This window comes from Pistacia vera, unplaced genomic scaffold (assembly GCF_008641045.1).
Source record: "Pistacia vera cultivar Batoury unplaced genomic scaffold, PisVer_v2 Contig225, whole genome shotgun sequence".
Lineage (NCBI taxonomy): Eukaryota > Viridiplantae > Streptophyta > Magnoliopsida > Sapindales > Anacardiaceae > Pistacia > Pistacia vera.
This window is the reverse complement of record NW_022196030.1, coordinates 176,293-243,671: the sequence shown is the minus strand read 5'-3', so window position 1 is coordinate 243,671 and position 67,379 is coordinate 176,293. Positions and strand designations below refer to the sequence as shown.

At 33.2% G+C, this 67,379-nt stretch overlaps 4 protein-coding genes across 7 annotated transcripts; 3 read left to right on the top strand and 1 right to left on the bottom strand.

Annotated features, from left to right (window-relative positions):
- Positions 1-7,762: 7,762 nt before the first annotated feature.
- Positions 7,763-13,932, top strand: LOC116130797 (glutamine synthetase nodule isozyme). The gene is made up of 13 exons (XM_031416482.1): positions 7,763-7,914; positions 8,012-8,051; positions 8,156-8,259; positions 8,387-8,435; positions 8,560-8,666; positions 12,370-12,457; positions 12,562-12,690; positions 12,811-12,885; positions 12,966-13,019; positions 13,224-13,261; positions 13,368-13,527; positions 13,654-13,714; positions 13,826-13,932. The coding sequence occupies exons 1-13, from the start codon at positions 7,841-7,843 to the stop codon at positions 13,915-13,917; spliced, it is 1,071 nt and encodes a 356-aa protein (XP_031272342.1). The 5' UTR covers positions 7,763-7,840; the 3' UTR covers positions 13,918-13,932.
- Positions 13,933-30,038: 16,106 nt separating this feature from the next.
- On the top strand, positions 30,039-43,138 carry LOC116130829. Of its 4 annotated transcripts, none has more exons than XM_031416509.1 (26): positions 30,039-30,260; positions 30,332-30,398; positions 30,733-31,355; positions 31,453-31,577; positions 31,709-31,803; positions 31,928-32,146; positions 32,533-32,623; positions 33,277-33,328; positions 34,797-34,862; positions 35,415-35,572; positions 36,252-36,322; positions 36,471-36,665; positions 36,854-36,892; positions 38,246-38,353; positions 38,440-38,529; positions 38,666-38,741; positions 39,089-39,185; positions 39,272-39,341; positions 39,439-39,615; positions 39,703-39,825; positions 40,566-40,649; positions 41,563-41,747; positions 41,900-42,038; positions 42,116-42,175; positions 42,610-42,687; positions 42,792-43,138. In XM_031416509.1, exons 3-26 carry the CDS (start codon positions 30,763-30,765, stop codon positions 42,897-42,899), a joined length of 3,099 nt encoding a protein of 1,032 aa, XP_031272369.1. In that variant the 5' UTR covers positions 30,039-30,260; positions 30,332-30,398; positions 30,733-30,762; the 3' UTR covers positions 42,900-43,138. The 4 variants fall into 4 exon arrangements, with proteins under 4 accessions (XP_031272369.1, XP_031272368.1, XP_031272367.1 ...); XM_031416508.1 differs by having other exon boundaries at positions 30,332-30,445; XM_031416507.1 differs by lacking the exon at positions 30,332-30,398.
- A 2,101-nt stretch (positions 43,139-45,239) lies between these two features.
- LOC116130864 (4-hydroxybenzoate polyprenyltransferase, mitochondrial) lies at positions 45,240-49,502 on the top strand. The gene is made up of 9 exons (XM_031416559.1): positions 45,240-45,395; positions 45,481-46,175; positions 46,369-46,490; positions 46,916-46,985; positions 47,132-47,281; positions 47,813-47,948; positions 48,023-48,119; positions 48,559-48,630; positions 49,158-49,502. The coding sequence occupies exons 2-8, from the start codon at positions 45,669-45,671 to the stop codon at positions 48,626-48,628; spliced, it is 1,152 nt and encodes a 383-aa protein (XP_031272419.1). The 5' UTR covers positions 45,240-45,395; positions 45,481-45,668; the 3' UTR covers positions 48,629-48,630; positions 49,158-49,502.
- Positions 49,503-49,951: 449 nt separating this feature from the next.
- LOC116130745 (mitogen-activated protein kinase kinase kinase 17-like) lies at positions 49,952-60,061 on the bottom strand. The gene is made up of 2 exons (XM_031416454.1): positions 59,916-60,061; positions 49,952-51,134 (listed from the first exon to the last, which is right to left on the bottom strand). The coding sequence occupies exons 1-2, from the start codon at positions 60,059-60,061 to the stop codon at positions 49,952-49,954; spliced, it is 1,329 nt and encodes a 442-aa protein (XP_031272314.1).
- Between the last annotated feature and the right edge of the window lie 7,318 nt (positions 60,062-67,379).

Below are 67,379 nucleotides of genomic sequence, written 5' to 3'. Positions count from 1 at the left end.
GTCCCAATATATATATAAAAATTGGGAATATATAATATTGTTATTGGAGGAAAGTTACAAGAAGAAAGGAATGACTAATGTAATTATCAAAGCCACTGCATTTTAGAGAGGCCAATGGACAAATACTAGAAAACAAAAACTGATTGCATGTGGAGGAAATTGTCAGCGGCATTAATGAAAGACAAATCACGAGCAGAGTGTAGAGAACCCTCAAGAATGCATGCTTTACTGATATATAATGAATAAAAACAGTCCAGTTGATTATAATCTTTTGCTAATACTTCCCCTTAAGCAAAAAACTGGTTTACTTTTCAACTATCTCAATATGCCTCCTCAAATCAACTTCTCAAACCTGCATTAATCTTGCAGCTTAAACCGTTTTCTCAAGTCAACTCATTAAACTTCAAAATTTCACATTTAAAATTGCAACAATTAAACTTGCAGCAATATCAGCTCCAACAAATTTGCAGCTCTGCAACAATCAACTCATCAAACCAACCTACAATCAACTCCTTAAACCAACCTGCATTAATCTGCAGTGCAAATCAACTGCAATTCAACCATTAAACCTGCAGTTCTACACTAATACTTGCAGCAAATCTGCAGTTCTGCAACAATCAACTCCTCAAACCAAGCTGCATTAATCTGCAGTGCAAATTAACTGCAACTCAGCCATTAAACCTGCAGTTCTACACTAATACTTGCAGCAAATCTACAGCTCTGCAACAATCAATTCCTCAAATCAACCTGCATCAGTTAAAACTAATCAAGCAGAAACTTAGAACATGCTATGAAGAAAATTGCAGCTATTGGGATGAACTCATATAATGAACAATGATTGGATCCTGTCATCACCTAGGGTGGTGAAATTTTAGAAAAGGGGAGAGGCTACCACGACAAGAGCTCCATATATTTTATCAACACTAACCTCATGCACATACATTACTCATTTCCCAAATCTATTATGAAAGTAATAATACTGAAACAATATTAGGTGATTTGTTCTGTAACTTGACAGCAAAAACAATTTTATTTTAGGCAGCAGCTGAACAAACATGTGATATTAGCAATAACTCTTCTCTTAGAGGCATTTCATCAAACAAATAACAACTTCTCTACAGACTTCCAAAAATTAATGCAACTCATATCACCCATCTTCCAATTTCCAAATACGCAGCAAAGTCAACATAAACCCAGAAGAATTCGTAACTAAAGAGAGAGGAAAACAAAGAAATTTGTAATCAACTTAAACAAGTAGAATGAGACTCACGGCAAGAGACAACTTTGGGTGTCAAAAAGTAGGAAAATGTACCTTGTAGCAGCAGGGAAGTGAAGAAGGGAAGACGATGGTGGACGGTAGTAGCTGAAGCTGGTCGCTGGTCGGTAGTAGTTGAATGAAGGCTGGACAATGGTGGTTTCAAATCTTGCGCTGTGTTTTGGAGGTGAATAGCTGAATCTCTGTTTTAGGCCGAAAGAATGACTTGATTTCAGATTTAGGGGAAATATTAACACAGCTCGATCTCCTGCTCGAATGACGTCTCCAATTCGCCGAACAGCTCGCGAATAGTTCGAGTCGAGCCTGAAAAGCTCGACAGTTTTCACGAGCTTGACGTTGAGCTCAAACTCGAGAACTACTCGTTCTCTGCCGAGTCGAGCCCGAGCTCGACACTAGTCGAATCAGCTCACGAGCTACTCGGTTCGACTGCAGTCCTACCCTTACCCGGCCCAAAATCCAAATCCGTATTTACGAGTTAGTCGAATGATCACAAACTGGTTGTTTTGTTAATCAAACGAACACGAACAGTTATCCTGTGTTTGTTCGAGTTTGAATACAAAATCGAACACTCCTTCTTGCTTATCGAATGAGGTTGTTCGTTCGTGTTCAGTTCGATTACAGGCCTAGTCATTACCAGATGTTAAGATAAATCATTTTTTTTATCAACCAAATTAAATCCCACACTGAACGATAACATCCATTTGGAGCACGGTTGCTGAACCATTATTCACGATCCAACCGATATATCATAATATCATCATGATGTTTCTGACTTGAATACTTAACAAAATATTATTGCATTTGCTACCGTTTCATATCCTCTTATCCAAAAAGTTATTAATATCTTTTCAATCATTATGTTTACTTATTACTAGACATTTATTCGTTTTTCCAAAGCACCTTTTGTATTCTCAAAAAACAAATAAATACTTTTAAATTTTAAATAAATAATTTACATAATATTAAAGTGATACAAATACAAATTCAGAGAAGTCATTGGCCAGATGTTAAGATAAAATTAATAATTATACCTCTACAATTATTAATATCAATTGTACACAGATGTTATCAAATCACTCATGCAAGTTGAGAAGACTACCTAAATATTATATGGTCTAATTGTACAATTGATATTATTTTTGCAGACATGTCTTTGATATTCAATGTCATATTTTCATGCATATACATTTTTACCGCCTTTTCCAATTTATTCTTCTTATCCTTTCTATTAAACTCATGTCGGTTAGATCTTATTCTTCTTAAATAACCATGTTTATTTATTATAACATCTTTATTCATATTTCATTTGTTTCTTTTGTATTTCTAATTAAACAAAACAAATCAAAATATATTTTGATGTAAATCAACAAAATTTTAATTAACAAACTAACATACTCAATAAAACATAAACAATTAAACAAGACCAATGCCGAACCATATAAATATTTTATATTAATTGATATATTATCACATTATCACAACATTTGACTTAAATATTTAACAAAATATTTATTACCGTTTCCTTTCAAACTGTGCCAATAAGATATCATTACTATTAGATCAACATGTTTTTTTATTATTGATTGATGCATTGTACTATTATGTGATATTTTTTATGTGATGTTACTATTAAAAATCAGGATATTAGAATTTAGTTTTAATTATGGGTTAATGTACTTACTTTTTGATTGATGTGATTGATATTTTGATGATATCTCGTATTGTGATACTTAATGTCGTTCTTAATGTACAGTTTTTGTTAAAGTGTTGATCAAATAAATGGTACTATTTATGTAGATATTTACACGATATTAATGGAATTCATAAAAGAAGACATTTATTTTGATGAAACACGATCCGTTTCCCACTGGTTTAAAAAATTCGTACTAATCAAATGTCTCAAATTCTTAATATACCTATATAGATATTAACATGAATGCAGACCGTTTGCATTTAAATATAAGTAATACTTAACATTAAATGATTAATACAACCATCATTATTTTACAAAACTATTGAAAACCAGATCCAGATAACGCTGACTCTTATTAATAATTAACAGGACATTATCTAAGCAGTTGAAATAACAAAAAAAAAAACAAAAAAAAATGTTCGCTACCCACACGCGAACTATATAAACCACAGATACCATATCGACAACATAATTTCCATTTACTTGCACCCAAAAAAACAGCACCAAGACATTATGATTCTTGACAAAAGAACAAAAGAACAATCCACAGGTCTATTACAATTATCATCATAAATTCTACAACAAATCTTTGTAAAAGCAACTAACAAAGATGACACCGCTTTACAAGTAATATGGTTAACGTAAGTTTTACTAAAACCCTCATATTTCATTAATCTATTGATTTCATTATTTTCTTAGTCATACAGAAAATGATATTATACAAAATGGTTAAACATACAACTAATAACAATAAGATAGTGGTTTATTCTGCAGCAGTCTAATAACAATAATGGTTAACCATACAAATGACTCTGCCGAACCATGTGCATCCTTAATTGTTAATAGTTTTCTAATACACAAAAAACAAAATGTGTTTTAGGATCAATATTTAACTGAGCCATATTTGACACACTTATTTATTCTTAATTGCTTAATCATAAGGTAATGGTATTGTGATTCTCAACTATGGATTTTTTTTTTTAACTAATACAAATCTTGTGCTTCGAAACCATTACTTACCATACAATTTACATGTGCAAATCTCTGAACAAACAAGCAAACATAAAACAAATATTACAAAGAATGGACATTTCGAAACAATGACACAAATTGCCAATAATAACAATAGCGGGACTTTCAATTCTGAAGACACTTGTAGAAGTAGAAAATAAGCAAGCTTTCCTACTGCTGAGAACACATTTGTTCTTCATCGAACATGATACATATATGGGATTAAAACTACTGATTGCAGTTTGCCAAAAATATAACATGCAAGCAATATATCACATTGTCGTTGCTTTACTTATTGTACATGACAACAGAGGTATACAAATTCTAATGAAATTAGTAAAACTACCTAATCATTTCTACAAATTGAAATATTGCAAGGAAGAATTCAAGTCTCTGACTCCAACTGCAACAATTCTCATTAAAAGACAAATATTTGGGACTTGCAACAAGGAGAATCAAAATCGTATACACTGGGACAGATCAACGTCACCAGAAAATATCACATGTAATAGATGTAATGTGGATTACCAAATACTCTGTATGAAATTTAATTTTTAGTAAGTTTCTTATGTAATTTCTTGCACATGTACAAATTTAAATGCTTTTTGGTTTAATCTGAAAATAGAAGTTCAAACTCACTCAATTATCTACGATTGATCCAAATATTTAATAACTTATAAAGAAAAAATGAAAACAAAATTACAATGATCAGTAAAACATAAACAATATTTAATAAAAATATTAAACACCAATGATTATGACAATTTCAAATAATTAAACATGTTCGACAAACAACAATCTAAATACTGTTCCTATAACATATAAAAATAAATTTCCATTCCATTATTCATTAGATTAAATTCTACGCCGAACCACAAAATATTTTGGAAACCCGCCTGCCGAACCATTGTTAACTATTTATTACGCTTTCCTTTAATGCACCACAAACAGTTTTGCTACCGTTTTGTATCTCATCGCGCAATAAGTTGTCAACATTCAATTAACATGTCTATCTGTTAATAAATGTCTGTTAGTTTTCCCGGAGCAACTTTTATATTGTGTGATACAGTACCCTAGAAATTGTTCAAACATTCTCGCATAAAAGATGAGTTCAAATTTATTCTCTCTGTTTGTTTCCTATTTCTATTTACATAAAACAAGTCAAGATATATTCTACTGTGAAGTAGCAAAATTTTAATTACAAGACTAAAATACTGGATAAAACATAAACAATATTTAATATTTTAATAGATATTTAATAACAATATTAGACAAAACTGTTTATAAAAATGTTAAAAAATTGAACATATTCAACAAACATCAATCTAAATATATTATAATTTTAATTAAAAAAAAACTAGAAATAACCCTCTCTATTACAGATTTAAAAAAACTTTTGTAGCATTATTGATCAAACAAGATCGAAGCCGAACTATATGCATGTTTCATAACCATATTGCCGAACCACAATTGAAAAATTAATAAATATATTATGATATCATCATATCATCTCTGACTTTGATACTTGACAAAATATTTATTGTTCTTCTTTTAAAAATGTATCAATAAGATTTTATTATTAGTAAATCACAATGTTTATTTATCATAATAGCTCAACATTTTGCCAAACCATCATTAACTACCTAACTAATATGTTGCAGACTTAACAAAATATTTATTACAGTTTTCTTTAATATTGTACAGATAGTCTACTAACGTTTCATATTACCTTATCCAAATAATTATTAACACTTTTTCGATCGACACGTTTATTTATTACCAGTTGTATGTTCATATTCCACCTCTTCATATCCTATTCTCATATAAATATTGCTTTGACATCAATCACCCATTTAACTTTCTTTAGATATAATACACTTTAATTGTTCATTTCTTCTCCACAACTTAATTCGAAAATGGTTGACAAAACATCACAACCAAAAGAATCTGCAACGAATACCAGCAACGACCTCAAGAACAATAATTCTCCACCGGCAACTGGAAGGTATGACTGTTCCACATCTTTTGTATCATAAATTGCAAAATGTCAAACAAAACGATGATATATATTTGCGGGAATATAAAAACCATTAAAATTTTTTTTTTTAGATATGTTGAGAGTTCAACTTATAATTATATTTACACATTCATGTTACTATTTCCATAATTTATAAAATTTGATTGTATATTGTTTTAGACATTTTTCAGGGAATGCCGAAATTGAGGGAGATTTTCAAAAAAGTTGAAACCAATATGGATGATCTACATACTGCTAGAGGCAAATTAAGAGAAGTCATTGACCAGATGTTAGAAATCATGGAATCTGCCATGTATATTATTTATAACATAAACAAAACAGAGTATGCATATTCAACAATAAGAAAAATAGAAAATAAACTCTACATCGTCCAAACCCACTTCACAGTATGCAAAAGTGATGTACTTATTTCTTTTATGATAAAAGAATTATTCTCCATATTCAATTTTATCTTGATTTTGGTGTTACTCATTAATTGATTGAAAATTATTCTCCATCATAACACGTTAGTTTTGATTTATTTCTTCCATCTTCACACATTGGATGTGTGTTAATAATAATTATATAAGTACTTTACATAGGCATTCCAAAAATCTAACCATTTTAAATAAAAACGTATAAAGATGGAAGTTAGTTTGTTTTCAAACCTTGGCTGAAGAAAATCCTATACTGTGAGAAAAAAGTTTACCAGTAAATGTCAAACCTGTAAATGAACTCAATATAAATTTTAAGTTTAAATAATTTATCTTCATAATATTAATTGATATTAATAACTATAAATGTACAATTATTAATTTTACGTTAACACAACTCCGTACATATATAGAAGTTATATTTACTCTAAAACTTGTATAATTTAACAATGATCATCTCTTAATCTAATTACTTTATTCTGTTAGAATAAATTTGTTTATAACCTATTTCAAAAATATTAAATAAATATACTTGTGTAACGCGCATGCCCCATGTCTAGTTATTTATATTTATGGGAATCATCTTTGATTTTGTTTCATATTATCTCAATTCTTTGTCAATCCAAATTCACTACTTTCAAGTTTTGAAGATTATTAAAGATTAAGCAGTAAAGATTTGAATTATTATTTTTTATTTTTGATAACCAGGATGTCTAAACCAGTTTGTGTGCATCTCAACTAATGTTCGAGATCCATTGAATACACTACAAGTCCAAAAGATCAAGTAAGTCATAATGTCATTATGGTAGGTGGTCCCAATATTTGAACCCAAAAAATTAAGAAAGAGAGCCAACCTCTATACTCGCCAGGCCAATCCCTCTTGCTCACAAGGCCAACTCCTTAGGTTAAAGATTTGAATTATTATCCTATTTCTACCATCTTATTCAAAAAATGTTTTCGAAAATATATTAATCTAGAAATTGTATTTAACTTCAACGTGATTTCTCCAACTAATTTTGAAAGATATATAGCAATAAATTACTTAAAAAATTTAGGAAGAGGTCAATCTTTATCTAAAAAAAAAAGAGAAAGACTGTGGGTGAACGGCGTGTAGGAGCATAGTTAGAATTTAGTAAATATGACAACTGGCAATCCCGAAACCTTGAAGATTCCGTAGTATCTTTATTTCTCCTCGTATATACAATTACTCTCCATAGAAAGTTTCAAATTATATTAATTTCACCTCATTTTTATATTTAATTATTTCCATTTTTATCGGCGATTAGTTGGTAAGTTTTCCTTGATCTCTATTTAAAAAAGGTACCTATCCCACCTCATCTTTCTCCCACCACTCTCTTCTCTTTTCGTCTTTCTCCGTTAGTTGAGTTCTTCATCATAAACTCGCTATCATGTCTCTCCTCGATGGTCTCATCAACCTTGATCTCACCGACACCACAGAGAAGATCATAGCTGAATACATTTGGTATATATATTTCTTCAACCATTTTACGGACTGTTGTGTGAAACTGTGAATCATTCATTCTTAACATTTTCTACTCTTTTTGCCGTTGATTTTATAGGATCGATGGATCCGGATTGGGCCTGAGAAGCAAAGCGAGAGTAAGAAACTGAGAAATTTCACTTTTATGAAGAAATTAATGCCATGATTTTGTGTTTTTTGTTTGTTTGTTAATAATTATAATTATGGTGCTCCATGTAAACAGACTTTACCTGGACCGGTAACCGACCCGGCCAAGCTTCCGAAGTGGAACTACGACGGCTCCAGCACGGACCAAGCTCCCGGTGACGACAGTGAAGTCATCGTCTAGTACGTATCATTTTCTGTAATCTCTATTCTGTATTTTCAAAATTTTACCGGATGGAATCTTTGGTTAAGAGAATATTCAAGATTCAGTTCCACATTCTATTGATGAACTGTATTTGTTGTTTTTCAGTCCTCAAGCCATATTCAAGGATCCATTCCGACGAGGAAACAACATCCTGGTAAATTAATTATGACAGTTATTTATTCCTTTCTAGTCCCGTGATTTTCGGTAGGATAAGCATGAATCGGTCCAGGGGTATTAATTGTCTTTTCATCGTAATTAATTTAAAAAAAAAAAAACAGGTGATGTGCGATGCGTACACACCGGCTGGCGAACCCATTCCCACAAACAAGAGATTTAATGCTGCCAAAATATTCAGCCACCCAGATGTCCTCGCTGAGGAGCCATGGTAATTATTAATTAGTATTTACTTTTTATTTTTTCATTACAATTTTTGCGTGAATGAATTAATAAAATGTCATATTGGTAAAAAATTAAAAATACCTTAAACTAATGGAATACTTATACTAACAAATTCTCTGTTGATAATTACTGAATTTCTATCATTTAGGTGATAATTTGATAAATTATCTTGATATATTAAAAAATAATAATTATTTGGATGCTTTGATAACATTTTCTAGTTTGACTTAGTCCAAAATTAAAATGTCAGTTTCTCTCGGGCCCATTAAAAGAAAAAAGTTATAGTCTTATAGACACCAATGCTTGGCAAGTTAATTGATTTTTTTTATAAAATTATATTTGAAGTTTTATACTTATTTTTTTATAAAATTCTATTTGGAAGTTTTACACTTATTTGTACGTTCAATGTTTATAGTTTGACATTTTATATTCCAAATGTTACAATGAAAATAGGATAGCAAAATAGTTTATTTCTTAAAGGGAAGGAATAATTTATTGTTATTTTGACACATAATAAAAGGATGTCCTTGTGGGTATCACAATATTTCCCGTCAATTAATAGACATGGCCAACATAACAATTAACAGCTAAAGGATGATAATGATATTGTAGATGTAAAACTATATAACAAATTACAAATAGATAAAAATAAATTATTATTATTATAATGATAATGATATTACTATTTTGAATTTTTTTTTAATGAATAGTATGTCTTAACCATCAATCTTATTGGGATGGTTCATCATCGAATTCAACAAAATATAAACTAAAATATTACAATTAAAATTGGTTATTTTAATTAAGTATTACAATTAAAATTGATGGCCAGACTTATTTTAGTGTTAACGTTGGTAAAATATTACAATTAAAAATTGATTATTTGAATTAAGTATTGGTCGGTAGGAAAGTGGGTGGCTCAGGAGGTTGGTCGTGCTTATTTGTCTTCACTGTGCTTATTTTTCTTTTGGTACAAAGTCCATGTCATCTAAGACGAATATGTGTTTAGAATGACGAATTACCCTTTGTAATATAAAATTAATATGCCTTTTTTCTACTTGCTAATTAGTTATGGGTTTTATCATAAGTTTTTCTCATTTTTCTAAGTTTGACTTTACAGCTAACAAAGCTGTTAGATGTAGCTTTGACGAATCATGGGAGTAAACTCCAACACCTACNTACCCTTTGTAATATAAAATTCGTATGGCTTTTTTCTACATGCTAATTAGTTATGGGTTTTATCATAAGTTTTTCTCATTTTTCTAAGTTTGACTTTACAGCTAACAAAGCTGTTAGATGTAGCTTTGACGAATCATGGGAGTAAACTCCAACACCTACCCAAAAAAACAACTAAACAATGAAAGCGGATAGTATATAAAAGCTTCGTTTGGTTTATTATTCTGATAGTTTTTAGAATAATCTTTTAAAAAAAGTTAAATTGGGCGGGTATTACGATATAAAATTTAGAAATTAACAAAAATATCTCCTATATTTGTTTATTTACTAAACACCCCTATAATAAAATATTAAAAGTTAACAAAAATACCCCTAACCCACCCATTAAATACAGACAGCTGGTCACCACTGTCGGAGGGTGGTCGGAGTGTTTTTGCAATTTCTAAAAAAAATATTTGGGGTTGTTTAGTTAAATTAATAAATTTAGGAGGTTTAAAAGAAATTGAACAATATAGAATAATATTTTGGGAATAATGACATTTTACTGTTTAACTTTTTTGGGAATCCTAATAGCTTCGTTTGGTTGCATTTTGGGAATACTACTTTTAGTATTCCCAAAAAAGTTAAACAGTAAAATACCCAAAAACTCACAATATTATTCAACTTTTTTTAAACTCCCTAAATTTGTTAATTTAATTAAATATCCCTAAATATTTTTAAAAAAATTATAAAAACACCCCAATAATTCACATTTACTAGATTCCGGCCACCACTGTCGGAAAATGGCCGGAATCTGGTAAGATGGCTCACTACCGGCTGAATCTGGTCGGTAGTGTGCCGATCTAGCCTTTTCTGGTCAGATCCACTGTGGATCTGGCCGGAAAAGGCCAGATCTTTGGCCGTAACCAGTCAGTAACGACGACCAACAAACGGTCGACGTTGACGAGCAAATACGGCCAGATCTGGCAGGAAAAGGCCCTATCAGCGCACGATCGGCAAGATCCAGCCGGTCATGCGTCGATACGGCGACTCTGGCCACCCTTCGACGGTGGTAGCCGGCTGTTCGTATTTGAGGGTGGGTTAGGGGTGTTTTTGTTAACTTTTAATGTTTTACTATAGGGGGTATTTTGTAAAAGAATAAGCATATGGGGTATTTTATTAATTTGTAAATCCTACATCGTAATACCCGCCCAATTCAACTTTTTTCAAAAAACTTTTTCCAAAATCACAAAATTGTGAACCAAACGGAGCCAATAATATATAATGGCTCCGTTTAGTTCACAATTTTGTGATTTTGGGAAAAGTTTTTTGAAAAAAATTAAAAAAAAGTTGGCTTCGTTTGATTGGTTTTTGGAAATACTATTTTTAGTATTCCCAAAAAAGTTAAACAGTAAAATACCCAAAAGCTCACAATATTATTCAATTTTTTTTTAACTTTTTTCAAAAAACTTTTCCCAAAAACACAAAATTGTGAACCAAACGGAGTCGTTGAATTGGACGGGTATTACGATGTAGAATTTATATATTATAAAATACCCCTCTATGTTTTTTTTTTTACAAAATACTCCCTATAATAAAACATTAAAAGTTAATAAAAACACCCCCAACCCACCCTCAAATACGGACAGCCGACCACCATCGCCGGAGGGTGGCCGAAGTCGCCGTATCGACGCATGACCGGTTGGATCTTGCCGGTTGTATGTCGATATAGCCTTTTCCAGCCAAAGGCTAGATCTGGCCATTGACGGCCGTATTTGCTCGTCAACGACGGCCAACAAATGGTTTTCGTTGATGGTCAACGACGATCATTTGTTGGCCGTTGTTACCGACTGGTTACGGCCAAAGATCTGGCATTTTCTAGCCAGATCTACTGTGGATTTGGCCGGAAAAGGCTAGATCGGTGCACTATTGGCCAGATTCAGCCGGTAGTGCGCCATCCTACTAGATTTCAGCCATTTTTCGACAGTGGTGGCCGGAATCTGGTAAATGTGGATTGTTGGGGTATTTTTGTAATTTTTAAAAAAATATTTAAGGGTATTTAATTAAATTAAAAATTTTAGGGGGTTTAAAAAAAATTGAATAATATTAAATAATATTGTGAGTTTTTGGTATTTTACTGTTTAAATTTTGTGGGAATACTAAATGCAACCAAACGAAGCTACACAAACGAAGCAAAAATGTTTGGGGCAGTGTTACAGAATTACAGTCTGTAAATGGGTTGACCTCAAGCTTTCGTATTGCATTCCGGGAGACAAAATGATCACTTGTTTCATTGCTTAGATCTTCTAATTTTTAATCCTAATTGATAACAAGTTTGGCTTTTCAAGAACGTTTATATCAGATTATTTTGAATATGCTAACAGTCAACAATGGTCATAAATTCTTTTGAATTACAAAATTAACTGAATTATGAACAGAATTTGTCAAATTAAGTTCCGAAAGAAGAAAATTTTATCTGTGTGGTTCTTTTCCTTTTTAGTTTGGAACTGAGACTTATTGGATATTGGTTTTAGGTATGGCATTGAGCAGGAGTACACTCTCCTTCAGAAGGATGTCAAATGGCCCATAGGATGGCCGGTTGGTGGCTTTCCCGGTCCCCAGGTATCAGACTCCGACGATACATGACGCTCCTATAATTGACCTTGATTAGAAAAATCCCTATTCTTTTACAGTGAAGTAAAAAGTATCTGTTGATTTCCATGCAGGGACCGTACTACTGCGGAGTAGGAGCTGACAAAGCCTTTGGCCGGGATATTGTGGATGCCCACTACAAAGCTTGTCTCTATGCGGGGATCAACATTAGCGGAATTAACGGTGAAGTTATGCCCGGCCAAGTATGTTTTATACTTCATTTCATTGCCCTAACTCTAATCGCTTCACTACTTTTAAGGTTATTTTTCTTACTATTGCTTATTAGATATTCGTGATTGTTTGGTGTGTGTCTATGGAAACAGTGGGAATTCCAGGTCGGTCCTGTAGTTGGAATCTCCGCCGGCGATCAATTATGGATGGCTCGGTACATACTCGAGGTACGGTTATGAAAAATAATTAGCCGTATACTTTAACTTTTTATATTGAATCCAAGTTTTAAATCTGTTTGATCAAACAGAGGATCACCGAGATTGCAGGAGCTGTGCTTTCATTTGATCCAAAACCAGTTCAGGTTTGTTTTAATACCGCTTTTACTTTTGTCTGTTTTCTTCTTCCTAGCTTTAAGCCAAAAGACATCACTAGGCATAGATGTGGCTTCAAATCTCTGTTACCTCTTATAATTGGTGTCTACTTATTGTATGCTATTTGATTATATTAATCATGATTACGAATCTTCTTCCATTTTTTTATTTATTTTTTATTTTGAAATAATCAGGGCGACTGGAATGGAGCTGGTGCACACACCAACTACAGGTATATGCCAACTAGTTACTATAGTTTGTGAATTCTCACTAATGACATGGCAAGACTTGGGGGAATTACATTTTGGTTATTAATGGGTTGTAACTTTTCTTCTCAGCACCAAATCCATGAGGAATGATGGTGGACTTGATGTGATCAAGAAAGCCATTGAGAAGCTGGGATCACGCCACAAGGAGCACATTTCTGCTTATGGAAAAGGCAATGAGAGAAGGTTGACTGGTCGCCATGAGACTGCAGATATCAACACCTTCTCTTGGGTAATTAAAATTATTTTCTCGTCATTACAACAACGTACTCTTGCAATATGTTTTTCTTTAGAACAATTCCCTTATTTATATTGAATATAAAGTAATTCTCATGTGTTGCACTTGCTCAAATTACAGGGTGTTGCCAACAGGGGAGCTTCCATCCGTGTTGGTCGCGATACCGAGAAAGCTGGAAAGGGTAATAATTTGTTTCGGATTTGTTGATTACTCATCTCTGCAATATTTTCTGAGTTGCTTTCATTTCTCTTCTGTTTTGCAATTGATTTAACTAGTTGATTATTGTTGGCAGGATACTTTGAAGACAGAAGGCCAGCTTCCAACATGGACCCATATATCGTCACGTCTATGATAGCAGAAACTACCATTCTCTTAAAGCCTTGAGGGAATGTGAAGCTCTGGGAAAGATGAATGAGGGGGAGGGAAAGAAAGCTATCGAAAATCTCTCTAGTGTGTGGCATGCATGTATTTGGATGATTAGATTTGGAATTCAAATTGTTAATGGTTTCTTGGTCACTGATTTTAGTTTTCGTTTCATGGGATACAACTTGTGCACAGATTGTATAAAACTTGGATGATTTTATGTTCTCATAAATAAGTGTATCTAGTTCGATAATATTTTGACTGTTTACTTTAAACTATTACTTGATATGGATTCTACATCTTGATTCTCTCCCATTTTCAGCCGAATCAGAAATGGATTCTACATCTTGATTCTCTCCCATTTTCAACCGAATCAGAAAGACAATACTGTTAGCTTATTCAATTGAAGTTAAGAATGAAAGGAGATGAGAGAAAAAATCTAAGAACTAAAAAAGAAAGAAATAAAAAATCCCTTATTTTAATACAAGAATCAAGGATGAAGATCCCTGATTTTCATACTAGAATCAAGACTGAAGATTAGCAACACTAGCTGTAGTTACATAAGGATCTCAAATCTTCAAAACTCATTCTAGGAAGGGCCTTGGTGAGGATGTCGGCTGTCTGGAAAGTAGTTGAATGTAAACCATTGAGATGATTCCTTCTTCTATCTTCTTCTTAATAAAATGTTGATCGATTTCCACATGTTTTGTTCAATCGTGATGGACTAGGTTCTTTGCAATGCTTATGGCAGCTTGATTGTCACAAAACATCTTCATAGGATCTTCTAATTGAATTTGCAGTTCCTGTAAAAGTCTTCTTAACCAAATTCCTTTACAAATTCCTTGTGCCATAACTCTAAATTTTGCTTCTTGCTACTGCTGGTTGTTTCTTGCTACGCTAGGTAACCAAGTTTCCCCATACAAACGTGAAATACCCTGAAGTAGATCTTCAGTCAGTTATGGACCCGGCCTAATAAGCATCGGTAAATATCTCCACATCTCTTTTTTGTCTTTTCTTGAAATATAATCCCCTTCCCGAAGTCATTTTTATATATCTTAGAATCCGATAAACATCTTCCATGTGTTCCTCGATTGGATTATTCATGAATTGACTAACCTTGCTGATAGAAAAACTGATATCAGGCCTAGTGTGAGAAAGATAGATAAGTTTTCCAACAAGTTTTTGATATCTTCCTTTGTCAACTGGAGCACTTCCTTCTGCAACTCCCACCTTTGTAGTATAGTACATAGGTGTATCAGCAGGTTTATAGCCAAGCCTGCCAATTTCCTTCAATAAATCAAGGACATATTTTCGCTATGAGACAACAATTCCCTTCTTTGATTGAGCAATTTCCATTCTGAGGAAGTATTTAAGATTTCCCAAGTCTTTGATTTCAAACTCTTTAGCAAGGAATTTCTTGAGATTACTTATTTCCTCCTCATGATCTCTTGTCAAAATTATATCATCTACATATACAATGATGATGGCTAATGCTCCCCCAACAGATTGTTTTACGAATAAGGTATGATCAGATTGACATTATGAATACCCAACCTCTTTCATAGCCTTGGTAAAACGATCAAACCAAGCTCTAGGGCACTGTTTGAGCCCATATAGAGATTTTCTGAGTCTACATACTTTGTTAATATTAGCTTGAATCTTGAGAGAATTTGCATATACACTTCTTCTTCTAGGTCACCATTAAGAAAAACATTCTTGATATCTAGTTTATGAAGACACCAGTCATGATTTGCAGCCAGGGATAACAAGACTCTGATTGTGTTCAATTTTGTAACAGGTGCAAAAGTCTCTTAGTAGTCAATTCCATAGGATTGAGTGAAGCCCTTTGCTACAAGTTGTGCTTTGAACTTGTCAATACTTCCGTCTACTTTGCATTTTATTGTGAAAATTCGCTTGCATCCCACTGGATTCTTCCCTTCTGGGAGTTTCATAAGTTCCCATGTGTCATTCCTTTCTAAAGCTCTAACTTCATCTTCAATGGCAGCTCTCCACTCAGGTACTTGTAGCGCTTCTTGGACATTGTTCGAAATCTGAATATCAGTAAGATTGGCAACAAATGCACGATATCGTATTGACAAATTTTTATAAGAGATGAAGTTATAGATTGGGTGGCTTGTGCATGATTTGATTCCTTTTCTTTTTGCAATAGGTAAATCAAGATCATTATTCTCTACCTGATCAAACTTAGTGAGATTGTTATTAGTGTTACCTAAAGGTGTTTCCTTTGGATTTGGATTCAATTCATCTTCATGGACTGGCTTGGGATGTGTTTGGTCCTCTATATCTTCTTGATTTCCCTTGTTTTTCTTGGAATAGAAAATGGCCTCGCTATTTTTCACAGTTTGAGATTGAGTTGGTTGAGAAATGAGTGGAGTTGGAGTACTTGAGTTGGCTTCATAAGGATTAGACTCAGAATTGATAATGCGCATTTCAGATTCAGGTATTCTTATTGGTATCTCAACTATGGGAGCTATAGGTGTCTCAATAGGTTTTGTTTCCCAAGATTGATATTCTTGGATTCTATTCTCCCTTTGAATATCATTTTTGGGATAATATGGTTGGTTTTCAAAAAAGTTTACATCCATTGTGTTGTAGAATTTTCTTGTGATTAGGGAGGAACACTTGTATCCTTTTTGATTCGATGAATACCCTAGAAAGATGCACTTAATAGCCCTTGGATCAAGTTTACTTTGGTTTGGTTGTTTATTGTAAACAAAGGTCATACAACCAAACACTTTGGGTGGAAGGGTGGAAATTAGCCGAGCATGAGGATATGATTTGAGTAGGATTTGACAAGGAGTTTGGAAATTTAACACACGAGAAGACATTCTATTTATGAGATAAGTGGCAGTGAGAACAACTTTTCCCTAAAAAAAATTGGAACATTGGTGGAAAGCATGAGTGATCTTGTAACGTCTAACAAGTGCCTATTTTTTCTTCCAACTGCCCCATTTTGTTGTGGGGTATCAATGCATGAACTTTGATGAACTATTCCTTCTTTTAACAAGTAATTACCTAGAAAAGAATTGAAATAATCCTTTGCATTGTCGATTTTCAAAACTTGTATTTTGACATGGAATTGTGTTTGAATCATGGTATGAAAGTTTTTGAAAATTTGACTAACTTCAGATTTGTCTTTCATTAAGAATACCCAAGAAATTCTAGTATGATCATCAATGAATGAAACAAACCATGTAGTGCTAGTAACATTTCTTATTCTAGACGATCCCCAGACATCACTATGAATCATTGAAAAATGGTAAGATGATTTATGAAACTAAGTTGGGTAAGAGTTGTGAACTTGTTTAGATAACAGTCATATTTCACACTGAAAATTCTTGGAATTATTCTTAAATAATGATGGGAAAAGTTTTTGAGATACATAAAATTAGGACGACCCAAACAATAGTGCCATAACATAACACTATTCTCATTATTTGGAACATAAACAAAAAAACATAATTTTTCACCACCTGTGGATTGAGGTTGTCTTTCAGGGAAATTAGTGGTCTTGAGGATATAGAGACCTGAACACATATCAGCACAGCTAATCGTCTTCCCCAAATCTAGATCCTGAAAAACACAATAATTTGGGAAAAATTTAGTAACACAATTCTTATCCCGAGTGAGTTTACTGATAGATAGCTGATTACAATCAAGATTAGGAACAAAATGAACAGATTCAAGGGTTAGGTCCTTGGAAATAACAATAGACCCAATGCTAGCTACATTTGAGAGAGAACCATCTACAATACGAACAGTGAAATTTCCAACACAAGGTGTATAATTTTTAAACATTGTAATATCTCCTGACATGTGATCAGATGCTCCGGAGTCAATAATCCAATAGTTTCCATGTTCTTTTCTTACATTTAGGGCTACGAGAAAGACCTTTTTGGGCCAAAGATCTAGATCCTAGGATAGAATTGGAATTGGAAGATGATGAACCTTGTGTGGATTGAGTGATCATTTTTTTTATAGAAGTTCCAATTGTTCCTTGCTGAATGGACTTGGGTTTGGATTTGTTGGTTTATCCTCAACTGAAACATGGTGGCCATGACTTTCCCTAGGCTTCCAATTTGCTGGTTTGCCATGAATTTTCCAGCAGGTATCCTTGGTGTGACTTGGTTTTTTGCAATGATCGTACCAGAGTCTTCCTTTCCTTTAACGGTTGTCATTGAATGAGGAAAAATGTTCCCTTACAACAAGAGCAGATCCCTCAACAATCTATTGATTTTTTTTTAGTACCTCACATAACCTTCTTTTGAGTTTCTTCTTGGTGGACCTTTGAAACTACCTCCTGGATGTTAGGTAGAGGTTTAGTTCCCAAAATTCTACTTCGAATTTCATCAAGACTCTTATTTAGGCCTAATAAGAATTTGTATATTCATTTCTTTTCCACATTCTTTTTAAATCTTGTTGCATATGCATTACAGTTCCACTCGTGGGTCTCATATAAGTCAAGCCGCTGCTAATAGCGATTGAGACGACTGTAGTACTGAGTGATTGGTAAATCCCCTTGATGCAAATCATGAAGTATTCCTTTTACTCGAAGGATTCTGCAGTATCTTCTTTATCTGAGTATGTTTCCCTGGCTGCTTCCTAGATTTCTTGAGCAGTTTCATAGAGTAGGATATCAACTCCATGAACCAATATCAGTATCCATGGAGTTGATCAGCCATGGCATAACTATGATGTTTTCTGCCTTCCACCTTTTGAACATCGAAGCATCCTCAACTGGTTGAACTGCTTTTCCAATAAGATAATCAACCTTTCCTCAGCCTCTTACAAATATCATCACTGAAAAAGACCATTGGATGTAGTTTTTTCCATTTAGTTTGTGCCTGTAATGGGAAAACCTAAGCCATCAGATCCACCATGACTGCTAGACTCAGAAACTTCATGGTTGCTATTTAAATTAGTAATTCTTTGACCAGTTGTGACTTCAAAGATATTCCCAGTAGTTGCTTCTTTATCAATTGCCATTCCGTATTTTGTCATGGCAGATTGAAAGAATGGTATTTAGGCTAAGAGAAGTTTCAGTAGGAAGAGTTGAGAGATTTCAGTAGGAAGAACTAAGAAAAGAAATGGCAGAGAGTTTTCAGCAACCTTGCTCTGGTACCATGTAGATTTTTGAGAGAACAATGCCTTTATGTTGTGATGATTATGGCTGGAAACAAACCAGCTATTTATACAAGTTTAGGACAGAACTAAAAAAGAAAGAAATAAAAAATTGCCAATTTTAATACAAGAATCAAGGCTAAAGGTCTCTGATTTTCATACTAAAATCAAGGCTAAAGATCAGCAACACTAGTTGTAGTTACACAGTTGTAAATTAGATTCTAATTTTCTACAATATATATAGTGGGACCAACTAATTTTATTACTATAAGGAGGTTATAACTTAATAGAAGTGTAGTTATAAAAATTAGTGTTTTGATTTCTTATTTTATAATTCATGTTTTAGTAGTAAAGTATTAGAATTTTAATTCATATTTTAGTAGTATTAGGATTTCAATTCAGTGCTTCAATTGCTACTTTTGAAACATGTAGAAAATCGCATCTTGGGACTAGCAAAGATAAGTGTCCTTGATAGAACTGTAAATGCAGTTGATGCATGGTCAATTGATGTAAAGCTACAGACAATTGCAAATTGTTTTAAGCATTGGAAAATTAGGAGCCCCAATGTCGATGAATTGTAAGTGTGAAGTGGATGAGGAGAATAAAAGAGTCATTGTGGAATTGAGTGATCAAATTCGATAACTTCACTACACTAATCGACTGGATATTAATGTCTTTCTCAATAATCCAAATGAGCAACAAGTCGTGTATGTTTTAACTGAATAATAAATCATTGTTGAATTATACAAGAAGAGAGAGGAAATAATCCTAAGGATGATAGTACGGAAATACAAAAAGTTTCGTGCCATGAAGCTCTAAACATGCTTGAGAAGCTAAAAATATTTTGGCTTCAACAATAAGGTGTCCATGCTAGCAAGTTATTATGTACTCACAAGTTAAAAGATGTGGGAACAACTGTAAAGCATAAATCATTTTTTCAAACAACTTTAGATAAATATTTTATTTAATCTTAAATCTTTAATGTAACATAACATATATTTGTTTTGTAATATACAAACAATTATTACTATGTGGAGGCAACTTTTCTTAAGGCAAAATTTAGAATAATTATAATTTATTAGGATGTGGAGTTTATTCTTATTTGTATATTTATCACTGTCTTATATATATATATAAAACACAATGATAAATATACAAATCCCAATGTCCCCCTCAAACACTCAAGATGCGACAACAAGAAGCATCAAGAATTTGCAAACCAAAAAAAGGGAAGTGTGAAATGGGATGTGACTCTGTAAAAAAGTTTGCAATCTGCATATAAGAAGAAACAAAAGGTAAACTAATAGTGTTATGATGATGAGTGAGATGATAATCAATCTCAATGTGTTTGGTTCGCTCGTGAAAGATTGAGTTGTAAGCAATATGAATAACACTTTATTGTCACTAAACATTAGAGTGGGATGAGAAAAAGAAACACCTATATCACCAAGTAACCAACGTAACCAAACTATCTTAATGGTAGTAGACACCATAGCACGATACTTAGCTTCTGTGGAGGATTTAGAGACAACATTTTTCTCTTCCAAGAGATAAGAGAATCGCCAAAAAAGATAAGAAAGTCAGTGATAGACATGCAATCAGTGGGATCACTAGCCCAATCAACATCCGAGTATACACGCAACTCCAAACATGATATGACGCAAGACTTTGAAAGGGAGTGAATCAAAGATACCTGAAAATATGAAGAACAACAACTCAATGAACAATAGTAAGGGAAGCAATGAACTGACTGATAATATGAACAACATAAGCAATATATGGACGAGTACTAGGATGATAGACAAAGATGCCAACAATAGTGCGATATAAAGTATGATCCAATAGAGGGGTACTATCAGAAGGAGAATATCAAATATTAAACTCAAGAGAAGTATCAACAGTCCTGGTATCAGTAAGATGAGCACGCTCAAGAATGTCAATTGTGTACTTTGACTGAGAGAGAAGAAAACCCTTTGGAGAGAAAGCCACTTCGATACCCAAAAAGTAACGTAGAGAACTCAAGTCTTTCATTTCAAATTGATTATCCAATTCTAACTTCAACATTGCAATTCCATCAACATCATCGCCAGAAATAACCATGTCATCAACATATAAAGATTGTAGAATACGACCAGCTGTGGTACACTTAATAAGGAGAGTTGAATCATGATTACTGGGACAAAAATCAAGGGAAGATGTCACAATTGAGAACTTTGCAAACTAGGCTCGAGGTGCTTTTTTGAGACCATATAGAGTTTTCTTGAGTCTACACACTTCTCTAGGATTATGAGAGACACAAGGAGGAGGTACCATATAGACTTCTTTTCAGAGATTACTGTTAAAGAAGACATTTTTAACATCCATTTTAGAGATATGTCATTGACAAACGGTCGTAATTTTTGCAACAAGAGCAAAAGTCTCTTCATGATCTATACCATATTCTTGAGAAAATCCCATTGCTACCAGTCGAGCTTTGTATCGCTTGATTGACTCATTAGACTTGGTTTTGATTTCATTGACCCAGTGAAAACCAATTTCCTTTTTATTAAATGGTAAATATACCAAATTCCAAGTTTCTGTCTTATGTAAAGTAGAAAGTCCCTCAACCATAGTCTGTCGTCGAAGGGGATCTAAAGTTGCCTCTCTATATGATAAAAGGCTCAAAGAGATTGTGAATAAAGGCTAAAAAAGAAGTATAAGAAACATAATAACAAGAATAAGCTAAATATGACAGTTTAGTTGATTTATTAAGGTGCTAAAGATGACGAGGCGAAGAATCCATAGTCTCAAGAGATGTTTAAGTGGCCTCAAGAATAGAGTGAATATCAAAGATCAAAGTACCAGTATCTACATGATCAACAATGCGAGCCCTGTGAGAATAGTAAGGAGGAAAGAGGGTAATTGGAACATGAGAATGAGAAACATGGTGTGATGTATCTATAGTGAGTGGAACATGAGATGATAAGTTATTTGTATCATCAAAGAAGGATCAATGCAGATGAGACCAGATTAAGTAAGATTATGAGAATTAATGGGAATGGAAAAGAAATTTATATGCTTAAAAAACACAATATGACGAGATACATATAATTTTTGGGCAATTGGATGAAAACAACGATATCCCTTTTGACTATTACCATAGCCTAGAAAAACACATATGGTGGAGTGAGGAAATAACTTACTATGCTTTACATGAGGTCGAAGGATAAAACAAGTACAACCAAAGATATAGTCAAGAGCATACCCATATAACTTTTCAAAAGGAGACAAACCTAAGGTGTGAGATGATGAAATCTTATTAATTATATGGATAGACGTAAGAACTGCTTCTCCTTAGAAAACACTAGGGGCATAGGCAGACAACAAAAGGGAATGAGCAGTTTCAACATGTCAGTGTTTCTTTCAGCAACACCATTTTGCTCTAAAGTGTCAATAAAAGAAGTTTGGTGACTAGTTCCATCTAAAATAAGCAATTCAAAATATTTATTGGAATTTTACTTTCTACCTAAGTCATATGATAATAGTAGAATATTGAGTTTTGACATAAACTCTAAATGCACTATAGGCAGGCAACAAAAGGGAATCAGCAGTTTCAACAATGTGTCAGTGTTTCTTTCAACAATACCATTTTGCTCTAGAGTGTCAATACAAGAAGTTTGGAGACTAGTTCCATCTAAAATAAGCAATTCAAAATATTTATTGGAAAATCAAGTTTACAACCACAAAAAAATGAAAATATCATGAGTTTGCAAATTTCCTAAGGCTCCCGTAGAAGGTAAGTATCTTAAATGAGAGGTTGAAACATGACTTAGATGAGAATGCCCAAATCTAGGGGAAAAAGAACTCAAACATAACAATGACAAGTCAACACTATAAGCTACAACATTAGAAACTTTTAACTTGTCCAAAACATATAGGTCTACGACTTGTCATAATTAGCTTCTAGGATTATGGATCCTACACATGACAAGAAGTTAAATAAAATGAAACTAATGATAAGAGCTAAAAAACACACAATTACTTAGTGGTTTATGGGGACTATTTGGGAGAAATTAGGCTTAAATTGGTAAATTTGCTTAATATTTTCATAAATGTCTTTTACGGGATCATGGGTGTGTTTGAGTATTTTCAGGGTATCTATGCTTAATGTTATGCTCGGATGAAGAACCATGTCAACAACGGAATGAGTGTTGAGTAGAAATAAACGGATTGAGAATCAGAGTTGAATTGAAGAAGTTATGGAGCTTTGAAGTTAAAGAGGAGATTCTAGATTTCGCTCCAATTTGAGCATGTTTCGGTGTTTCGACAATAACTTGAGTTGTAGACCTCAGATTCAGATGATTCTTGGACTGTTGGAAAGCTGATTCAAAGGGATATCAAATGTAAAACCCCCCTCCAGTCAGGTATCCTCTGAATATCCCTCAATGAGAATCCCGGGGATACATGTCTGGAGAATGAGTTGTATTTAGAAAAAACTTGTGTAAGGATAATAATAATAATATCCAAAACATGCATATAAGATGTCACGCAGGATCCAAACTTATAATTTCAAAAACTTTAAAAAATTATTTGGAAATTACACAATCAAAACATATTTATAGGGTGGAAGCTTCCAAAGGTGTTTCACAAACATTTATCATTTACATTATTTACATCAAGATAAAAACATCAAGATAACAATAAATCATCTCCCCTCACGTGTAGCCTTGTTGTTTCTAGCATCCTTCGCTCTGGTCTACTTGCAAAGCAATCAACAATGAAAGGGTGAGCGATAATCGCTCAGTAAGGAATGATCCATTGCATTCTAAGTATGCTATTTGACCCTCATTTAAATATATTTGTTAACACACCACTTGTCTTTTACATCTAGGGATACTTCCCTTTTTTTTTTTCCTTTCTATTTCATATGTCTTTCATCATTTTATCCTATGGCTATATAAACATCAATGCATACACATACAAATAAGTATGTAAACATAATAAACACAAATTACATGTCATGATATAACATCTAAATATCATCTAACATGAGTATAAATCATCTCATGATGTAAATAACATCATAACTCATGTAGTGCAACTAAATGCATATGAAGCATTTAACTTGTAGTCGATCGGACTTTTTTTAGCGTCTTCAGTACTTAATATCATCTAGCCTCAAATTCATTTAGAGCACATATCATCGGGAGGCGTGCTTATACGTTATTTAACATCTAATGCATATATTCATCTTTCCTCAATCGGTATATGAGGATATGCTTACGCGTTTCCCATCATGTCTATATGTATCTGTAACATCTTATGGCATGTAAATACATGTTTTGGTGAGCTTAATACTTTTAATTCATCTATGGATTATCAATCCATTTACATTACCTCTTGCTCACATACATCATCTTAAAACATGTATTACATTGCATCTTCATGCCATTTCATAACATTAATCATGTATTGACATCATGACCATGTATATCTTTCAAAGATCATCTAACTAATGGGTAAACATTAGTACATGGCATTATCACAATAATACATTAATAATCATAAGAATTGATCATGTTAAATCTTAAACTTTAATAACTAGAAGTTTATACTTCAGGCCATTTTCCATTCATTTTTCAAACGAATTGGCTCTTGGCATAAACATAACAGTTATAGGGCTATGTCTTAACTTTCTAATGCTTCAAGATCATCTCATTTTGATTTTTATAACTCAAGTTATGGTTGAAATATTGAAGCATGTTTAACATAACCCCTAAGCTTACTAAATCCGAATTTTTCATATTAACTATGCCACATCAATTCCTATTGACAATTAACCAATAGGTCAACGTATGGATCAAATAAACCTCCCCTTAATAGTCTTTAACATCTTAAAAGAGGTGTAAAATCTCATTCCCATAATCATCCATTATTGTTATAACATTATAAGCTAATGTAAACAACACCTCAACACTTCTAATAGCAACCATTCAACACCATGTGACCTCCAATACTACAATTTTTGCCACAATCAGCATCCACACTTCATTTTCTTCAATCAAACATAACAACTCATAAAACATAAATAGCAATAACGTCATGTATAATGAATTCAAGATAATAAGTAGAATAAATGAGTTCAACTACACTTGCCATAAACTAATTCTATGCCTTAAAGCCTTAATTTAAGGTTTCATAAAAATCTACAAACCCTAGTATAATCCCTAAAGTCATGGGAGGTTCTTCCTTACCTTTTTAAAGATTCCTCCAACAAATCCTTTGCTTTTGTCTTCTTTTACACCTTAATCCTACATATATAACATTATACCTCAACATCTACTTCAACTCTTCAAATCATATCAAAACTAGGGTTTTTAATCCTTACCTTAAACCCTTCAACTTGATGATCCAAGGCTCCTATCTTGTTCTCTTTGAAAAATTATGCAAAACTCCTTTAAAACTTAGAGAGAGAAAGCTTGTTTCATGGAAGATTTGGGAGAAAATTGAAGAAATGCTCTCTCCCTTGGCTTGAATGAATTTCCTCTCATTTATAGGAAAATATTTCATTAATTTTCCAACATTATACTATTGGCCCAATTATTTTAATTGTATAACTCATAAGTCCTTAATTCTTCATATAAGGGCATTTTGGTCATTTCGCACTAAACATAATTATTACTTAATTAATGTCATTAAATGCAAGTAAGCCAACTCATTCTTGACTTTTTCAATGCTTATCCATAGGCAAAATGACTATTTTGCCCCTAATACCTTTCTATGGATAATTGATTCATATCGTTCCAAATAAAAAGACTATTTTGCCCTTAGTTGGATTTTATGCTTTTTAACATAAAATTAACATCTAAAGGACTATTACTTTCCAAATTTCATTGTTACTGGGCTTAAAAATCACTATCTCTGGAGTGTTGAGGAATGATACGGGGTTTGAATTGAAGAAGAGGAATTAATCACTATGCCGTAGCACAGTAAGTCCAGAATCAACCATGCCGCAGCATAGTGCTAGGGCACAATCATGACAGTTGGAAGTTTATTTTCTATTTTTGACTAGGAAAATAGGGTTTAAGAGTCTTAAACTAAGTAGAATTAAGGAAAACAAAACCCTAACCCTTGTGAGATATAACTAAAAGTCTTTTAGTATTATTTTGGAGATTCTTTGAGAGAGATCAAGAGGAAAACTATTAGAAAAAAAGAAAAAAGCATCAGAATTGCTGGAGCTTTTGGAGCAAAATCATCTTTGTTTCTCCTTAAACTCATGATTTTTGTTTTAATAAAGATGATTGTTTCTTTCATAATTGCTATGAACTAATTTTATTTCCTAGGGCTAAGATGTAGCCCAATCTCTTAATCATGTGTTGATTTATTTATGTTGTTTTTTAATTAAGATTTCTTCCGAAGTTTTATTATTATGCCTAATGCTTTTGATTTTTAAGGGCCCAAGAATTGAATGAATTAATGGACTAAGTTGAGATCGAGCGATGATACTTAGTTGGTCTACGATAGTAAAACCAGAGGTTGAGCGAACACTAGAGATAGATTACCACAATTTGTGAGGTTTTGATAAACTCCATGAAGCGTAATGATCTTCGATTGCTTAAATCTGATTAGAAATAATTTGGGTTAGTAATTAGGGGTTAATCTGATAATTGTTCGAGAGATAATTATTGGAAATTTAGGGTGTTTGACCTTTAGGAAGAGCTTAATGAAATAGCATAAGTTATTAATACATAGGAATAAGAGTTGGTGTGAAATCTTTGCTCTAGGTCTAGTCATCTTGCATTAAAACCAAAGATTTTACTTAGTTGTTTCCTCTTTAGTTTTTTAGTTAATTTCAATTTAGATTTTTCTTGATAAAAATTGCGATTAGAGAGTAATTAGATAGTAAATTTTGGTAATTGATAGTAGTAATTCCCTTGGGTTTGACATCCGTATTTGTACACTTTATTACTTGCACGATTTCGTAGACTTGCGGAAATCACAACAACTGAGTAACCAGAGTCACATAAGTGACCAATAGAAACAAGATTCAGTGTGAGTTTAGGAATATGGTAAGGTTTAGGAACATGATAAACTTTAGGAAGAGATAAACAAGGTGTGCCAATTGATCTAACCCCTACTAAGGGCATAAGAGTGCCATTAGTAGTCATGACAAACACAAATTTTTAGGACATAATGAAGTGAATGAAGATAAGTGACATATGATTAGAGGCTGTAGAATTTAAGACCCACATGGAAGAAGACATACCTAAAGAACTTAGGGATGACAAACCTATAGGGGAAAAGGCAAACATAGTATGTTTCAAGAAACTTCTAAAACTGCTCAACAAAGATGGCTATTGCGGGATTAGAGATGATGTAGTTCCAAATCCAAATGAGTCTAATGGTGTTACAATTGCTACAGTATTAGATTGTGGAGGCCTATAAGGTCATTTGTTTCTTGACTTCTATGGAAGAAGTTGTTGTTGTTGTGACTGTCCTAGTTTAGGACATTGAGCCTTCTGATGACCTTTTTGCTTACAGAAATTACTTTCATCACTACCAATACCATTAATCTTCAACTAAGACTTGTTTTGATAGTTAAAAAGTGGTCTGAAAGGTATTGCTAATGTAATAGCCACTTTCTACTCAAATACTCATAATGAAATACATATAAAATAATATAAAGAAATTGGGTCCAAAATTTTCTTTTTATTAAATATATATATATATATATATATTCTTTACAACATATACATTTTTACACAAAATTATAATGTGTACAAAAGTCATCAAAAACATAATAGACAGTGTAACCGCTTCTCCTCGAGCGACGACATCCATCCGACCGTGTCCTCACCTAGATCCTGCAAAACATAGGAAAACAACGGGGTGAGCACTAAAATAATGCTTAGTAAGTAAATCCTCTACTCATCTATCCCCGTAACTCTCTCTCTCCAATTCTTTCCTTACAACTTCTCATTCAATTTCTCTTTGGTACTTCTTTCTCTTTCTCTTTCTCTTAGAACTCTTTTCTATTAACTTCTTTAGTAAGTCACGGCCCTATCTTATCGGGGGCATGGCCAGGACTCGCTCCCACTCTACGTGACCTCTANATAACCCTACATCTTTTTGGAAAAATTTTCATCACATAACTCCAATACAAATAATATTCCTATTCAATTTCACACTAATAGATTGAAGAAAATCATCTATTTCATTATCCATTGTGAAAACTAGTAAATATATCAAACCAAAGAGAAAGAAATCAAAAACCAAGAAGAGAAAAGACTATTCTACCCTTAATGATAAAAAAAAAAAAAAAAAACAGGTCCTAACAATTACTAGTTAGTAGTGAGGTTGTTGCAGCTATTTTCCTTCCTACTGTTTCTCCTTTGCGTTTAGTAAACTCAACCAAAAATATTCTACGTTTGGTTTATTATTTCTATCCATATTCCCAATCTTATTCCCAAAATATTTGTTTGTTTAATTATTTAGGAAATACTATTATATTTTTTTAATTACTTTGAGACCCCTTAAGTTTATTAATTTCATAAATACCCTAAGAAAAAAAAATTTAAAAATTAACAAAAACACCTCCACCCACCCATAGTTGCCAGATTCCGGCAATCACCATCGGTGGTAGCCGGAATCTGTCACAATGGCCTACAAATGACCGAAACTGGCTGGTAATTCGCCGATCTAGCCGAAAAAGTCCAGATTTGACCTTCAGCGACGACCAAAGAAATGGTCGTTGTTAACTGACAACGATGGCCAGATCTGACCAGTCTGCATCGTAACGCCAAATTTTGACAGTGGTGGCTGGAATCTAGCACTGTGGGTGGGTGGGACTGTTTTTGTCATTTTATAAAAAATTTATATATTGTGGTGTTTAGTTAAATTAGCAAACCTAGGGGTTTTTTTGTAAATTTTTAAATTTTACCTCGTAATAATCACCCTATTCAACTATTTAATACTATCTCTATAATCTTATCCAAAATAATAAATGAATATTTTGACTCTATCACCATGAATTCACCATTTTTTGGGCAACAATACTTGTGTATAAAGAACAAAATTTGTTGTGTTGATCAAAACCTTTTTCTAACATGTAGATTCCTTGTTTGTAATGTAAGATCCTATAAAAGGGTTTATTTCATTTATTTCTCTAAGATTTGTTGATACGAAATGCATAGGAGATTTATTAATATTAAAAGCATACTGTTATTGAAAAGTGTTATATACCACTAAAAAATATGGAAATTCCACCTCATAGGAGCTAAATAATATTTTTCAATAACACCATGAGTTTTATATTAAGCAAACACCACAACTCTTCCCTTTCCAATTTGACTAGCTAAAAGGCATATTTGATTTGTAATTAAAAAAATAATTGCCAATTCTAAAAATGTTTTTAATGTATTTTTTTTTTTAAATTTAAAGTAAAAATGATAAAGTATAAAACAATTATAAACTTATAAAGCAATTTTTTTTTGGTTTTATGATTTTACATTAATAGTAAAGATTGTATCAAAGGATTATCCTAAAAACATTTCAATCAAAAGTGGTTACATAATATTTCTTGCATTTTTGTAATAAAAAGATGATTAAATTATATATCAAATAAACCCTTCTTTATTTATTTATTTTAGTAATAATATTAAATCTACAACTTTCTCTCACAACCCCTGAAATGACAGTTCGTCATTGATTAACTCAAAAATGAATAGGCAGGACCCATACAAGCAGCAAAACTTATTTTGTGAGCTGACCAATGATAAACTGACATGTCAAGGGTTGTGAGAGATTGTTATGAGATTGGGTCACGGACCTAGCATTACTCTTATTTTAAACTAGAACATCTCAAAGATTCAAAGACTGTTTCTCGATTGGGCCTTTAGAAATCACTAACCATACGAGGTCCAACAAGAAAACCCAATGGGCCAAATCCATTTCGAGAAACCTAGTAAGTTGAAGTCTTAAAACTAGATCAACATGTTACAAACCTACACATGGTGTCTGGAACACAAATCTTGCAATTGCAAAACACAAAGCCTCCCTTCCACTCTGCGAATCTCCTAAATCTGCTGTTGTCCCTTCTTTTTTCTCCCTCTTTCAACCTCTTATTTCAATTTTCTCCACGCTTTCCTCGCTCTTTCTTTCGCTTTCTCCTCTCTAAATTCCCCTTTATCCTCAATATGCACCAAACCTCTGCTTCCCTCGCCTAATTTTACAGCTACGCTTCGGTAATTTTCTTCTTTTTTCAATCAAAGGAATGAACTTTTGTTCTTTTAGTGAATGAATTTTTTGTTCTCAGTTTCGGAAGCTTGAAGTACACGCGTGAATGGTTCATTAATACGTTATCTTAGTATCTCAAGAACAACGTACAAGTACCTGAAATTGTTTACTTTCAAATAAATAACATCAAGATGTAATTTTTATTTATTCTATGTTGTATTCGTATCACTTTACTGACGTAGATTGCTTGCATTATATTTTTGAAAAAATAATTCTTTTATCTTTGAGTCATATCTCTAGCTGTTTTTATGTTTTGTTGTGAAACGTGATGTCAAATCAAACTGAGCTTAAATGCAATTTGTTAAGAACAAGTTCAATTTTATGTTTTGTTATTATTATTAGTTTTTTGATAGAGGCATTGTAATGTGATATTCACCTAAATGTGATGAACATGTGTTTATGTCTATTCAAACTTTGCAGTGTACTTGAGAGTGTGAATAGGAAATTGCCATGTATGCAAGGAGATTAAAGGGTAGGAATCAAAGATGGGGTTCCCTGTTTCAGTCATCCAAATATTTATTTAGGCCAAACTGCTTGGATCATGCTTGTTCTCGGTCTTTGAGCCATACTGCTGCATGGAAAAACCACTCGTTGCGCAGTCATTCAATAAGAAGATATTTGTTAGATTCATTTTCGTCTTCAGTTGTTGCTCCTGGAAACAGTCATACAGGTTTCCATGTGAGGTTTAGTATAGGTTTGAGAAGTACTCAGTTGCGTGCCTACAGCTCTGACGGCGATGGAAGGAATGCAAGTGAGAATAATCATAAACCCATAACTGATGGTGCTAACTTGAATAAGGGAGAGAAGGGAAAGCCATGGCCTGAAAAAGTTAGGGAAGATGTGAAGCACTGTGATTCACATGCTCAACTTGGTGAACAAGAACAAAAGGAATGGCTACGTAATGAGAAGCTCACCATTGAGAGGAAAAAGAAAGAATCACCATTTTTGACTAGACGTGAAAGGTTCAAAACTGAGTTCTCGCGGCGGGTTGTTCCATGGGAGAAAATAAACATTTCTTGGGAGACCTTTCCTTACTACATTCAGTAATTACCAGTCACTATTATTTTTCATCATTGCCTTTTGTCTTTAGTATATCTAGTTTGTTGTAGTGAAATGTTTGTTGATTGTTATCTTTTATAGTGAGCACACCAAAAATCTTTTGGTGGAATGTGTTGCTTCGCATTTGAAACATAAGAAGTTCGCTGCTTCTTTTGGTGCTCGTCTGTCATCTTCAAGTGGGAGAATATTGCTTCAAAGTGTTCCAGGTTCGTTACCCACCAATGTAACTTAAAACTGTGTTCTTCTGCATATATATCATTTTATTTCAAATCACATTGTTAAAAAAAATTGAAAAATTGTTTTGAGTTAATTGAGTTTAAAATTTTGCCATTTGTAGGCACTGAGCTTTATCGGGAGAGATTAGTTAGAGCACTTGCACAAGATCTACGAGTTCCACTCTTGGTGCTTGACAGCAGTGTTCTTGCTCCTTATGTAAGATTTGAAAATTCTGGATAGGTTAAATTGATATCTTTCTCCTTCCAATTGAAGAAAATATATTTCCCCTTAGTATGTTCTCGGTTTAAATTTTTCATTATTTTCTGTTCATTTTGTGCAGGATTTTGGTGATGATTACTCGTCAGATGAAGATAATGTGGAATCCTGTGAGGATTGTACTTCAGAGTCAGAGGTTGAGGATGAGAATGATGCAAGTAATGAAGATGACTGGACAAACAATAACAAGACAAGATCAGATTGTAGTGATGATGATGTGGAGGCTACTGCTGAAAAAGCTCTTAAGAAGCTTATTCCTTACAACCTCGAAGATTTTGAGAAGGTATTATTTTTGCTAGACTAAGTGATTTAATAGAGTTTTTTGATTTCCTATATAAATGGTATGGCAGTTATAGGGATGATTCTCTGAGGTTTGAACAGAACACAGGAGATGACATTAGGGGAAGATTGTTAACAAAATTTATGGAACTCTACTTGAGCTTTTTAACAAAAATTTCAGTAGTTTTGTGATGATTTCCAGAATTCTTGGGAAGGTTGTTGATGAAACCAGTAGGGTTTCCCTATATTTTGGTAATTCCCAGAGGAAATTGATGAAAGTGACCCTGTTATGGGCTTGTAAAACTTGTATTGGATTATATTGTTGCATAGTAACTGAAGTAAACTATGAATTATGATTTATGTTTCGATCCTGAACTTGCTTCTTGACAGACATTCGGTGGAGGAGTTGAAGGTTCTTCTGAGTCCTCAAAGTCTGAGGGTGGTGAGCCTGCTGATAAATCCAAACAGCCACTAAAGAAAGGTAATGTTAGTCAAATTCATCTTATTACTTTTCGAATGAATATTTTTTAAATGTTTTCATTGCCTAGAAGACCACCAGAAATTTTCAGTTAGCTGGCCAAGAAAATCTAGTTTGTTTCTTTGATCTTCTTCTCTCCTGCATGCACAAACATACACGCATGCATCAACAACTGATTGAAACAGATCTAGCAAGAAACTTAAATGAGAAACAAAGATGGAGGGATGGAGAGTGAGGGACCTTGTTGTGGTGGATCAAAGGGGTCGATTGTAAATGGGCCTGTGAGTGGCTTAGGCTTAGGTGACAAGATGTTATGGCCGAGAAAAAATGACAGATATGTCATGATCGGTTGCTGACTGGCTGATGAGGTTGACTGTTTGCTTCCATTTTCTAATATCAAAACTGAGCATCAAATCAGTGCATCTAAGATGAGGGTTATATAGGTTTATTTACTTGGTTATTTGTTGGAAAATCCAGTGTGACTAAGTTGATGTTTGGCTGTCAGTTAAACCTGGTGGTTTCGATTTTGAACTTTTACATGTATGCCCTTTTGTATTCCTAATATTTTAATTGATTTATCTTTTATATTAGACTTTTCTGTTTCTATTCATTGTATTTCTCTAATTAATTACTTTTGGCTCTATCATATTCTTTAGGGGATCGAGTGAAATACACTGGACCTTCTATACGCATTGAAGCTGACAACAGGTACAAAATTGTATTCTTGTGTTTTTAAGATATAATGTTTTGACACAGCTTTTACTGCAACCTTTTTATGAAAATCACTTAAGTCCTCTTTCATACCGTTAGACCAAAAGGTCATTGGTCAGGCATTCCAAATGAATGGATTTGAATGAATAACTGATATCTTTTGAATGATGCATATTTGTGTGATTCTCTTTATATGTTAAATGAAACTTGTATAAATTAAATATTATGCAAGTTATTGATTTATTACAAGTGATAGACCCCAGGACGAGCTACTGTGGAAATATGGAACCTGCTTTCCTCTGATTAATGGAGAAAGAAGAGGAAATTTCTGTGGACGTCCCTGACTATTAATAAAGTAGTACCAAAGTCCATTACCTTGGAAAACCATCACAAACACCCTTTGAAGTCAATCTTCCTTTGATAATGTCTGTCAATGTATTTCAATAATTATTTTTCAGGAGAATCACAATGCTGCATCTCTGTGACTTTCCTTCTGATTATAATCTCTAAGTGTTTGTGTCCTAAAGATGTTAATGGATAATTTTAATACTGAATTTAAGTTGAAAAGTTTATGGGGTGTTGTTCCTTGCCTTCTTTGGTTGTGTATCCTGCTTAGAAGAAAATTTCCTTTTTCTTTCGTTTATAGAATGTTTTTGAATTTCATGATGTCCCAAAAATTTTGATACTATATGAGGATTTTCTTCAGAATATAATGGTGCTTTTGTTTGAGGTGTGAGCTATGAAAGAGTGCTCACTATCATTGATGGATTTCTGATTAAGAACTTGTTTCATTTATTGATATATAACTATTATCAATTTTGGTTGTTTATGTTTTCATAAATGGATTTTTCCTTTGGCCATGCAACTTCTTGTTTGCCAATTTTATAAATTCAGTTTATATACTCTCTAATTATATGAATGGTGAATTTTTTTTTTTCTTTTTGATATCTTCATCCATTAAAAGCTTGTGTGTTGTTTTTTCCTTTGAGGACCATAAGTGTTTAAGCTTTTGACCTGCATATTGGTTAAATGCCCTTCAATAAAATTTGATTTAGTAGCATTATATTGTTATTTTCATTTGTTATTTTCTCTTTCATGTTTCTGTCTTTTTTGGAGTTTGTATTATATAAGTTCAGGTTGTACTATATTTTTATCCAATTATGTTTAACATAGTTTGCATGGTTAGAACTTTTTTTTTCTCCTTTCCCAGAGAGTAGATGATTTATTATTATTTTTCATAGGAGACAGAAAAGAAATGAATCAACTGTGGGGCATAGGATGTTTGAAAATTTGATATTACTTAGCTCCCAATAGTTGGATCTTAGACATTGTAAAGAGTGATAAGCTTGCTGGTAGGAGGGTCTACTATTTGTTATATTTTTTAAAAAACTTTTAGAACAAACTCTTCCACTGGTGAACTTTGACTTCCCAGTCATTTGATATTGACTTATATAATGCATCACAGGGTCATTTTGGGGAAGATACTGACATCTGATGGTCCAAAAAATGCATATACCAATATTCCTGGCAGGTGGGTTGGTAAGTCGTCCCATTATGGAGAAGAGAAATTCCCATTGTATAACGTTCAAGTCTTGTCAATTGTTTTGGTCTAATAGCGTAGATGAACATTGTATTGGCTCCAAAGTTAACACATAGGAATACTTGAAGAAGATTTAGAATTTTGGGCTTGGTTCATTGATAGAATTAAATACAATGGAGTATGAGATATTCCGGTCGAGCTATCTTTTCCCTTTAGTGGTCCATGTTCATCATCTTCTCCCTCTGGTGTATTTCTTGGCAATAACAGGCAATGATTGTCTTTCCTTTCTTCTCATTCTTTATTGAGTATTTGTGATGTTATGTGTAATTTTGATGTCTGTAATCCCAAAAATGGATTTTAAGTGTCGGTCAGCATTTATAGTCTTTGCATTTAATCCTTGACTATCTAAATTGTGTAGTTAACTTCTGCATATAATCTTTATATAAGTGACAAGAATTTTTAACAGCATGAACTTTTATCTTTAGATTTAAGTTCATCCCAATATGTTCTTGCAGTTTTTGATCAAGGTTTCCATATTTGCAGGCCTTTAACCAGTGGGCAACGTGGGGAGGTATATGAGGTGAATGGAAACCGAGTTGCAGTTATTTTGGATATTGGTGGTGACAGTAAAGTGAATGAAAGCGAGGAGGATGACAAAGTGGCAGAGCAGTCTACAAAACCGCCAGTTTATTGGATAGATGGTAATATTCTCTAATCAGTGATGATGATGTTTTCAGTTCAATGGGGATGTCATATTGCAATTTTGTGGTTTTCTTATGTTTTAGATTTTTGTCTCTTAAATTTACCTTTTTTTTATTTTTTATAGTTGATGTGGTCAATGTTTAATTGTCTTTATTTCATCTTCTTCTCTCTCCCTCTCTCTCTCTCTTTATTTATTTATTTTTTGTGTACAATAGTCTCATTGGACCTATGAGCTGTATATCAGAGATATCCTTTTCTCATACTAAAAATTCTCTCTTATTGAGAGTGAGTGGGACTTGATCCTGACAAGACTTTACTTACTGACCTACCTGACATGCATCTATTTTTATGTATCTTTACTCTAAACTTAAGTAGATAAATAATGTGGACAAAGCAGAGTGATAAGTTTTATGTATTTTTATTATTGCTTTTGCTTAGTGCAATATTAGATTGGATGTTGACAAAGCATAGTGATAAGTTTTTATGTATTTATTATTGTTCTTTTGTTTCCAGCACTTTCTTCTGATTGAAGAAGAAAAGTTTCTAGCACTAGGAAAATTGTTTTCTCGTTTTGCATGTGGCATTGAGTATTTAAAAATCTAATTTATGCTTCATTGTTAGATTTGATTTTTTTTTCTTTTAGATGTTAGAAATGTGAAAAGTTTTGCTTGTGTACAGTGAAGGATATTGAGCAGGATCTGGATACCCAGGCAGAGGATTGCTATATAGCAATGGAGGCATTATGTGAGGTATCCTGATCATACATTTTTGTTCTGTATGAAACCTTATGTAGTGTGTGAAACCCTGGCTTCTTCTGTGGCCTGCCGTTTCTTTTGTCATCTCACTGTGATGTTGCAACTTGTGTAGATTTGATGTTTGTTTTTGCCTTGTTTGCAGGTTTTGAACTCCATGCAACCTCTTATTGTCTATTTCCCAGATTCTTCTCAGTGGTTGTCCAGAGCAGCTCCCAGGTCTAATCGTAAGGAGTTTGTCCGTAAGGTGCAGGAGGTGTTTGACCAATTATCAGGCCCGGTAGTTTTGATTTGTGGGCAGAACAAAGTTGAAACTGGATCCAAGGAGAAAGAGAAATTTGTAAGCGTCATGAGTCTAGTACAACCTTTTTTTTTTTTTTTTTTTTTTTTAATGCTTGCTAACACAAATAATTAAGTTGAATTTGTTGACTCAACCTTCTTATAAAGAAAAAAAAAAACCCTTGAATTAAATTCACTAATTGATATTTAAATAACATTTGCCTTCTTCTTGTATATGATGCTTAACAGACAATGATACTCCCAAGTTTTGGTCGGCTTGCTAAACTGGTAATGCCTCGTTAAACCTCTCTCTCTCGTTTCTTTATTAAATTCTATGTATTTAACACAAATGTTTCTATTCAAATAATTTATTCTTTGACTCTTCACTTCTTGTCTGTTGTAGTTTTGTCCTCTTGTTGTATTTTGTGATTAAATAGTTTTAGTTATTGTGGAGTTTAGTAATCGCATATGAAATCTGATGCTGAATGTTGTAAGACATGTGCATTCTAGCTTGTTATGCTTGTTCTTATCTGAAAAAAGCCCTCATCATGGTTATTATTAGAGCATTTTTTATAAATTGGGTTTAGCTGTTTCAATCAGTCGAGACATGTTCTCCTATATGATTATTTTGTATGAAATTATTTTAAAGATGCTGATGATAGTTTAAGAGCAACATATGTTCAAATGTCTTGATTGAAGATGGAATAATCTCCCAACATATCGAAGCATTAGTTACTGAAATGATGTACATCACTGATAGGCAACAGTATATGTGCTCTGCTTGTATAACCAAAGAGGATAAAATCAGAAGTATTTGGTATCTGAGGCATGTCTAGTTGACCTTAAGAGGCTTTTGTGCATCCTGAATCAGACTTTCTTATTGTACCTTTGGCACACATGAATTTGGCATCTGTTTGCAAAGTACTGTTGAAAGTTAATCATCCAATCCCTTTCAGTTCATTTACTTTATCATCCATAGATTTAGTGATTTTTTTGGTTTGTTATGGGAATAGTAGGAGTTTATGGGAACTATCATGTTAGGAGGGCTGCCAAGTCGTAAAGGTGAACTAGTAGAATGCTTCTTAGCTAAGATGGAAAGCCGATTGAGTATTTTGTATTTCCAATCACTGGTTGTTATGTTGTGATGCATATTGTTATCTGTTGGGGCATATCAGATATAGATAAATAATGAGGTGTCCGGTCTAGAAGTCAGCTCACTAATTGTGTGATTGATGTAGAACGTGTGGGGCCTGATATCAAATTTTATTAGCCTGTTACTAGTTCAGGCTTTAGCTTGAATTACTGTCTAAGGACATGCTTTAAAGCTTTGGTGGTTTAAACACGATCTTGAAAAGACTTGCTATTTCATTCATCCCTTTTAGGTGGCTCTATTCAAGACTTAGTGGAAATATAGTGGCAGGCAGCAATTTCTTTTATTTAACTGGAATACGGGCCTTGTTTCCTCTTGTCTCACAACATTTTGGCACATTAGCAGACTTTGGATCTATCATTGGCTGTAGCTTTCATGTCACTGGGCCAGTTGTTCTCTTATTTATTGGTGGAATTTAATGAGCAGGCTTCTTACCATTATTGCTTTTGTTTAAGTTTTATTTTGAATTTGAATTACTTTTATTTTTTCAGCCTCTCTCCCTGAAGCACCTTACCGAGGGACTTAAAGCAACAAAGAGATCTGATGATGATGAAATTTATAAGCTCTTCACCAATGTTTTATGCATATATCCACCCAAGGTAAATATCTGTTTTAATTTTTTCTTAATATGTTTGAAATGCTAGGATTTTGTGAGAATATATTATTTACTGCCTCTCTTGTGCAGGAGGAAGATCTGCTGAGAACATTTAATAAACAGGTCGAAGAGGACAGAAGAATTGTAATATATAGGAGTAATTTAAATGAATTACATAAGGTAAGGGATTTGTTTTTCATATTTCATCAATAATATATTTGGTGCAAAATCCATTATTTCTGATGAGGGTGCTTATTGAACTGTGTTGAACTTTTTTGATTTCTGAAATTACTGCTTAAGTTATATTTTTTTGCAGGTTCTTGAGGAACATGAGCTGTCATGCGTCGATCTGTTGCATGTAAACACTGATGGTGTGATACTGACAAAGCAGAGTAAGAAACACCGATGCTATTTCTTTTTCCTAGCCAATTTCAGTTGATAATTAGAGAGTAGCATATGCTATATTAAGTTACCGTTTTACCAAAATGCTTTAGTTGTTAGTAAGAGTTAACAAAGGTATCTAAGCTCTAACAGTAACTAGAATTCCCAATATCCAATATGTAGTATTTGGAGGCTTCAGTTAGGTTTATTGACTCCTTTATTAAGTGATGACAAAATTCCATTCTTTTTAGGAATCTTAGCAAATTTAAATGGTTGCCGGTTTTCAAGTAATTAATGATTATTGATGCATCCATTTTGTAACTGCACAATATTATTTCAACTTCTCAATGGTATGCAGAAGCTGAGAAAATTGTCGGTTGGGCAAAAAATCACTACTTGTCATCTTGTGAGCTTCCTTCCATAAAAGGGGAGCGACTGTACCTCCCTCGTGAAAGGTATTATCGTATGTTTCTTGCTTGTTTTTATATAATTGGTTAAGGTTTATCAGCTTGTGGGTGATTGCTGTTCTTTAAATGTGAAGCCTTGAGATTGCGATTTTGAGGTTGAAGGAGCAAGAAGCTGCAAATCGGAAGCCTGCCCACAACTTAAAGGCATGTGTTTTCAATTTTTGTTCCTTACAAATGCTAAGCAAATGAAGGAATCTTTGTGTATTTGTTCTCCACCTCTAACTGTTATAATTTTTGGCAGAACCTTGCAAAGGATGAGTATGAGAGCAATTTTGTCTCAGCCGTGGTACCTCCCAGTGAAATTGGTGTGAAATTTGATGATGTAGGTGCTCTTGAAGAGGTGAAGAAGGCCTTGAATGAACTTGTCATTCTTCCAATGAGGAGACCCGAGCTTTTTTCTCGTGGAAATTTGTTAAGGGTACTGAACACATAACTATGTAAAGCATTTTGATAGAAATTTGCTGTATGCTTTTTCGTGGTTTAATTGTGTGAAGCTATTTTTCAGCCATGCAAAGGAATATTACTTTTTGGACCTCCTGGAACTGGTAAAACCCTTGTTGCCAAGGCACTTGCAACAGAGGCAGGAGCAAACTTTATTAGCATAACTGGCTCAACTCTTACTTCAAAGGTATGCTTTGGTATCCTTTTATTAAGATTTTGAATTTCCAGGATTAAAAATTCTGGCGACTGACTTTTTTTTTTTTAATTTATTACTTCAAAGATGGTGAGTTGACACTAAATGTAATCACCTTTAACTTATGACACTAAATCTAATCACCTTTAACTTTTCGCTCATCACCGTTGGATTAGCAAATATGAATGGTTCACAAGTAGTCTCAAAAAATTAAGTCACAGTATCCCGTATCTCTAGTCAGGAAGTCGTAATATTAATTATATTAGGTCCATGCTTGAATACCATTAGATTCATTTTTAAAATATCATTTCAGTCTAATGATGATGTGTCCAATGATATGCAATCATGATCCTGACAAAATTAATATTAGGACATCTGAATTGGAAAAAAGAGAGACCAGGTGGAATTTTTTTTTTTTTTATTCTACCGATTCTTTTGAAAAAGTATAAATGTTTTTTTACATATCATGTAGTCTGTGTCTTGATAAAGTTTGATTGGAATTGCAAAAGTTGGCTACTTGGATAAAGGAAAGCTCATCAGACTACTATTTTTTTAGATTATTACAAGGCATGTTAAATGAAGAGACTGTTATTCATGCTAATAGCTTTTACATAGTTTTTGATTTTTCAGTGTGGTCATTACTTTTAAGATGTGTTTATATCATTGAAGATTTGTAATTTTTCTGTTGTGAACAGAAGATAAGTAATTTCTCTATTTCATTATGATACATACAGTGGTTTGGTGATGCCGAAAAGCTTACCAAGGCTCTCTTCTCCTTTGCCAGCAAGCTGGCACCTGTAATAATATTTGTTGACGAGGTAAGATTTTCTCGTGAAAAATTGTGGCATGAAAATCTGGTGTATTATAATCTATCTATATAAATCTTATTTGTGCTATTGCTCAAGAAAATCTTGAAGGTGAATAATGCAAACTGTATTGAGAAACAACAGGATTTTGTATATGGAACAGTAAACATGATCTTTGTATGATGTAATATTTTGTACTTTGCTTATTGCTAGTGGTTTTTTTTCCTTCTATAAATTTTAATTTCTTCTTTTAAGCATGCCAAAGTCAAAAGAGGGAAAAAAACTCAAATCAGAAAGGACAAATTTATCGGGAAAAGCATAAAAAAATTTGAAATGAGCAACAATGGTTGAGTTTCAAGGAGGCATTGACTGCAAATTTGCCTCTGTGCTTCATTGACTTCAAAACAGTTAGTCTAGTACCATATTGAGGATACTATGCTAAAAAATTGTTTATATCCTTGACACCGAGTCTACTGGGTGATTAGATCCAGAAAAATGAAATTCACATTTTGCATCTCTGTTAGGCTTATTAAGAGGGCTTGTACACAAATTACTGGCCTGGTCAGAAGTCTAATGAAGCTGTTGAAATTTGTGTAACGTTTTCACTATTGTGGTATGCTAATATGAATAACGAATGCGTGTTATAATAAAATGTATAAACCAAATGTTGGTAAAAATGATGAAAGGAAATAAGGATAAATGAAATGCATGTTGCTCTGGCAATGAATGATCTTTGGGAAATGTATTTGTTCTTTTATTAGTGTCATGATATTAGTCTACAAATTTAACTAAGTATTCATTTCTTTTTTTGATGCATAATTGTTGCAAAGTCCCAGAATTGGATTCACTGCCTAATTTGTTATTCTCCTGATTCACTTTTCTTGGAAAACTGCCAATAATAATGTTCAGAGTCTGTATTATATAGGTTGACAGTTTGCTTGGTGCTCGTGGTGGTGCTTTTGAGCATGAGGCAACTAGAAGAATGAGAAATGAGTTCATGTCGGCATGGGATGGATTGAGGTCCAAAGAAAGCCAAAAAATCCTCATCCTTGGTGCCACAAATCGTCCATTTGATCTTGATGATGCTGTCATTCGCCGCTTACCTAGAAGGTATGATATTTTGAAACGGTTTTCTTGCTTGAGCAATCTTGTAGTATTATGTAACCAGTTTTCCTGAGGCTTCTGTGTGGGTTTGCACATAACTTTGTCTACTGATATAGAATTGATCACGGTGTTTATGGAGTTCTTTGGTTACTATATAGGATATATGTGGACTTACCAGATGTTGAAAATCGTTTGAAGATTCTAAGCATTTTTCTTGCACAAGAAAAATTGGAACCTAATTTCCAATTTCAGGAACTTGCACGTGTAACTGAGGGATATTCTGGCAGTGATTTGAAGGTAATACTCTAAAATTCACCGTCAATTTGAGATGTGTATTATGTATCTCAATACTCTCTTGTTCTTTTGCTGTGCAGAACCTCTGTATTGCTGCAGCATATAGACCTGTGCAAGAACTTTTAGAGGAAGAAAGGAAGGTGTGTTTTTAGCAATTGTATTCGATTAGTTTCACCTAAATTGCAAGAGTCTGCATTTCCTTTTATTTAAAAATGGTTAGTAGGTTAGACCAAGAGCTTTTTGTCCATTCTCTTATACTCCATTTAATTAGTGACCTTTTTGGGAATAACGTTTTAGTAGAAAATTGAGGCCTAGTTAGCGGAATTTCTGACCCATTCTCAATTCATTTGCAATGCTCGTGAGACAAATGTTGAAATTGCCGGTCACTGTTTCCATCTGGTTGATTGAATTGCATCATATCTTCTGATAATCAGGCAGTTCTTAAAGTGGAAGTAGGCTTGAAATCTATGATCTCTTGCATCTGCCTAAATTATTCTATATTTCCCATTTATCTTCAACCTATGTGCTATTTCTTTGTGCCTTGCCTCTAAATTGAGTCACCTGTTTTGTACAGATGGGCAAAAATGATGTATCTCCGGCTCCAGTACTGAGGCCTCTAACTTTGGAGGACTTTGTTCAATCGAAAACCAAGGTGAATTTCGCTAATTTATATGTTTACTTTACCATGGAATTTATATGCTTTTAGGTTGGAGGTGGTATGACTGTCACATATTCTTGTGTTAATGTGTTTTGTAGGTTGGTCCATCGGTCTCATATGATGCTGCAAGTATGAATGAGTTGAGGAAATGGAATGAACAGTATGGAGAAGGCGGAAGCAGAAGAAAGTCACCTTTCGGTTTCTGAAGCTAATGTTATATTTTTGGTTTATTGATTTATTTGTTGTTGGATTAAAAAAGCTCCAAGTCCAGTTGCAAAATATATATAAAGAGAGCTCTGGATTTTCATCCTTTTTGAATGGATGAGAAGGAAGGATAAGTTATGCCAATAGAATTATATTTCATGTAATCTTTAGGTGGTGTAGAGGCATAAGTTCTACCATGTACATTATTATTGCTAACATTACATAAATTTTGAAAATTCTATCGGCTTCGTTTGGTTGGATTTTGGGAATACTACTTTTAGTATTCCCAAAAAAGTTAAACAGTAAAATACCAAAAAACTCACAATATTATTCAACTTTATTCAACATTTTTTAAACCCTCTAAATTTGTTAATTCAATTAAATACCCCTAAATATTTTTAATATTTTTGTTACGGCGACTCCGGCCAACCTCCAGCGGTGGTGGCCGGTTGTCCGTATTTGAGGATGGATTGGGAGTGTTTTTGTTAACTTTTAATATTTTATTATAAGGGGTGTTTTGTAAAAAAACAAACATAGGGGTATTTTATCAATTTGTAAATCCTATATCGTAATACCCGCCCAATTCAACTTTTTTTTTTAACTTTTTTCAAAAAACTTTTCCTAAAAACACAAAATTGTGAACCAAACGGAGCCATCATAATTCTGAACAGCATTAGTAATCCAGTAATCTTTGAATTTTAACTTGCGGGTAATACCAGGGTACGTAATATCTTATTAGTATAGATACCTTTTTGTTAAAACTAAAATATTTATAGGTGCCTTTAGCTTATTGTTTTTATCCATATTCCCAATTCTATTCTTCAAATGTTGTTTGACACGTTATTCTCAAAATATTAGTCTATTTTTTTAATTATTTTTACACCTCATAAGTTTATTAATTTCATTAAATAACCTTCAGAAAAAAAGTTTAAAAACTAACAAAGCCAACCCTACCCACCAATACTTGTCAGATTTCGGCAACCACCATCGGTGGTTGTCGGAATCTATCACAACAGTCACAAGACCATTGGAAGTGGCTGATAATGGCCAGATCTGGCCGTCAACGATTTAGCCGTCGTTGACAGTCAACGACAGCCATATCTTTGGCCGTCGTTGATGGCCAAAGATGGCCTTTTCCGACCGTTGAAGGTCACATCCGACCAGATCCGTGGTAGATATGGCCGGAAAAGGCCATATCGATCGAATACCCGGCAGATCCGACCGGTATGAGTGGTTATCCAATTTTTCGGCTAGATTCCGACGGTGGTGGTCGGAATCTGGTACTGCGGGTGGTAGGGGTGTTTTTTTCATTTTACAATATTTAATATATTGGGGTGTTTATTAAATTAGCAAACCTTGGGGGCTTTTTCATAAATTTTTAAATTTTATCTCGTAATACTCCCCTATCCAACTATCCAATACTATCCCTAAAATCCTACCCAAAATAATAAACCAAACGCACCTTATAATTTTTAAAGCATGTTTAGAGTTTTTTAGTACAAAATTTTTTATATTTTCGTATTATTATTTTGAAGATTATTTATTTTCTCTTGTTTAATTACAGTAATAGTTACTAAAATAATGAATTAAAATCTTAATACATATTATTAAAACGTAAATTATAAAATAATTAAATCAAAACAATAATTTTTGTAATTATACTTCTATTAAATTATAACTTTTTTATAGTAATAAAATTAGTTTGTTTTATCGTTATGTGTAATATTTAATGTTTATAGTTGATACTTAAATAACAGTTCACTGTGGATTTCATTTGTAATATTTTGTTAAAATGTGTTTGATACAGTATCATATGGATGTAAAAGAATGTTGATGTTATTTTTTATAATAATCTTTAGATGTGAAGAGAATAATCCACGTGGTTTTCTCATCTCTTGCATCAAATGAGAAAACCCCATTTTGCCCCTTTTGGGCGGTCAAGGCTCTACATATGCTATGTTTAGCCATATTGTTTTCTACACCAAACTCATTTCATTTACTTCCTTTTATCACATTTTCACACTTTCTGAAATCTTCTTTTAATTTATATTGGTGTATAATATAATATTCCTGCTTATTTAGAGTGGTGTTATTTAAGTTTAAGCCCTACCTAACCTCTTTTTAAGCCCCAATAATAATTAAAATTGTTTTTAAAATGTAATTTATAAATATATTCTATTTTATTCCAATATTATCCTTCTTTATTATTTTTCTGCCTATATCTCTTTTTTCTCTAGAGTGAAATTCCAAACGCCATTTTAATATCTCAGGTTAAATCTTAATTATATATATATATATTTTTTAAACTAATATTGAGGTTTAGAAAGAGATTGGGTGTTGTTAACCACTCTTTATTTGAACTAAAAACCCCAAGTAGAATTAATCAGTTAAAATCGTTAAACCCAAACAAAACCCACCGACCGGAACAGCCACTACTTCAGTTGAGTCCCAATTCCCAAAGGAGCCAAAGTCCAATCTTCATACCCAGAGCGCTGTTGGTAACTGTCTCTCTTTCTTTTAAATCTTTATCTTCTGTTGCTTCTTCTTTTCCTTTTCATATTCTGATGATCATGTTTAATTTAGGTTCATTTCCTTTTGACATCCGATCCGAATACATGTCTTCATCTGCAATTCTAATTTATCTTCAACCTCTCTCTTAATGAACTTCACTAAATTCTCAATAATTTTGTACCCATTCCATCACAAGAGCGACAAGACACTGATCGCACCGCCTCAAGAACCAAAAAAACCCAGTTCAATAGTTTATCAAAATGGCCTATTTTTTACTCTCTCGAGCTTCACGCACCAGATTATTAATACCCTCTCTGTCTCTCTTGACCAACACCACTAAATCAACCATCATCTCTCACTCTCATCCCATTTTAAACCCTAATTTAAACCCATTTTCTCTCTTTCAACGTTGTACTCCGAATCTCGAAGAAAGTCTTAGATTTGTCTCCATTGCTAGAATTTGTACTACCCCTTCAGGTTTAGCCAAGAAAGAAGAGAAAGAGACTAGTAATAATAGCAATGACATTTCATGGATTGACTTGTATCTACCCAGAGCAGCCAGGCCTTATGCGAAGCTTGCCCGCCTCGATAAGCCCATTGGGACTTGGCTGTTGGCTTGGCCTTGTATGTGGTCGATTACAATGGCGGCTGCCCCTGGACAGCTCCCTGATTTGAAGATGTTGACTCTATTTGGCTGCGGTTCTCTGCTCTTAAGGGGTGCTGGATGTACCGTTAATGACCTCCTTGATAGAGATATTGATACGAAGGTAGCTACTTTTACATTCCAACTGGAATTATACAATCTACATGTTCTCATTGTTTTTGTAACCAGGAAGTTACAGATTCTCGTTTTGATTTTTAAATAATTTTGTGAAACCATAAGGAACATGGCATAAAAAGTTGAATGGTTTCGTTTCTACTCCTGGATCATTGATTATATTAGATCATTGTGAAATGCAGGTGGAACGTACAAAGTTGAGGCCAGTTGCAAGTGGTCTTTTGACACCATTTCAAGGGCTTTGTTTTCTTGGATTTCAATTGCTTTTGGGTCTTGGGATTCTCCTTCAATTGAATAATTATAGGTTGGTGTTGTTTTTATTAACAATATAGGTGCTTCTGTGATTATGAACGTCTGCAACATTTTTTTCTAATCTTATTTTAAATATTTAGTGCCATTGTCTTGCAAACAAGATCCCACTAAAACAATAATGGGGTTTATAATCTTAAGTATAAAATGATATCTATGATTTTGTTTATTTGCATTGGATTACAAAGCTACAATCAGCTAAGTAAGTTACGTGAATAGACACAAATCTATCCCCTGGAATTAATAGGTAGTGTCACATTCCATGGTCAAATTAATGACAGCATATTTTGATTGAATGTTTCTGCTGCGTAGTTTCCCTTTTTCTTTTAACTTTTTAGTTTGCTAATCTTGTTAAAATGGTGTCAACTGCATGTATACAAAGGTTGTGATACTTAGAGCTGATTAATTTTATTCTAACAGCCGTATTTTGGGGGCTTCATCCTTGTTGCTAGTCTTCTCTTACCCCCTCATGAAGAGGTTCACCTTTTGGGTAATGGTGTTTCTATACTTTTTCTTTGTTCTTCACTTTACTTGAATTTTGTTGTTTCTTTATTTCATTTTGTTTATTGTATCTTTGATGAACAGTCTTCCAAGGTTTGACTGATGTGTCTGTAAAATGAATATTTTCTTGTTCAGCCTCAAGCGTATCTGGGCTTGACCTTTAATTGGGGAGCCTTATTAGGATGGGCTGCAGTTAAAGGGAGTTTAGATCCCTCTGTTGTGTTCCCAATGTATGTTGCGGGAGTATTTTGGACACTTGTGTACGACACGATATATGCACATCAGGTATAACAATAATATGTCTATTGAAGGTTATGGTTACTTTGGGCTGTGCTCATGCTTTGTAACCTTTTTGTGGAATTAGACTATTGATATGTTGGAAACTTTTTGCAATGAAACATTCATGGGTTATAAAATGTCATTTCTCTTTCACTTTCTGTGTACTTGAAGAAAAAAGATAAAGTTCCTGATTAATAGTACAGACAATGTTTAAGGAGTTTGTGCTATTATTATAATTAACATGAAGTTTTATGTCAAAATGATTAGGGTTTCTTTATATCCTTAAATTCACAGGGTGTATCCATTCTCAGCTTATGTTGTGGTCATTCATATTTATTATTACTTTTTTTTGTTTTTTTTTTTTGTGTGTGTGTGTGTATTAGGTGTTGCAATATTAATCTATTTATGTGGTTCATAGATACCTTCCCTTAATTGCTTAATGATTTCGTGGTTTCAAGATCTAATCAGATTTGTAAAAATCTATACACTACTCTTTGCTTGGTATGAAATGAATAATATTTGATACCTTTGATTCAGGATAAAGAAGATGATCTGAAAGTCGGTGTGAAATCTACTGCTTTAAGATTTGGGGATTCAACTAAGGAGTGGATTTCTGGGTTTGGAATTGCATGCATTAGCGGTCTTGCCCTCAGTGGATTTAATGCTGATATTGGTATTTACTGCTTTCTGTTTGTCATGATACTAATAAACTTCTCTTTTAATCTTTTGAACTCTATTGTGGGACAGGGTGGCCTTATTATGCACTTTTGGCAGCAGCATCTGGACATCTAGGTTGGCAAATACGGACGGCTGACCTTTCAAGCCGTGCTGATTGCAATAGAAAGTGCGTATTTGGTATAAGAGCATATGCACTTTTCACTGTCATAGAGTTATTATATTTCTTTTCTGCGAAGATGAATATTATTGTTTTCCATTTCCATTTCCATTAGCCTCTTGAGGATATACTCATTCCGCCATCTTATGCTTCTTTCTAGTAGTTGAAACGGCTTGCTAGTATAGATGTCATTTTAATTATTGGAACTAGAGCCAAGTGTCATGCTTCTCTGCATGACTTTTCATAGTCTGACTTGTAAAAAAGGATACGTAAATCGTTTGCAACACAATTTTTGTTTGAAAACATGATGGAAGCTGCCCTTATGTTGAAAATGACTTACATAACAAAATCTGGTTTTATTTATCTGACTCTAGTATGTTTCAACTTTATTCTTCTGTAAATGTCAACTTGCTAACTGCAATCAATGCTTCTATTTTTCTGGTTGCAGATTTGTGTCCAACAAATGGTTTGGTGCTATAGTTTGTAGTGGGATTCTATTTGGAAGACTCGTGCAATAAAGGTAGAGGTGCTTTTGACTTCATAGATTTGATAACAGAATTTTATAAATTTCCTAATTCAGCAATAGTTTCTTTGTTTATGTTTGCTTGATGACATGCTGATGCCGTCAATTGATCACCCAATTAGGACAGTATTAACTCTTTATTTCGTAAGTTGTGTATTAAACATTAATGTTCTCAAGCAGTTGGGCTCACGTCTTCCTTTGTGTTATTGGTGCATAAACTAATACTCTTTAGTGCTTCAGAATAATCTTTTCATTGATAGGCTTGTGAATTGGCCCTTATAACATTAATCGGTAATTTAAGCATTTTTCTGTTTCTTTTTGCTACATATGAGGCTCTTTTGCAGTAGAATATGTTACAACAAAAATTCCAAAATGAAGTTCGTTTCATCAGTTCATTGGACTTGTAATTATCGATGTTTTCATTCTTATGTCTTGATATTGGCAGCTAAGGATGCTATCACAAGATAATGTTGTTCTTGTAGTGTCATATTGTTTTGGATAAATGACATGTTCTTCTGAATCAGATGTTGCCTCCTCCCAGGTGGAACTGCAGGGCGTTGTGTTGTAGATTTCAAATGCTGGGACAGGCTTATTTACTAACTTGGAAATAGATTATAAGTCGGCCATTTTTGCTGCATTTGAAAAGGATATTTAGAAATTTACATTTCAAGAGTCAAGATCATTTTTTGTATACGAAACCAGATTGATTTTGTTGTAGTATTCATTAAATGAATGTTGGTTATAGAGGAAAAATAGGTGAAATTTCTTTACAATGAACATTAACATTTTTCCTTGGGTCAAAGATTATAGAAATTTTGTGTCCATATATTCGGCATGTTGTTCCTTAGCTGTACCCTGTCAATGTTGAGTGTGGCCAATTTTGAATTATAAGATTATATCAATATATATTTGAAGAAATGCATATAATCAAAAGTTTTATCATGCATTTTTTCTTTTACAATTTCGCCCCACAAAACAACTAAAAGGTTACAAAAGCATAAACATGTTTTGACCAGGGCATCTGAAAAGAAATATTTTACGGACTCAAATCCTAAAAAGGTCCTTAAAAATTAACAAAAACGAAAAAAAAAAAAGGGTCATCTCCAATTAGGTCACCATTGCTTACCATTTTCTATCAGTGGACGTAATGAAATAGGGAATGAATGAAGAATCGAATTCACAAATGTAGCTGAATTAGAATAAAAATAATAAAACATAAAAATCTAAAGAAAACCAATTGCACAAGAATTTGTAACGAAATGTTATATACAACAGGATTACTTCCTGGCTGCGTTACATTGTAAAATGAAAGCATCAGCTATGAACACAAGCCGTTAAAAACACCCATAGGAATGGCAAAGATTGAAGGACTCTGTTGTACTGGTTTTTTTAGAGCTTCCATCAACTCTGCATCTTCAAAAATTATGTTGGGTACTTCATCAAAACCACCATTTTCCTCCTCACTAATCTCATCCTCCAGCGACGAATATAAAAATAAGCACTCCTCTCCTAATTCAAAATTTGAACAGGCTTCTGAACATGAACAAGATGAAGCACCATGTTCATTTTCTTCATAACTCAATGACCATTCTTCCTTTAAATCCTCTTCAACTGATTGCAATTCTTCTTCTAATCCTTGTACAAAAGGAGTATCCAGTAACATCTCAGCCGTGAATCTGAACATAGGATTTCTCACCAAACATCCCTTCAAAAAATCTCTGGCTTCTTTTGAAATTTCAGTTGGAATTTCAGGCAACGAATAATCATCCCCAATCATACGCAATAATTCTTCAGTCCCCATATTCACATTCCAAGCACTCTTGCCCGTTAGCATTTCAAGAACCACGCACCCAAGAGCCCAGATATCTGAAGGGGGTTCTTGCACATGATGAACCACAGTTTCTGGCGCCAAATACAGAGGAGTTCCTCTCAAAAAAGGATCAATCCTCTGTTTCTTCCTCTGTCTCCCTCTCTTCGCCAATCCGAAATCACCCACTTTCGCCACAAATTTTTTTGTACTCGTCGGCATTAGAAGAATGTTATCTGGCTTCACATCACAATGAACATATCCACCTTCGTGAGCATGAAAAAGTCCTTCTAGAATTGACCTTGTGTGGCGCCTCACCTCATCCTCAGGCAACCCAAATTTAGAATTTTCAATGATATCACCTAGGGTTCCTCCTGAAGCGTATTCTAACAACATATTGTAAGCCATCTCTCCATTCTCGCTCACAGTGGTTTCTTCTCCGTAACACTCAACAATATAAGGACAACCAAGAAGATTTTCAAGAATCTCTTTCTCTTTTTGGAGGGAAGCAGAAGCAGAGAAATCAGCAGACTTTACAGCCATAACGGGAGGCAAATTACTTGAATTTGGGTTCTTAGAAGTTGCCAGAAAAACTGAACCATAACTCCCCTTACCAAGAATGGAACCTCTAAACCATGAAACTCCATCGCTATCCATAATTCTCTTCTTTTTCAACTTTTCTCTTTGGTTGATTCTTGAAATTCAAATTCTGTGTTTGTCAAGAGCGCGCGATAAATGATTTAGTTTAAGCGCGTATTGCTTTACTTTTGGTTAGTTAGTTACAAGTAATTAATACATAGCCGTTTAAAAATTGAAAGACGAATGTACCCTTATATTTGAATATCACTCTTCTGGGTAGACAATATTAGGCCGGGTCAGTTCTAAACTTGTTGAATGGTTTAATTTTTTTTTTTTTTTTTGGGGGCATCATTTAAATTACTATTAAATAATTAGCAAAATGTTTTTATGTGAATTTTATAACATTTAAAGGTTTTTTAATAACATCAATTAATTATTTTAAATTAATTCAAAGATCAACACACTAGGATATTTAGAATGAATATTTATAATGAAAATGTGAATAATTATATTCTAAGTGTGATGAATATTGAAACTACAGGGATACTTCCTTCGTGGAAGCAACTAGGAGATCATGAAATTGTTTTGCCCTCACTGGGGAAAAAACACTTAAAGGTATAAATATATTGAAATAGTTGATATTCTTCAAGGATAGTCCAAACTATTCTTTTTCTTTCTCATTAAAATAATAACATAAAAAATAAAATTTATTTATAAAAGATACATTCATTTTATGGATCTCAAAACGATTTGACATTATATTTTTTACTACATAACATAAATGACTATTATGTTGCAAATATATTGATTATAATTATGTATGGTGTTTGAAGATTCTAAAATGGTCTCTCAAGTTCGAGTTCCCTAGATGATAAAAGAACAAGAGGAGGATCTAATATGGTCTTTTGAGTTTGAGTTCCCACCATTGCTAATAGGAGTGACCAGGGGTTGACCTAGCAGGCCCAGGCCTACCCTCACATTAAAAAAAAAAAAAAGTATTTATATAGTCCCATCAAAAAATTCTATTAATAATTATATATCTAGACTTATCTTTAAATTTAAAAAAAATAAGAAATATTATACATATATCCAAACTCATAAAAAACTTGCTATTAATATATATATATTCTACACCTACATCATATTAAAAGTTTTAAAACTCTCTCTACTCTTTTTTACGTTCATATGTTTTCTATGATTTTATCCCTAAAATTATTTATTCTCTCATTCTCTCTTTCACTTTCTTTATGTTATTCGTTCTTAAAACTTTTGAAGATTGAAATTGTTGAAACTTTCACTCATTAAGGTGTCACAATTAACTTCGTTTTCCGTTTTCTCAATTTTAGGTATGTGTATTACTCATTTCATTTTAGTTTATTTTAAGGTTGAATGATGCTTATTTTTTGGAGGTTTTTTATTCTAATTTGATGGAAAAAGGCATGGATCTTGTGAGTTTGTTTTGTTTTTTAAGAATGTTTTTGCTTTATCAAAATAAACCTTAACTATATTTTATTGAACGTTATTCTTCGCCCTTCACCCACTACTTTCCTATATTTCAAACGTCACCGTTTAACTGCTCAAAATTATTAAAGAAGTTTGAGTTATTATCTATGTTTATACTAAGAAAATTTTTCCTTTTTTTATTAATTCATATTAAAAGTCAAGGCAACGTTGACTTAATTTAAGTTTTGGTTGACTTTAGCTTAGACTAGGCCTAATCAAAATTATGAAAATTTATATTATAATCTTTCCAAAAAAAAAAAAAAAAATTAAAAGTAAAAAAAAAGAGGAGAAATAAGAATTTTTTATAGAACATTTTTGGTGGATTGTGATTGTTGTAAACTCTTTTAATTATATTAGATTTAAATGGATCGTTAGATTCCCGTGGTCTTTCACTCTCTTTAATTGAAGAGGTTTTTCCACGTAAAAATTTTTTTATGTTTTCTCGTGAATTGAATGTTATTTTCAACATAATTTACTCAAGGTTTTGCTTCTCATAGATTTATTCAAATGGTAAAGTATTGTATTGTTGCATTATTTTCTTTCAAATTATTGATATTATATTATTTCTTTTGCTTAAGATTTATTGATTTTTTTAAATTTTTTGCTAGTTGTTTGACAAACAATGGCGGAGCCACAAAGGCCCCTCCTCAGCAAAAATCCTGGGTCCGCCACTGGGGGTGACCACTGGAGCTCTTACTCGACTGGTAGTTTCATGGTCCCGGGAGATTAGTTGAGGCATACACAAGCTGACTTGAATACCCCTAGACATAAAAAAAAAAAATCCTAAAATCTTCAATATAGATTTTTATAAGGTTTTGAGTAGAAAAATTTGGTGTTTGATTGATGAGAAAATGAAGAAAACACAGTCTAGGAATATTGCTCTCAACGTTAGGCAATTGATCTGGCAAAAGTTGCCTCTTAACACACAACCTCCTCTGCAACAGCAACTCTTCGCCACGTTAGCTCCTCTTCACAGCTTATCTCTTGTTATTAGTCTCTTCCCTTTTCGTTGGGGTTTCCTCTCTTAGTGCGTCTGATCCAAAAACACAAGCCTAAATATAACAAAATTTGGTTCTTACAATTACTTAATGTACGTAATTAATTAAAGAGTGGGATATATATACAAACTGTTGTATGCACATTATGTAGTACACCTCTTTTAATATTATATCATTCACCTATATTTATAAAGTATTTATTGAATAAACTTTTTATATGCATTAATTCATTCATTCACATTGTAGGAATATTGAAGAGTTTGAACACACAAGTTGGTCATTAATATTGTTCTTTATTGAATCAGCTACACTTGATAGACAAATTCTCTTCAGGTAGGGGTATGATTGATCATAACAGGGGAGGAAAAAAAATTAAAATAAAAAGAGTCCTTATTTAATTAAGAAACTAGTGAATTCTATTGATTTATTGATCTATTTTCTTCATTGTTTGTTCAATCCATCCATTTAATAGCAAATACCAAATAAACCATTGCTGTTGAATAGGAGTCATGATCGGTAAAGGTTGACCATTAATTCCCGATAATTGGATCCTCTATTTCCGGCTTAACCAACCATTGGTTTTATCGTCTTGCTTTAGATCCTTACAATATTCAAGTGCTCAGTGTCAGTGGAAAGACAAGCGAAGAATTCGATTCCAATTACAGACTTTAAAATAATTATATATACATATTTCCAATTCCTAACTTAACACAAACAACACCAACATTTATCTATAATGGCGAAACTTAACAAATGTCTGTCTCTTTGTTTCTTCTTCCTGTGTTTGGCTACCATTGTCCCGAGGTTGCTCGCACATGAGGAAGCGGTTGCCCCAGGTCCTGATGATTACTGGAAGCAACACGGGAAGCAAGCAGCCAAGTATGCCGATCAAGCTTTTAACGAAGTTGGCCAGTGAGTAATGTTTTCATGTTATAATTTAGTGAATGGAGTGCATGCATGAGTTCAAGTTATTTTTTTAGTCTGATGTAATAATTTCTTTTGATTTGACGATCACGCAGAGACACCATCGCGAACCTTAACGAAACAGGAGGGAACCTCAAAGGGAAGCATGATTCTGAAGAGAAAGGGGAAGTGAAAGAGCACGGAAAGGGTGCGGAAGACAGTGAGAAGGTTGAGGAAGATAAAAAAGGAAACCTCAAGGGCGATGAGAAAGAGAAGAAGAAGAAAAAGGGCGATGAGGAAGAGAAGGAGAAGAAAAAGGGCGATGAGGAAGAGAAGAAGAAGAAAAAGGCCGACGAGGAAGAGAAGGAGAGGGAAAAGGACGACGAGAAAGAGAAGAAGAAGAAAAAGGACGAAGAGGAAGAGAAGGAGAAGAAAAAGGACGAAGAGGAAGAGAAGGAGAAGAAAAAGGACGACGAGAAAGAGAAGAAGAAGAAGAAGAAAAAGGACGAAGAGGAAGAGGAGGAGAAGAAAAAGGCCGAAGAGGAAGAGAAGGAGAAGAAAAAGGACGACGAGAAAGAGAAGAAGAAGAAGAAAAAGGCCGAAGAGGAAGAGGAGAAGAAGAAAAAGGCCGAAGAGGAAGAGGAAGAGGAAGAGGAAGAAGAAGAAGATAAAGAAGAAGAAGAAGGAAAAAAGGGCGGGGAAAAGGAGAAAAGAAACCAAAAGGATGAGAAAGAGAGTGAAAAAGAAGAGGAAGAAGATGAGGAGGAGGAGGAGGAGGAGGAGGAAAAGGCTGAAGGGCCAACCCAATTCTTGGGCTAATATAACGTGGAAATCGATAGATCTTTCTCTTAAAACATAAAATTATATAGGATTGTTATAAGTGGTGGTATTTTCATTTTCCCCACTAATTAACTAAATGTAGCTAGAATTTCAGTACTTCATGACTGTTTCTACCATATTTTCCAGAGGTAGAATATCTTATTACTTTCAATATATATCAATTAAAAAACTGGTGCTTTGTTCATTAATTAATTATCTCATTCTCAAATTAAGTAAGGCATAAATGGTCGATCCTTTATGTTACAAAGCCACTTTTTTTTCCAAGCCAGCTGCTTTGTCCTCGCTGCTAGAATTGAAATTCTCCAAGCCCTAGGGCATTAATTAGCTCCAAACATTAACAAGAGGGTAGGGTTTAATATTATATATAAGCTAACTAGAAACTACCTTCACCATAGAAAACCCAAGGTTTAACGAAAGAAAAAAAAAGCTCAAGATATTAATTTATATAGAGTAATACTAAACTTACAACCTTTTTATACAATTCTATGTAATAGTTTGTGATTGATCAATTTTTAGTGGGTCTCGTTTGCCTAATCATGAACTGTCACATCAGATTTGTATAAAAATGTTGTATGAAAAAGTTGTAAGTGTGGTTTTATTGATTTAGGAGGTGTTTGTCTGATCTTATGAAAATTAACTTATAAGCAATAAGTGCTTATAATCTAATTTTAGCTTATAGTCATTTAAAATTTCAAGCAATTACGTGTTTGGTTAAAGTACTTATAAGTGATTGATAAGTAGTTGACGTGTTTGGTAAAATATGGTTTATAAGTACATTTTATTATAAAATGACTAAAAAAAATACTACATTAAACAAGGGTATACTATAGAATTTTAAAATTAAATAAGGATAATGTGGTAATATACTTGGTCAAACTAGCTTATAAGCAGAGTTCTTATAAGCAAAAAAAAAAAAAAAAAAAAGTACTTCTCTCCCAACTTATTTTTTTTTTACTTATAAGCTCAAAAAAGTTATAAACAAACATGTCAGCTTAATTTTAGAGCTTATAAGCTAGTTTGACCAGCTTATAAACTTAGACAAACACCCTCTTATATATATCTAAAATTTACTTTCAATACTTATTCTACCTACCTTTTAAATCCTTCTTTGCGTAAGATCATAATACGCCATGAATATGCTTTGCCTCTACCTATTCATGTGTTTCTTTTGTGTGTAATCGAATTATATCCAAAACCTTAATTATAATTTAAAAAAAAAAATAGAAAAAAAGGAATCAAATCACATAAAAGAGGAAGAAAATTGTGTGCCGCCCATTAGGGGTATTCAGTTCGGGTACCCTACATTTTTTGAAGGAACCAAAATCAGAACCAGAACCAGAACCGATAGTTCCGGTTCTTGGGCACCCGAAATTGGAACCTATAACAACAGTTTCGGTTCTAGTTCTGGGCACCCAAGAAAATTATTTACCCCCAAAAGTTTATAAAATGACCAAAAAAACCTTTAAAAACTTACAAATACCTCCCCACCTGGCACTTGTTAACAAAAAAATAAAATTACAAATACATTATAAAGTCCTCAAGCCTTCCACCTCCAATTCAACTTTATGAAAACTAAGAATTTCACATTACAAATTACAATAATCTGTCGAAAAATCAGAAATTCAAAATTACAAACTCCAAAATTAAAATCACACATTCCACTCTTTAATGTTATTTCATATTAATCTCGATTCCCGGTTCCAGTTTCGGTTCTTGACTACAGGAACTGGAAGTGGAACCGCACAGTGTCGGTTCCAAATTTTTGGAGCCAGAACCTACTCATTGACGGCCAGTTCCGAGTAAGAACTAGAATCAAACCCCAGGTACCTGCTGGTTCCGGTTTTGATCGGTTCTTTTGAACACTACTATCGCCTATACATAGATAATATAAAAGATCTCTTGCATACCGTTAGATAAAATATGGGTCAATTATTATATATATTAGGGTTTTAGTTCTCTGTCAACTTTCAAGGTCCTATGATTTTATATACCTGGACTCCTTAATCATATTGATGTTAGTGAGAGTAAGGGTTAGTTTGGACAGCTATAGCTTTAAGTTTAATCAGTTTTACCCAACTTTGAAAATAATTAGTTTTAGAAATAATTTTCATTGTATTTGGTAAAACAAATTGCTTTGATTTTTGCAATATATAATGTTATGTTTGGTAAAATAGATTTTTAAATTGTGGTAGTATGTATAAAGACCAAAAAAAAAAAAAAAAAACACTTATTTTTATCTCTTCAATATAATTGTTTGAATACATTTTGGAATTATTTAATAAATAATTTCTTAAAATAAATTAATGATATATAAAAATTAAAAATTAAAGTTGGACTACTAAAGAATAGTGCCAACATTTACGTTGCCAGACCACCACTGGTGGTGGTTGCTGGCGGCCACCCCTTGGTGGCATGTCCAACGACACAAACAACATCAGAATGATAGGCACAAGACAATCTATTTGATGCTAATACATGTTCTTGGTCATTTTCACTTCCCATCATAAACTTTAATTATGAGTGAAAAGACCATTTTACCCTTATTCTTTAAGTTCTTCCTATTACTTTACAAACACGTATTTATCTCGGCATCACATCACATGTATTTTCCATAACCTTTCTACCACTCTATTCTCATGGCTAGCACACTTAATACATTATATTTATCATACTCACTTTTCACTTGAACACGTGATTCTATGTGAAATGACTATTTTTCCCCTATTGAAACTTTTTACCACTCTATTCTCATGGCTAGCACACTTAATACATTATATTTATCATACTCACTTTTCACTTGAACACGTGATTCTATGTGAAATGACTATTTTGCCCCTATTGAAACTTTTATGGAATTCTTCTATAAAACTAATTAAATATATTCACTATGACTATAAAATAATCCCTACCATATTTCTGAATGTGGGTATTACAATTTCTGTCAAGTCCGCAACCATGATCGGAGTTCTCACTAAATTTACAGGTTTGCTTAGCTGTATAGTAGGTCGGCCTTGTTAGATTCACTACAAGAAAAATGACATTCGGCGTTTAGCAAAATTAGATGTACATCATCTAGTTTAGATGCTGGTTGTCTTGCATGTTTAAATTTATGTAGTCGTCATTTAGTTATAGAATTGCTGTCCTAAAAAGAATGGGCAACTAAATATTAGGTTAGATGAGAAAAGGTTTTTTTTTTTTTTTTTTTTTTTTTTTAAGACCAACAATTTAGTTACTAACTGCTGTTTGAGATAGTCCTCTGAATTGGACGCTAAATGTGTAAGGGTAATTTGGTAAAAGTGTATCACGACTATTCAATTAGTTGAAGAATGCATCTTTTAGTGAAAAAAAAAAAAAATTAGTGGTAAATTCAAAAAAATTTAGACGCTGAATGTGTAAGGATAATTTGGTAAAACTGTTTCGCAACTATTCTATTAGTTGAAGAATGTATCTTTTAGTGAGCAAAAAATAAGTGGTAAATTCCAATAATTTTAGATGCTGAATGTTAAACCTAAATCTGGTAAATTACTTTCCACTATTATGAAATTAGTTGCAAAATGTGTGTTTTTATGAGAAAAAAATTAGTGGTAAAAGCATTTCGTTTTTAGTTAGAGAATGTATATACCTAATTTGGTTTCTTACATTTTGTAACTAAAGATTTAGTTATTAAAATTATTTTTTTGCATCTAAATAATATAGTAACCGATTGTATATGAGTTTTTGAAACTAATTATTTTAATTAGTTATTATTGATTAGTTCTAGGCAATCTATTATTTTTACAACTAATACTTTAATAGCTAATTGGTTAACATTTAAGAATATTATTTTTGCTTTTTGTAATTGACCTGATTTATACATTTAACATCAATAAAATAAGAGTGACACCATATAAAAATCTGGATCAATAACATCAAATATCTTCATTGCATATAAAATTAAGTATCCATACATGGATTTTTGTGTATAATGAGCAACAAAAATCCAAAATTCACTATCATGTGTGTATAACCAAAAAAGAAAGCATGCACCCCATATTTTCATCAGTACCTATCTATATGTGCATAACTCCAACAAACAAAATGCCCACCCCATGTGCACCATCTAAGGATATGTGCAAGCAATCCCAAAAAGTCCAAAAAGATTGTCCTACCCCCATGTCAAAATATGTACTTATAAAAAAAAAAAAAAAAAAAAAAAAAAAAAAAAAACTAACCATCAATGTTAACATCTCAAACGTTACCAGTTAAGGTTCTAAAAGCAACTGTAGCTAACGAGGAAGACTCATCATTAGTTGAGATGGAGATGGCAGTCAAGTTAGAGCGGTAGCAGGTTGCACTTGTGTAGTTGCTATAGTTATGTGAGTCAGCATCTCGAACATACGAGCTTGTTGTTCTTCAAGCATTTTGATTCTCTCCTTCTATTGATCAAATAGTATGAGCTGCTCCTCTAAATCTTTAATTCTATTTTATTTTTGTTCAATTGTGCGCCTTAGCTCTGTTGCTTTTAATGTATCATGCTGTTAAAATGCATAGTTGAACAACAACAAAATAGGATTAAAGATTTAGAGGAGCAACTCATATTATTTGATCAATAGAAGGAGAAAATCAAAATGCTTGAAGAACAAGAAGCTTGTATGTTCGAGATGTTGACTCACATGACTGTAGCAGCTGCACAGGCGCAACCTACTATCACTCCAACTTGACTGCCATCTCCATCTCCATCTCCAACTAATGATGAGTCTTCCTCATTAACTACAGTTGCTTCTGGAACCTCAATTGGTAACGTTTGAGATGCTAACATCAATGGTTATTTATTTATTTATTTTTTTTGGTTATATGGATAGTACAGATTTTGACATGAGGATAGGACAATCTTTTTAGACTTTTTGGAATTGCTTGCACAAATCCTTAGATGGTGTACAAGAATTGGGCATTTTGTTTGTTGGAGTTATGCCCAGATAGATAGGTATTAGTGAAAATGTGGGGTGCATGCTTTTTTTTTTGGTTATGTACACATGATAGTGCATTTTGAATTCTTATTACTTATCATGCTCAAAAATCCATATATGAACTATTAATTTGATATGCAATGAAGATATTTGATGTTATTGATCCATATTTTTATATTGTGTCGCTCTTATTTTATTGATGTTGAATGTATAAGAATATCTCCAAATGACTCTTTATATGACTTAAACTCTTTATTATAAAGAGTTTATCCATATAAACAAGAGTCTAACAGACTCTTTATTATTTAAATATAAATTAAAGATTTAAGTTTGGCTCTATATATTTAGAGAATCAAATTTCACTTTCTATCCTAATTTTAATTAATAAATTATAAGTTTTTATGTATTTTATTTATTAATTTTCTGTCCTAATAAGTTTCTTTCTTGAAAATAAAGAGTATCTTCATTAAATTTAAAGAGTGCATTGGATTTAAATACAAATTATGTTCTTTATATTTAGAAATTAATGAAGATATATTTATTTATACGAAAGATGTTCTTTAAAATAAAGAACACCATTAGAGATACTCTAAACCAAATCAATTACAAAGAGCAAAAATAATGCTCTTAAATGTTAACAAATTAGCTACTAAAGTATTAGTTGAAGAAGTAATAGACCACCTAGGACTAATCAATAATAACTGAATAAAATAATTAGTTTCCAAAACTCATGTACAATCGGTTATTATATTATTTAGATGCGAAAAATTAATTTTAATAAATAAATCATTAGTTACAAAATGTAAGAAACCAAATTGGGCATACACATTCCCTAACCAAAAATGAAATGTTTTTACCACTAATTTTTTCTCATAAAAACGCATATTCTACGACTAATTTTATAGTAGCGGAAAGTAATTTATCAGATTTGAGTTCAACATTCAATGTCTAAAATTATTAAAATTTACCACTAATTTTTTGCTCACTACAATATACATTTTTCAACTAATAGAATAGGCGTGAAACACTTTTATCAAATTATCCTTACATACTCAACATCTAAATTTTTTAGAATTTATCACTAATTTTTTTCTCATTAAAAGGTATATTCTTTAACTAATTGAATATATGCGATATACTTTTATCAAATTACCTTTACATATTCAGTGTTTAATTCACCTTTACACATATAGCATCTAATTCAAAGGATTATTTCAAACAACAATTAATAACTAAATTGCTAGTTACTTAAAAAAAAAACTTTTTTCGTCTAATTTAATATTGAAAAATGATATCTTTACAAAGACTCATATAAAGAGGGATACAAAGTGATATCATCCAGAAGAAAAAATAAAAAAAAAAAAGAGAAAAAAAGAGAGAAAAATTATGAAAATCAAGGATGAAAATTATCTTTATATATTTTTTTATATGTATCTTTATAAAAATAGCATTACTGATTGATATTTAATTAACTCTTCTTTCTGGGGATAAAGAATCTACCACTAAATGATAATTACGTAAATTTAAACGTGTAAGATCAGCATATGGACAATCTGCATCTAATTTTGTCCCATCTTTCTTGTAGCATCACTTCCTCCCAGGTGGAAATCATAAAATATATCAAATCAAATTAAAAGCAACAAGAAATGAAAGAGGGGACTCGGGTAACTGAATGCATGGATATCTGAGTAATATAGGCCACAAGCAACACATTTAACATGATGTTAAGCCGTGATTAGATGTTTTGTTTTACTAGTCATTTTGGCCAATCTGTCAAACCAGAATTCATTAGAAGAAAAGATCCCCTCATGGTGACTCAAGGTCCCACTCCCCCAATATAATATAAATTCACATAAATGAAAAACGTTTTGTCAATTTGAGTGTGAGACGGGTCACTTGTAACAACTCTTAAATTTGCATGCCTCACTTATATTTCTATATGCAGTCACTTCACTTGATTGTGTAAAGCAACAATGTGCTATTATTTGCAGGCCTTGAACTATGATTTTCCCAACTCAAAGCAAAAGATTACGACAAAAACAAACTATACTTTAATTAATACTACAATTTAACTTTTCTATAAACCCGATAATATAAAAAATTATAGGCACCAAAGGAACAAGAATTCATAGAGGCCCCATATTAATTGGTGACAAAAGGCCATTCCATTTGAGAAATGTGCTGGAAATCTAACTTCGGGTTCACTCATAGTGAGGAGGACCCCAAGGTCTAATTGAGTGCTTTGGCGGGCATTAATTTTATACACAAAAATTATTATAGATTTTGTTTTCATGAAAGAAGCAGAGTTACATCAAGTCATCAAGGGAATTAATATATGTATAACGACGCCAAGAAAAACAAAAGGCAAGGCTGCCTATACAAATCCAAAGAGAAACAACCCAAAAACCAGCTAACGCAACCAGCAAGAGCAGGATGCCAGCACCAGATCCAAGAGAAAAAGAAGCCTAGAAGCAGCAAAGGCAAGCAGCATAAGGTATAAAAAACCGAAGCAGCCGGAATGATTACTTTATCAATGTTCTAAGCTTTTTTTATCATTTTTCTCGTAAATAAATATATACTCTAAGATCTTTATTAGAATGGATTTTTAAATCATTCATTATTTGCATATAAATCTATCAATTTGTGGTTAGAGGGTGTACGAAGGCATAATTTAAGTAAGGTGGACACGAATTACTTTTGTGGGTTTGATTAATTAGAAAAATAACCCATCAAATTTAAGTTCTGTTTAGCATTAGAAATTTCGAATGGTGAGTGACTTTGTTTATGCCAGATATATAAATATAATTAAGACTACTAGTCCTTTGCATGAATATACTTACGCGTTGAATATTGTTCCTCAAAAGTCATACCTTTTGAGTCATCTTCCGAAGAATCCAAATCATCAGAATAATCCAAAATTAATTCATAAACCTCATCATCTGAATCAATTGTGTATCCCCAAAACTATCTCAAATACAGAAGTTTGGCTTTCAGCATTAACTTCCAAAAATCCTATCGTTGCCTTCTTCTTTCCCTTATGAGGGCATTTATCGGTAAAATGATTTTTGTCACCACAAATCCAACAACAATTACAATCTTTTGCGTTTTTGCTAGATGGGCAAGTAGCACAAACGCGCTCCGCGTTCCTTAGCATTGAGTCTACCTTTCCCTGTTCGCCTAATAAACCTTCCATGATCCGGAAGATTCCGTTTATTAGTAACATGTCTTTTTACCATATTACGGAAACGTTTCGGCCTAAAATTCTTTTTACCGAATAATCCTTTCCGTTTCACAGATTTCGATTGTTCGTGATCAGTCAAGAATTTACTTTAAGGACATACTCTAAATACTTAAAAACTTTTATGGAACTGTCTTTAAAGGATGACAAAGCTAGACTAGTCAGATGGCAGATTTGGTTTGCAAATTATAGAATCAAATTTGAATATATTTCTGGTAAATCTAACTTTGTTGCTGACTTTTTGTCCAAACATTTCTCTGAAGAAGTACAGGATAATGACGAACAAGAAGGAAACTGGAAATCATTTCTCATTCTCCAAGTGTAAACAATGAGGACACTTGAGGAGGAATTGTCCCTTGAAGATAACTTCGGCTCCAAGGGTTACTACAAAAAACGGAGAAGACTATGGATAAGCAGGTGATCTCTACTCCTAAGCACACACTCCTCACCGGCATTTATGATTATGAATAGAGTTGAGCGAGAAAGAGGAAAAGCGCAGATGGTTATCGATTATAGGAAATTAATTGATAAAACTATTGACGATGCCTACAAGATACCAAACAAATCAGCTTGTTTGAATAAGGCTAGATTTGGAAAAATCTTCTCAAAATTTGATCTAAAGTCAGGATTCTGGCAGATTAGAATGGAGGAGTCAAGCATTCCTTGCCATCTCTTCTTTGGTTTTACTAAAAACCAGAACATCATTATTATAGACTACACAAAAGTTAGATAAGTCTCTGAAAACCTTATCCATTTTTCCCTGAAATATCAATGGTTCCTGCTTTAGCCCAAAATGAAAAACCATCCATTCAAACAATCATTTCGGACAGGTGAGAGCCGTCAAAGGAATGCTTGACTCCTCCATTCTAATCTGCCAGAATCCTGACTTTAGATCAAATTTTGAGAATATTTTTCCAAATCTAGCCTTATTCAAACAAGCTGATTTGTTCGGTATCTTATAGGCATCGTTGATAGTTTCATTTAATTGTCTATAATCGATAACCATCCGCATTTTTCCTCTTTCCCGCTCATCTCTATTCATAACCATAAATGTCGGCAAGGAGTGTGGGCTTTTACTAGCACGTATTAATTGCTTTTCCAGCAATTCCGGTATTTGCTTACTATATTCCTCTTCTGCATCAGGAGTATAAGGATAAGGTTTGGTAGTTATCGTATCATCATCCTTCCTTAATTTAAGCGAAGCATATATACCGTTCCTTTCCCATAACTTTAACGGTTGATCATCAAAGCATAGAGAAGGTTCCTCTTTAAAGGATTTTACAAGTTCCTCAATCCTTAAAGAGTTCTTTTGGCTTTTATATTCGACCTTCAAGATTATCTCCCTATGTGTTGATTTATCCGTGCTCTCAGGACATGCACCAGAGGGACCAACCTCCTACGATATATCTCGTGCGATCCGATTTGTATGATGACTAGGATACAATCCCTGAAAGAAAACATTACTAGCCTCATCCACTTCTTCTACTTCAGAAGTTTTCAACTACCATTTTTCTTTTTCCAAAATTTTGAAAACAATGTGATCTACTTCTTACCTTAGTTTCACCAATCTAAATCCGTTTCTAACTTTTGAAACTTCAGTCTTAGCAAGAATAGGGATTTTAGGACCTCCAAGGATAATGTGGTCATTATCCTGAGTAAATGGTCTAACTTCTACTTGCCCTCGCAGAAAGCTATTTCCGAGAATAAAATCTATGTCTAAGTAATCCACTATCAAAACTTCCCTTAGAGTAAATTTCTTCTCGTTTAACAGTACAACCACGTTTTCAATCATATCCGTGATCATACTTTGACCTCCATCCGCAACCGTATTTAGGATTGGTTTTTCCAATGATTTTCAAAGCTCCTCTAGAAAACATTGCTTTCTTGCAATACATTTGGTTGCTCTTGTGTCTACAAGAATATCCAGAGTATATTCCTCATATTCTGGAAAACACAGTTTAGCACGAATGCAAGTGTCAATAGTTCCCTAAACTATCGCATGACAATGCATTTCATAACTCATCATCATTTTCATGCTTGGAGTTTCGTCTTCATATACTGGAATTTGTACAGATTTATATCTGACTATTTTTCTACTAATGTTGCTCCTAGCATCACTAGCAGTGTTATATGCTTCCAGTATATTTTTCCTTGATATGATAGGTTGAACTTCTTTATTCCGCTCTAGAGACACCGAGTTTCTAGGCGTAGGAAGAGTAACCTCAACCTCATTATCAAGTTCCTGGATTTGAATTCCCCGATTTGGGTTTAATTCCACCACGCTGGGTTGTGACGAATATTTTAAAATCCATCATTTTGGCCATGTAAGAGCCTTAGCATTGACTACCGTAGGCCAAATTGGAATTACATAATCCTGTCTCGGGCCATGAACCTCAGTATCTGCACTGGAGTTCATTCGTATAGGATTAACAAAAGTTATCAATCGATAAATCAGCCTATACTGGATTGCTATTCCATCACTAGAAGCCATTAAGTCTTCTAGTCTTGAAGTATGAAGTCGAAGAACCATAATCTGTTTAAGATTTGGATCCTTGAGACTAACCATATATCCTGGTTTAATAGTCCCATAGGCATCTCCCAAGGCCAGGTTAGCATGAAAACTGCCAACTAAAGCTTTTCCAAACATAAGCCATCATCTGTCCAGTAAAGCAACCTGAACAGGTACATTCATTCCCCCATGGAATAATCCTTGTACACGTATCTATACAGCACCAAGTTGTACATAATTATACTTGCCGTTTGCCCGTTTGGCAAGATTTCTAACCTTCTATAGCCACTCATCGTTCGAGAGTATCAATTCACCTCCTCGAGACTGAGATAAAGCTACACGAACAGGTTTTTTGTGTACATCTTCCAAGCCTTCAGCTTTAAATAACCACTTAGAGCATTTCTCGAAAACTTCTCTAGGTGTTAACCTCGGAATTATCCAATTTTCTGGGTTACCTGAGTGATCCTCGTAATTAGATGATGAACTAATTACCGAGTTAGGATTCTCATCTTCATTTCTAATTGGGATAAGATCATCTTTATCACCAATTCCGCTATTCCTAGGATATTTATTAAGACTGCCAATCATTTGCATGAATATACCTATGCGTTGAAGATTTGAAGATTATTCCTCAAAAGTCATACCTTTTGAGTCATCCTCCGAAGAATCTGAATCGTCAGAGTAATCCGAAATTCATTCATAAACCTCATCATCTGAATCAATTTTGTATCCCCAAACTGGCTCAAATTCAGAAGTTTGGCTTTCAGCATTGACTTCCAAAAATCTTATCGTTGCCTTCTTCTTTCCCTTATGAGGGCATTTATCGGTAAAATGATTTTTGTCACCACAAATCCAACAACAATTACAATCTTTTGCGTTTTTGCTAGATGGGCAAGTAGCACAAACGCATTCCGCGTTCCTTAGCATTGAGACTACCTTTCCCTGTTCGCCTAATAAACCTTCCATGATTCGGAAGATTCCGTTTATTAGTAACAGGTCTTTTTACCATATTAGTGAAACATTTCGGCCTAAAATTCTTTTTACCGAACGATCCTTTCCGTTTGATATGGTTTTTCCAACCTTGATGTTTAGTCGAATTCCTCAACTCACAACCATATTGTCCTAGCACTCCATCAAAGTTTTGACAACAAGATTCATTGAATTCAAGCCTTTTGGCCTCTTTATCCAATCTGACATTCAAACATCTTGTTCTCACGAGTTATCTAATAGCTTCTATTCTTCCTCCCAAAGAATCAACAACCTGATTCTTTTCGACTAAGCTTAAATGCCTTGTTTGCTGTCTTATCCCATCCTTGGGGAAGCTTAGCAAAGAAAGTATTCTTCATGACTACCTGTGTCCCACCAGGTAACTGATAGAAATATCGTCTATACTCACAGACGAAATTTTCAAATAGACACATGT

Bases quoted from the DNA above. Each gene is read 5' to 3' on its own strand.
- LOC116130864 (XM_031416559.1), top strand. From the start codon at position 45,669: ATGGCCTATTTTTTACTCTCTCGAGCTTCACGCACCAGATTATTAATA. The intron at 46,176-46,368 runs GTAGCTACTTTT...TGTGAAATGCAG, and splicing joins ATAGAGATATTGATACGAAG to GTGGAACGTACAAAGTTGAG. The intron at 46,491-46,915 runs GTTGGTGTTGTT...TTATTCTAACAG, and splicing joins CTTCAATTGAATAATTATAG to CCGTATTTTGGGGGCTTCAT.
- LOC116130745 (XM_031416454.1), bottom strand. From the start codon at position 60,061: ATGTTAGCATCTCAAACGTTACCAATTGAGGTTCCAGAAGCAACTGTA. The intron at 51,135-59,915 runs GTGAGTCAACAT...TTGAATTTCAAG, and splicing joins TGTGCAGCTGCTACAGTCAT to AATCAACCAAAGAGAAAAGT.
- LOC116130797 (XM_031416482.1), top strand. From the start codon at position 7,841: ATGTCTCTCCTCGATGGTCTCATCAACCTTGATCTCACCGACACCACA. The intron at 7,915-8,011 runs GTATATATATTT...TTGATTTTATAG, and splicing joins ATCATAGCTGAATACATTTG to GATCGATGGATCCGGATTGG. The intron at 13,528-13,653 runs GTAATTAAAATT...CTCAAATTACAG, and splicing joins ATATCAACACCTTCTCTTGG to GGTGTTGCCAACAGGGGAGC.
- LOC116130829 (XM_031416507.1), top strand. From the start codon at position 30,763: ATGTATGCAAGGAGATTAAAGGGTAGGAATCAAAGATGGGGTTCCCTG. The intron at 36,893-38,245 runs GTAATGCCTCGT...TTATTTTTTCAG, and splicing joins TTGGTCGGCTTGCTAAACTG to CCTCTCTCCCTGAAGCACCT. The intron at 38,530-38,665 runs GTAAGGGATTTG...ATTTTTTTGCAG, and splicing joins ATTTAAATGAATTACATAAG to GTTCTTGAGGAACATGAGCT.